This window comes from Petromyzon marinus, chromosome 28 (assembly GCF_048934315.1).
Source record: "Petromyzon marinus isolate PM22_M1 ecotype Great Lakes invasive population chromosome 28, UKy_Petmar_22M1.pri1.0, whole genome shotgun sequence".
NCBI classification, from domain to species: domain Eukaryota; kingdom Metazoa; phylum Chordata; class Hyperoartia; order Petromyzontiformes; family Petromyzontidae; genus Petromyzon; species Petromyzon marinus.
The window spans coordinates 9,773,687-9,845,775 of record NC_133694.1 but is presented as its reverse complement, the minus strand read 5'-3'; the positions used below and the strand labels follow the sequence as shown (position 1 = coordinate 9,845,775).

The 72,089-nt window shown below is 42.0% G+C and overlaps 1 long non-coding RNA gene across 17 annotated transcripts; it reads right to left on the bottom strand.

The window, feature by feature from the left end:
* Positions 1 to 21,683: 21,683 nt before the first annotated feature.
* On the bottom strand, positions 21,684 to 70,727 carry LOC116947003 (uncharacterized). 17 transcript variants are annotated; one of them, XR_012945500.1, is made up of 17 exons: positions 70,467 to 70,727; positions 59,896 to 59,950; positions 59,618 to 59,679; positions 56,115 to 56,169; positions 55,841 to 55,902; positions 55,383 to 55,444; positions 44,712 to 44,766; positions 44,434 to 44,495; positions 40,931 to 40,985; positions 40,657 to 40,718; positions 40,199 to 40,260; positions 29,486 to 29,540; positions 29,208 to 29,269; positions 25,705 to 25,759; positions 25,431 to 25,492; positions 23,884 to 25,033; positions 21,684 to 23,219 (listed from the first exon to the last, which is right to left on the bottom strand). It is a non-coding gene; the product is annotated as an uncharacterized LOC116947003 (long non-coding RNA). The 17 variants fall into 17 exon arrangements; XR_012945501.1 differs by lacking the exon at positions 70,467 to 70,727 and adding an exon at positions 59,050 to 59,289 and having other exon boundaries at positions 59,896 to 62,836; XR_012945499.1 differs by lacking the exon at positions 70,467 to 70,727 and having other exon boundaries at positions 59,896 to 62,836.
* Between the last annotated feature and the right edge of the window lie 1,362 nt (positions 70,728 to 72,089).

Sequence of the window (72,089 nt, the reverse complement as noted above, 5' to 3'; positions counted from 1 at the left end):
GACAGCAGTGCATACTGACAGTTGTGGTAACCTGCTATGATTACAGCAGTGCATATTGTGGTGGTACCTGCTATGATTACAGCAGTGCATACTCTGGTGGTTCGTGCTATGATTACAGCAGTGTATTCTGACTGTGGTGGTACGTGCTATGATTATAGCAGTGCATAGTGTTGGAACCTGCTATGATAACAGCAGTGCATATGGACTGTGGTGGGCCCTGCTATGATTACAGCAGTGCAAACTGTGGTGGTACCTGCTATCATTACAGCAATGTATACCGACTGTGGTGGTACCTGCTATCACTACTGCAGTGCATACTGTGGTGGTAACTGTTATGATTACAGCAGTGCATTCTGACTGTGGTGGTACCTGCTATGATTACAACAGTATATACTGACTGTGGTGATTCCTGCTCTGATTACAGCAGTGTATACTGACTGTGGTGGTTCCTGCTATGATTACAGCAGTGTATACTGACTGTGGTGGTACCTGCTATGATTACAGCAGTGCATATTGACTGTGGTGGTTCCTGCTATGATTACAGCAGTGCATACTGCTGTGGTCGTACATGCTATGATAACAGCAGTGCATACTGAGTGTAGTGGTACCTGCTTTCACGACAGCAGTGCATACTGTGGTGGTACCTGCTATGATTACAGCAGTGCATATTGTGATGGTACCTGCTGTTACAGCAGTGCATACTGCTGTGGTGGTACCTGCTATGATTACAGCAGTGCATACTGACTGTTGTGGTACCTGCTATGATTATAGAGTGCATATTGTGTTGGAACCTGCTATGATGACAGCAGTGCATAAGGACTGTGGTGGGACCTGCTATGATCACAGCAGTGCATACTGTGGTGGTACCTGCTATCACTACAGCAGTGTATGCCGACTGTGGTGGTACCTGCTATCATTACTGCAGTGCATACTGTGGTGGTAACTGCTATGATTACGGCAGTGCATACTGACTGTGGTGGTACCTGCTATGATTACAGCAGTGCATATTGACTGTGGTGGTTCCTGCTATGATTACAGCAGTGCATACTGCTGTGGTCGTACATGCTATGATAACAGCAGTGCATACTGACTGTGGTGGTACCTGCTTTCACGACAGCAGTGCATACTAATAGTGGTGGTAACCTGCTATGATTTCATCAGTCCATACTATGGTGGTTCCTGCTATGATTACAGCAGTGCATACTGCTGTGGTCGTACATGCTATGATAACAGAAGTGCATACTGACTGTGGTGATATCTGCTTTCACGACAGGTGTGCATACTGACAGTGGTGGTAACCTGCTATGATTACATCAGTGCATACTGTGATGGTACCTGCTATGATTACAGCAGTGCATACTGACTGTGGTGGTACCTCCTATGATTACAGCAGTGCATATTGACTGTGGTGGTTCCTGCTATGATTACAGCAGTGCATACTGCTGTGGTCGTACATGCTATGATAACAGCAGTGCCTACTGTCTGTGGTGGTACCTGCTTTCACGACAGCAGTGCATACTGACAGTGGTTGTAACCTGCTATGATTACATCAGTGCATACTGTGGTGGTACCTGCTATGATTACAGCAGTGCATATTGTGGTGGTACCTGCTATTACAGGAGTGCATACTGCTGTGGTGGTACCTGCTATGATTACAGCAGTGCATACTCTGGTGGTTCGTGCTATGATTACAGCAGTGCATAGTGTTGGAACCTGCTATGATAACAGCAGTGCATATGGACTGTGGTGGGCCCTGCTATGATTACAGCAGTGCATACTGTGGTGGTACCTGCTATCACTACAGCAATGTATACCGACTGTGGTGGTACCTGCTATCACTACTGCAGTGCATACTGTGGTGGTAACTGTTATGATTACAGCAGTGCAGACTGACTGTGGTGGTACCTGCTATGATTACAAGTGTATACTGACTGTGGTGATTCCTGCTCTGTTTACAGCAGTGTATACTGACTGTGGTGGTTCCTGCTATGATTACAGCAGTGTATACTGACTGTGGTGGTACCTGCTATGATTACAGCAGTGCATATTGACTGTGGTGGTTCCTGCTATGATTACAGCAGTGCATACTGCTGTGGTCGTACATGCTATGATAATAGCAGTGCATACTGACTGTAGTGGTACCTGCTTTCACGACAGCAGTGCATACTGTGGTGGTACCTGCTATGATTACAGCAGTGCATATTGTGATGGTACCTGCTATTACAGTAGTGCATACTGCTGTGGTGGTACCTGCTATGATTACAGCAGTGCATACCGATTGCGGTGGTACCTGCTATGATTACAGCAGTGCATACTGACTGTGGTGGTACCTGCTATGATTATAGAGTGCATATTGTGTTGGAACCTGCTATGATGACAGCAGTGCATAAGGACGGTGGTGGGACCTGCTATGATCACAGCAGTGCATACTGTGGTGGTACCTGCTATCACTACAGCAGTGTATGCCGACTGTGGTGGTATCAGCTATCACTACTGCAGTGCATACTGTGGTGGTAACTGATTTGATTACGGCAGTGCATACTGACTGTGGTGGTACCTGCTATGATTACAGCAGTGCATATTGGCTGTGGTGGTTCCTGCTATGATTACAGCAGTGCATACTGCTGTGGTCGTACATGCTATGATAACAGCAGTGCATACTGACTGTGGGGGTACCTGCTTTCACGACAGCAGTGCATACTGACAGTGGTGGTAACCTGCTATGATTTCATCAGTGCATACTGTGGTGGTACCTGCTATGATTACAGCAGTGCATACTGCTGTGGTCGTACATGCTGTGATAACAGCAGTGCATACTGACTTTGGTGGTATCTGCTTTCACGACAGCTGTGCATACTGACAGTGGTGGTAACCTGCTATGATTACATCAGTGCATACTGTGGTGGTACCTGCTATGATTACAGCAGTGCATATTGTGGTGGTGCCTGCTATTACAGGAGTGCATACTGCTGTGGTGGTACCTGCTATGATTACAGCAGTGCATACTCTGGTGGTACCTGCTGTGATTAAAGCAGTGCATACTCTGGTGGTACCTGCTATGATTACAGCAGTGCATACTGTGGTGGTACCTGCTATCACTACAGCAGTGTATACCGACTGTGGTGGTACCTGCTATCACTACTGCAGTGCATACTGTGGTGGTAACTGCTATGATTACAGCAGTGCAGACTGACTGTGGTGGTACCTGCTATGATTACAATGGTGTATACTGACTGTGGTGATTCCTGCTCTGATTACAGCAGTGTATACTGACTGTGGTGGTTCCTGCTATGATTACAGCAGTGTATACTGAACGTGGTGGTACCTGCTATGATTACAGCAGTGCATATTGACTGTGGTGGTTCCTGCTATGATTACAGCAGTGCATACTGCTGTGGTCGTACATGCTATGATAACAGCAGTGCATACTGACTGTAGTGGTACCTGCTTTCACGACAGCAGTGCATACTGTGGTGGTACCTGCTATGATTACAGCAGTGCATATTGTGGTGGTACCTACCATTACAGCAGTGCATACTGCTGTGGTGGTACCTGCTATGATTACAGCAGTGCATAACAATTGCGGTGGTACCTGCTATGATTACAGCAGTGCATACTGACTGTGGTGATACCTGCTATGATTATAGGAGTGCATATTGTGTTGGAACCTGAAATGATAACAGCAGTGCATACAGACCATGGTGGGACCTGCTATGATTACAGCAGTGCATACTGTGGTGGTACCTGCTATCACTACAGCAGTATATACCGACTGTGGTGGTCCCTGCTATCACTACTGCAGTGCATACTGTGGTGGTAACTGCTATGATTACAGCAGTGCATACGGACTGTGGTGGTACCTCCTATGATTACAGCAGTGCATATTGACTGTGGTGGTTCCTGCTATGATTACAGCAGTGCATACTGCTGTGGTAGTACATGCTATGATAACAGCAGTGCCTACTGTCTGTGGTGATACCTGCTTTCACGACAGCAGTGCATACTGACAGTGGTGGTAACCTGCTATGATTACATCAGTGCATACTGTGGTGGTACCTGCTATTACAGGAGTGCATACTGCTGTGGTGGTACCTGCTATGATTACAGCAGTTAATACTCTGGTGGTACGTGCTATGATTACAACAGTGCATACTGACTGTGGTGGTACCTGCTATGATTATAGCAGTGCATATTGTGTTGGAACCTGCTATGACATCAGCAGTGCATAAGGACTGTGGTGGGACCTGCTATGATTACAGCAGTGCATACTGTGGTGGTACCTGCTATCACTACAGCAGTGTATACCGACTGTGGTGGTACCTGCTATCACTACTGCAGTGCATACTGTGGTGGTAACTGCTATAATTACAGCAGTGCATACTGACTGTGGTGGTACCTGCTATGATTACAGCAGTGCATATTGACTGTGGTGGTTCCTGCTATGATTACAGCAGTGCATACTGCTGTGGTCGTACATGCTGTGATAACAGCAGTGCATACTGACTTTGGTGGTATCTGCTTTCACGACAGCAGTGCATACTGACAGTGGTGGTAACCTGCTATGATTACATCAGTGCATACTGTGGTGGTACCTGCTATGATTACAGCAGTGCATATTGTGGTGGTGCCTGCTATTACAGGAGTGCATACTGCTGTGGTGGTACCTGCTATGATTACAGCAGTGCATACTGTGGTGCTACCTGCTATCACTACAGCAGTGCATATTGTGGTGGTACCTACTATTACAGCAGTGCATACTGCTGTGGTGGTACCTGCTATGATTACAGCAGTGCATACCGATTGCGGTGGTACCTGCTATGATTACAGCAGTGCATACTGACTGTGGTGGTACCTGCTATGATTATAGGAGTGCATATTGTGTTGGAACCTGCTATGATGACAGCAGTGCATAAGGACTGTGGTTGGACCTGGTATGATCACAGCAGTGCATACTGTGGTGGTACCTGCTATCACTACAGCAGTGTATACCGACTGTGGTGGTACCTGCTATCACTACTGCAGTGCATACTGTGGTGGTAACTGCTATGATCACGGCAGTGCATACTGACTGTGGTGGTACCTGCTATGATTACAGCAGTGCATATTGACTGTGGTGGTTCCTGCTATGATTGCAGCAGTGCATACTGCTGTGGTCGTACATGCTATGATAACAGCAGTGCATACTGACTGTGGTGGGACATGCTTTCACGACAGCAGTGCATACTGACAGTGGTGGTAACCTGCTATGATTTCATCAGTGCATACTGTGGTGGTACCTGCTATGATTACAGCAGTGCATATTGTAGTGGTACCTGCTATTACAGCAGTGCATACTGCTGTGGTGGTACCTGATATGATTACAGCAGTGCATATTGACAGTGGTGGTTCCTGCTATGATTACAGCAGTGCATACTGCTGTGGTGGTACATGCTATGATAACAGCAGTGCATACTGACTGTGGTGGTATCTGCTTTCACGACAGCTGTGCATACTGACAGTGGTGTTAACCTGCTATGATTACATCAGTGCATACTGTGGTGGTACCTGCTATGATTACAGCAGTGCATACTGACTGTGGTGGTACCTGCTATGATTACAGCAGTGCATATTGTGTTGGAACCTGCTATGATATCAGCAGTGCATAAGGACTGTGGTGGGACCTGCTATGATTACAGCAGTGCATACTGTGGTGGTACCTGCTATCACTACAGCAGTGCATACCGACTGTGGTGGTACCTGCTATCACTACTGCAGTGCATACTGTGGTGGTAACTGCTATGATTACAGCAGTGCATACTGACTGTGGTGGTACCTGCTATGGTTACAACAGTGCATATTGACTGTGGTGGTTCCTGCTATGATTACAGCCGTGCATACTGCTGTGGGCGTACATGCTGTGATAACAGCAGTGCATACTGACTGTGGTGGTATCTGCTTTCACGACAGCAGTGCATACTGACAGTGGTGGTAACCTGCTATGATTACATCAGTGCATACTGTGGTGGCACCTGCTATGATTACAGCAGTGCATATATTGTGGTGGTACCTGCTATTACAGCAGTGTATACTGACTGTGGTAGTTCCTGCTATGATTACAACAGTGCATACTGACTGTGGTGGTACCTGCTATGATTATAGCAGTGCATATTGTGTTGGAACCTGCTATGACATCAGCAGTGCATAAGGACTGTGGTGGGACCTGCTATGATTACAGCAGTGCATACTGTGGTGGTACCTGCTATCACTACAGCAGTGTATACCGACTGTGGTGGTACCTGCTATCACTGCTGCAGTGCATACTGTGTTGGTAACTGCTATGATTACAGCAGTGCAGACTGACTGTGGTGGTACCTGCTATGATTACAGCAGTGTATACTGACTGTGGTGGTTCCTGCTATGATTACAGCAGTGTATACTGACTGTGGTGGTTCTTGCTATGATTACATCAGTGTATACTGACTGTGGTGGTACCTGCTATGATTACAGCAGTGCATACTGACTGTGGTGGTACCTGCTATGAATACAGCAGTGTATACTGACTGTGGTGGTACCTGCTATGATTACAGCAGTGTATACCGACTGTGGTGCTACCTGCTATGATTACAGCAGTGAATATTGACTGTGGTGGTTCCTGCTATGATTACAGCAGTGCATACTGCTGTGGTCGTACATGCTATGATAACAGCAGTGCCTACTGTCTGTGGTGGTACCTGCTATGATTATAGGAGTGCATATTGTGTTGGAACCTGCAATGATAACAGCAGTGCATAAAGACCATGGTGGGACCTGCTATGATCACAGCAGTGCATACTGTGGTGGTACCTGCTATCACTACAGCAGTATATACCGACTGTGGTGGTCCCTGCTATCACTACTGCAGTGCATACTGTGGTGGTAACTGCTATGATTACAGCAGTGCATACTGACTGTGGTGGTACCTCCTATGATTACAGCAGTGCATATTGACTGTGGTGGTTCCTGCTATGATTACAGCAGTGCATACTGCTGTGGTAGTACATGCTATGATAACAGCAGTGCCTACTGTCTGTGGTGATACCTGCTTTCACGACAGCAGTGCATACTGACAGTGGTGGTAACCTGCTATGATTACATCAGTGCATACTATGGTGGTACCTGCTATGATTACAGCAGTGCATATTGTGGTGGTACCTGCTATTACAGGAGTGCATACTGCTGTGGTGGTACCAGCTATGATTACAGCAGTGCATACTCTGGTGGTACGTGCTATGATTACAGCAGTGCATACTGACTGTTGTGGTACCTGCTATGATTATAGCAGTGCAAAGTGTTGGAACCTGCTATGATAACAGCAGTGCATAAGGACTGTGGTGGGACCTGCTATGATTACAGCAGTGCATACTGTGGTGGTACCTGCTATCACTACAGCAGTGTATACCGACTGTGGTGGTACCTGCTATCACTACTGCAGTGCATACTGTGGTGGTAACTGCTATGATTACAGCAGTGCAGACTGACTGTGGTGGTACCTGCTATGATTACAGCAGTGTATACTGACTGTGGTAGTTCCTGCTATGATTACAGCAGTGTATACTGGCTGTGGTGGTTCCTGCTATGATTACAGCAGTGTATACTGACTGTGGTGGTACCTGCTATGATTACAACAGTCTATACTGACTGTGGTACTTCCTGCTCTGATTACAGCAGTGTATACTGACTGTGGTGGTTCCTGCTATGATTACAGCAGTGTATACTGACTGTGGTGGTACCTGCTATGATTACAGCAGTGCATATTGACTGTGGTGGTTCCTGCTATGATTACAGCAGTGCATACTGCTGTGGTCGTACATGCTATGATAACAGCAGTGCATACTGACTGTAGTGGTACCTGCTTTCACGACAGCAGCGCATACTGTTGTGGTACCTGCTATGATTACAGCAGTGCATATTGTGGTGGTACCTGCCATTACAGCAGTGCATACTGCTGTGGTGGTACCTGCTATGATTACAGCAGTGCATACCGATTGCGGTGGTACCTGCTATGATTACGGCAGTGCATACCGATTGTGGTGGTACCTGCTATGATTACAGCAGTGCATACTGACTGTGGTGGTACCTGCTATGATTATAGGAGTGCATATTGTGTTGGAACCTGCTATGATAACAGCAGTGCATAAGGACTGTGGTGGAACCTGCTATGATCACAGCAGTGCATACTGTGGTGGTACCTGCTATCACTACTGCAATGCATACTGTTGTAACTGCTATGATTACAGCAGTGCATACTGACTGTGGTGGTACCTGCTATGATTACAGCAGTGCATATTGACTGTGGTGGTTCCTGCTATGATTACAGCAGTGCATACTGCTGTGGTAGTACATGCTATGATAACAGCAGTGCCTACTGTCTGTGGTGATACCTGCTTTCACGACAGCAGTGCATACTGACAGTGGTGGTAACCTGCTATGATTACATCAGTGCATACTATGGTGGTACCTGCTATGATTACAGCAGTGCATATTGTGGTGGTACCTGCTATTACAGGAGTGCATACTGCTGTGGTGGTACCTGCTATGATTACAGCAGTGCATACTCTGGTGGTACGTGCTATGATTACAGCAGTGCATACTGACTGTGGTGGTACCTGCTATGATTATAGCAGTGCATAGTGTTGGAACCTGCTATGATAACAGCAGTACATAAGGACTGTGGTGGGACCTGCTATGATTACAGCAGTGCATACTGTGGTGGTACCTGCTATCACTACAGCAGTGTATACCGACTGTGGTGGTACCTGCTATCACTACTGCAGTGCATACTGTGGTGGTAACTGCTATGATTACAGCAGTGCAGACTGACTGTGGTGGTACCTGCTATGATTACAACAGTCTATACTGACTGTGGTACTTCCTGCTCTGATTACAGCAGTGTATACTGACTGTGGTGGTTCCTGCTATGATTACAGCAGTGTATACTGACTGTGGTGGTACCTGCTATGATTACAGCAGTGCATATTGACTGTGGTGGTTACTGCTATGATTACAGCAGTGCATACTGCTGTGGTCGTACATGCTATGATAACAGCAGTGCATACTGACTGTAGTGGTACCTGCTTTCACGACAGCAGCACATACTGTTGTGGTACCTGCTATGATTACAGCAGTGCATATTGTGGTGGTACCTGCTATTACAGCAGTGCATACTGCTGTGGTGGTACCTGCTATGATTACAGCAGTGCATACCGATTGCGGTGGTACCTGCTATGATTACGGCAGTGCATACCGATTGTGGTGGTACCTGCTATGATTACAGCAGCGCATACTGACTGTGGTGGTACCTGCTATGATTCTAGGAGTGCATATTGTGTTGGAACCTGCTATGATAACAGCAGTGCATAAGGACTGTGGTGGAACCTGCTATGATTACAGCAGTGCATACTGACTGTGGTGGTACCTGCTATGATTACAGCAGTGCATATTGACTGTGGTGGTTCCTGCTATGATTACAGCAGTGCATACTCTGGTGGTACGTGCTATGATTACAACAGTGCATACTGACTGTGATGGTACCTGCTATGATTATAGCAGTGCATATTGTGTTGGAACATGCTATGACATCAGCAGTGCATAAGGACTGTGGTGGGACCTGCTATGATTACAGCAGTGCATACTGTGGTGGTACCTGCTATCACTACAGCAGTGTATACCGACTGTGGTGGTACCTGCTATCACTACTGCAGTGCATACTGTGTTGGTAACTGCTATGATTACAGCAGTGCAGACTGACTGTGGTGGTACCTGCTATGATTACAGCAGTGTATACTGACTTTGGTGGTTCCGGCTATGATTACAGCAGTGTATACTGACTGTGGTGGTTCCTGCTATGATTACAGCAGTGTATACTGACTGTGGTGGTACCTGCTATGATTACAGCAGTGCATACTGACTGTGGTGGTACCTGCTATGAATACAGCAGTGTATACTGTGTGTGGTGGTACCTTCTATGATTACAGCAGTGTATACTGACTGTGGTGGTTCCTGCTATGATTACAGCAGTGCATACTGCTGTGATCGTACATGCTATGATAACAGCAGTGCCTACTGTCTGTGGTGGTACCTGCTATGATTATAGGAGTGCATATTGTGTTGGAACCTGCAATGATAACAGCAGTGCATAAAGAACCTGGGGGGACCTGCTATGATCACAGCAGTGCATACTGTGGTGGTACCTGCTATCACTACAGCAGTATATACCGACTGTGGTGGTCCCTGCTATCACTACTGCAGTGCATACTGTGGTGGTAACTGCTATGATTACAGCAGTGCATACTGACTGTGGTGGTACCTCCTATGATTACAGCAGTGCATATTGACTGTGGTGGTTCCTGCTATGATTGCAGCAGTGCATACTGCTGTGGTAGTACATGCTATGATAACAGCAGTGCCTACTGTCTGTGGTGATACCTGCTTTCACGACAGCAGTGCATACTGACAGTGGTGGTAACCTGCTATGATTACATCAGTGCATACTGTGGTGGTACCTGCTATGATTACAGCAGTGCATATTGTGGTGCTACCTGCTATTACAGGAGTGCATACTGCTGTGGTGGTACCTGCTATGATTACAGCAGGTCATACTCTGGTGGTACGTGCTATGATTACAGCAGTGCATACTGACTGTGGTGGTACCTGCTATGATTATAGCAGTGCATAGTGTTGGAACCTGCTATGATAACAGCAGTGCATAAGGACTGTGGTGGGACCTGCTATGATTACAGCAGTGCATACTGTGGTGGTACCTGCTATGATTACAACAGTCTATACTGACTGTGGTACTTCCTGCTCTGATTACAGCAGTGTATACTGACTGTGGTGGTTCCTGCTATGATTACAGCAGTGTATACTGACTGTGGTGGTACCTGCTATGATTACAGCAGTGCATATTGACTGTGGTGGTTACTGCTATGATTACAGCAGTGCATACTGCTGTGGTCGTACATGCTATGATAACAGCAGTGTATACTGACTGTAGTGGTACCTGCTTTCACGACAGCAGTGCATACTGTTGTGGTACCTGCTATGATTACAGCAGTGCATATTGTGGTGGTACCTGCCATTACAGCAGTGCATTCTGCTGTGGTGGTACCTGCTATGATTACAGCAGTGCATACCAATTGCGGTGGTACCTGCTATGATTACGGCAGTGCATACCGATTGTGGTGGTACCTGCTATGATTACAGCAGTGCATACTGACTGTGGTGGTACCTGCTATGATTATAGGAGTGCATATTGTGTTGGAACCTGCTATGATAACAGCAGTGCATAAGGACTGTGGTGGAACCTGCTATGATCACAGCAGTGCATACTGTGGTGGTTCCTGCTATCACTACTGCAATGCATACTGTTGTAACTGCTATGATTACAGCAGTGCATACTGACTGTGGTGGTACCTGCTATGATTACAGCAGTGCATATTGACTGTGGTGGTTCCTGCTATGATTACAGCAGTGCATACTGCTGTGGTCGTACATGCTATGATAACAGCAGTGCATACTGACAGTGGTGGTAACCTGCTATGATTACATCAGTGCATATTGTGGTGGTACCTGCTATTACAGCAGTGCATACTGCTTTGGTGGTACCTGCTATGATTACAGCAGTGCATACTCTGGTGGTAAGTGCTATGATTACAGCAGTGCATACTGACTGTGGTCGTACCTGCTAAGATTATAGCAGTGCATATTTTGTTGGAACCTGCTATGATAACAGCAGTGCATAAGGACTGTGGTGGGACCTGCTATGATTACAGCAGTGCATACTGTGGTGGTACCTGCTATCACTACAGCAGTGTATACCGACTGTGGTGGTACCTGCTATCACTACTGCAGTGCATACTGTGGTGGTAACTGCTATGATTACAGCAGTGCAGACTGACTGTGGTGGTACCTGCTATGATTACAGCAGTGTATACTGACTGTGGTAGTTCCTGCTATGATTACAGCAGTGTATACTGGCTGTGGTGGTTCCTGCTATGATTACAGCAGTGTATACTGACTGTGGTGGTACCTGCTATGATTACAGCAGTGCATACTGACTGTGGTGGTACCTGCTATGAATACAGCAGTGTATACTGACTGTGGTGGTACCTGCTACGATTACAGCTGTGCATGCCGACTGTGGTGGTACATGCTATGATTACATCAGTGCATTCTGCTATGATGGTACCTGCTATGATAACAGCAGTGCATACTGACTGTGGTGGTACCTGCTATGATTACAGCAGCGCATACTGACTGTGGTGGTACCTGCTATGATAACAGCAGTGCATAAGGACTGTGGTGGGACCTGCTATGATTACAGCAGTGCATACTGTGGTGGTACCTGCTATCACTACAGCAGTGTATACCGACTGTGGTGGTACCTGCTTTAATTACAGCAGTGCATACCGACTGTGGTGTTATCCTGCTATGACTACAGCATTGCATGCTGTGGTGGTATCCTAGGTATAATCAGCAGTTAGACTCTTTCCACATGAGGCAGAGATGACTAGACATGAGGTTGCCAAAATAATTGAGAATAGCAACGTTCCAAAAGTAAATATTAGCTCTAACGAGGCAAAAGCCTTAAGAGAGCTGCGTGTAAATAAGGATATCCAAATCCTAGCAGCTGATAAAGGCCGTACTACTGTAGTGATGTCACGAGCCGATTATGATAATAAAATTAGAAATTTACTAGAGGAAAGTACCTACATTAAAATTAAACGAGATCCAAATAATACTTTAGAACATAAGACCACTGCAATAATTGCAAATTCATTAATCCCTAAAAATGAGCAATACCAAATTAAGCCAAGGGCCTCAAAACCACCTAGACTCTATGGGCTACCAAAGAATCATAAAATCGGCATCCCATTACGACCCATAGTCAGTACAATTGGCTCTGCCACATATCAATTAGCAAAATATATAACCAAACAAATACAGCCCTACATCGGTAGGACATCTTCATTCATAAAAATTCAGAACATCTTGTGAATGTGATTAAAGATATTAAACTTACTCCTGATGATATTCTGGTAAGTTTTGATGTGATTTCTTTATTCACTAAGGTTCCAGTGGACGAATCGCTTAAATTACTTGATACACTAGTAAAGAATACCGGTTTACCAAAAGATATTCCGAAACTTGCTGACCATTGTTTAAATAACACTTACTTCAGCAATGGGCTCTCCTTTATCCCCTGCTATAGCAAATTTGTACATGGAAAACACGTTAAAGATGCACTACGACAGAATGGCTACAATAATGCTCAAATTAACAGAGCACTGAATGCCAAATCATGATCACAAAGCAATACTGCTGAAAGCGATCAGATTGTTAAAACAATAAAAATTCCATATATCTCAGGAATAACTGACAAATTAACCCGTGTTTTGCAAAAGCAAAACATTACAGTAAGATTTGGTACAGTACACAAAATTCAAAAACTAGTATCTTGCACTAAAGACGCATTACCTATATTATCAACAGAAGGTGTATATCGGATTAATTGTTTATGTTGCAGATGCTATATTGGACAGACGGGACGTAACATCAGCGTAAGACTAAAAGAACATCAGAGAAATATTAAATTATCTCAAACACAACTGTCGGCAGTGGCAGAACATGCTTGTCAACAAGGACACTCAATTGATTTTGATGTTGCAGTGTTGTGTAAAACTAATTATTACCTGCAAAGACTAATTAGAAAATCCATTGAAATTGAGAGTAATAAAAATAACTTTAATCGCTCTGACAGCTACAGGCTTAGTGTGGCCTGGAAGCGTATTATTAAATAATACACATTACATTTTGATTTAAAGCTTTCGTGACTGCAGTAATTCATGTTCTTGGCTCTTTCAGTGGAGTCGCGTTGGGGGGAGGCAATAAAATAATAAAAGATAGATTTGTTGTTTTGTTGTTTCCCTTCAGCGTGACTTTGCCGAGGGAGCTAAGAATATTAATGCACATTACAATTCCTTATAGGGGAAACACATACTAATTATTGGATTACTAACATAGCATATAATCACTAACACACATTACAACTAATTACTAATCTACAACTCATTACTAATCATAACCATTGACTGATTACTAATCGATTATATAATTACAATACCCCCCCCCCCTCCGCCTCTAATCACTGCACCTGATATGAGTTAAATGATGACGTCACCCTGCTGCTCTATTTAAAACCGGGAGCAAGTGAGGGCTTTACCATTCTGGCGAATTGCCCGATGATGCTGGATGTATTTACCAGCGAAACGTCGTACTCAATCTGTAAATGTTGTGGATTCACTCTTCAACACACTGGTGGGCTAAAGTAGTGAATTATTTGTCTTTTGTCAACGTGACACTTTTTTTGCTGATTGGCCGTGTTGGGTGATGGAGGGTTACGACAAATTTATAAATAACGCGATCTAACCCAAAAACCTTTATTATGATGTATCTTCCTTTGACAAAAAGATCAAGTTCATCAAGTTCATCCACGACAAATTTATAAATAACGCGATCTAACCCAAAAACCTTTATTATGATGTATCTTCCTTTGACAAAAAGATCAAGTTCATCTACACTTTGGCCCTCTATTTGTAAGGCAAACACAGCCATGTCAGAGCCTTTGTTGATGTATTTGCAAACATATTTGATGCCTTTCACAGAATTGCAGAATTCAACGTTGATGTGAGCCTCGAAGATCTTGCACAGAAGAGGGCAGTACGGAACAATCCACTGGTTGTCAATCTTCATTTAAGAGTTTGTACCAGGTCTGAGCGTAGTTTCAAATCCACCGTCGTCAGTATTTCTGTGATGATATAGAGGATGGCCATCATGGCCTGCCTGAGTGTCTTTTAGGAAGTGTCTGGGATACTTTTTGGTACACCTGCGGTCTTGCATACATGGCGAATCAGGATTGAACTCCCCACATGGGCCATGGACCATTTGCTTGCAGACGACATCAAAAAGGGCAGGGTCTTGATCGGGGTCTGGTAGCTCGGCACTGATAAAAGTGTCTATGTCACTTGCATGTATTTTTTCCCTCATCCAAAGCAATATGTGAGCATGAGGAAGACCACGTTTTTGCCACTCAATGGTGTGCAAGTTACATCTTGTCTTCCCAAAGACGCCTTCTTTCAACCATAATAACAGCAACCTCACCACAAGCTGAGGCATTGAACCTCCGGGCATGCTCCCCAATTGGGACCTTGTATACACTGATGACAACCTGATAATCACGTGAGGTGACTTCTTCTTTTGTTCTTTCGGTAAAGTCACGTAGAATGAGAATAAAATAATAAATTGATAAAATAACACAATAATATTCTCACGACGTTTCGGCCACAACACAAGCGGCCTTCATCAGGTGAAGAGACGAGACTGTCTGGAGGACAGCGCTGGAGTGAAAAAGCCACGCTCAGATCGTGACCTTTACGATGTGTGAGAAGAAACAAAGCGCCTTGACAAAGGAATTAGCATAGAATTTAGCATTGAAATGGCTGAGTGATTAGCTTAGTCACAGACATGGCTATATTACAGTTAAAGCATACACATCCGCAGAGGCACCCCTTGACAAAGGAATTAGCATAGAATTTAGCATTGAAATAGCTGAGTCATTAGCTTGTAACTGGTCATAGAAATAGCTATGTTAAAGTCAGAGCATACACATTCACAGAGGCACCTAGTACAAATCAAACAGGAGAATTTAGCATTGAAATAACTAGGCGAATTTAGCATTGAAATAACTGAGTGATTAGCTTGTGACTGGTCACAGAAATGGCTATGTTGAAGTCAAGGCCTACACATCTGAGCTATTCACAGTAACTGGGTATACACTACAATATATAATGAATACTATATAGTGAACCAATAAAAAACTAAAATACAAATTACCTCAATGTTATCAATAAACTATATATATTCTCCAATCAGCTAAGCTACCAACAATAAGTCGTTATATATCACAATTCTATATGGCGAAAAAAAATGGGTGGATTCTTACCCTCAACTTTAGCAACACGGATAGCTACGGGCCCCGTTCAGACGGACGAGTTCATCCATGGTCGGAACAGAGGAGGGGGAGAGAGACAGCTGCGAGGCGCTGTTATACTCCATGTTGTAAACCATACCATTAACCGTGGTGTGAGAGGTATTAAGAGTCAATGCCAGCGAAAGAGCTGCAGTCTGAAGGTCATCGTAAAATACAATTAATTAAGAACAGAAATGGTTTAAAACATCTTTCCAATAGTTACTAAGCCAGAATCCATCTTCTCGGTTGAAATTGTCTCTGTGATTGTATATGTGAATGGCCTCATGAACGAATCTCTCATGGTAGGCGGTTGGTTAGCAAAGAACCTCCGTCTTGGAGAAGTCAATGTCATGTGAGCCCACTGAATTATAACAGTGATCTGCCACGGCAGTGGAGTTCGTTCTACCGTGTTTCAAGTCTGCTTTATGTTCACAGATGCGGTCTGAGATATGTCGTTTGGTTTCTCCAATGTAGCTACTACCACAGAGGCACTTTAGTTTGTAAACGCCCGGGTACTGTATGTCTGGAACAGCATCTTTTACAGATGGAACTAGATCACGGATTTTATGTACTGTGTTGAATCGGACCTGGATCTTGTGTTTATTCAGGATTTTGGAGATCTTTTTAGTGACCCCTGCAATGTAGGGTAAGGTGATGGTTTTGAGTGGCTCCACAAGAGGATTCTTCTTCATGACTGGAGTGATGGCTTTGCGGATTGTGTAGTCGGAGTAACCATTAGCCCTGAGAGCCTGGTGTACGTGCTTGAGTTCACTGGTAATGTGTTCCTGGTCGGAAATGCATTGGGCTCTATGGTATAGAGTCTTGATGAGGGAGTTCTTCTGGGATGGATGGTGGTGGGAATCCGGTTTCAAGTAAGCATCTGTATGGGTAGCTTTCCTGTAGACAGAGTGGCTCATTGAACCATCATGTCTCCTTTTAATTAAGACATCCAAAAAGGGTAGTTTGCCATCTTTTTCGACCTCAATGGTAAATCTGATGGCTGGGTGTATGGAATTGATGTGGTCGCGGAATTGGTCTAGAGCAGGCTGGCCATGTGGCCAGATGACAAAGGTGTCATCCACGTACCTCTTCCATAAGGTCGGGCGTAGAGTGGCAGTCTGGATGGCGTCAGTTTCAAATTTTTCCATGAATACGTTGGCTACAACCGGAGATAGGGGGGAGCCCATTGTGGTGCCCTCAGTTTGTTTGTAGAAAGTTCCATTCCAGGTGAAGTATGTGTTGGTTAAGCAATGTCTCACCAGGGGGGGGTACATCTGTATGCAGTACTTGATGAACCAGGTCTTCAATGATAGCGATGGTGTCAGGTACCAGGACTTTGGTGAACAAGGACACCACATCATAATTGATAAGCAGGTTGTCTGGGGACAGGGAAATGCCTTTGATTGTCGATACCAGGTGAGTAGAATTTAGTACCGCAGAGGTGGTTTTTCCAGTGAAAGGTCGCAGTATATCAGCAAGAAAACGTGCCAGTTTATAGGTGGGGGAGTTGACAGTAGAGACGATGGGACGAAGGGGTGTATCTTCTTTGTGTATCTTTGGAAGGCCATATAATCTTGGTGGTCTGGCAGCAGAGGGTTTCAACGAGAACTGTTTGGTCTCATCAATTAATGCTGTTGAATCAGAGACGATTTTGTTCGTTTTGGTAACCAGGCTGTTGGTGGGATCTCTTTTTATTTTTGAATAGCTGCCATCGTTGAGTAGTTCTTGAATTTTGTTGTTATATTCTGTTTTATCCATGATGACAGTGACATTGCCCTTGTCGGCTAAGAGGACGACAATATCATCTCTCTTTTTTAATTGAGATAATTCAAAACGTTCGTCTTTGCTGATGTTCATTTGGGTAAAGTCACGTAGGTAAAAAATAAAACAAAAATCACTACGTTTCGGCCACAACACAAGCGGCCTTCATCAGGTGAAGGGACGAGACTGTCTGGAGGACAGTGCTGGAGTGAAAAAAAGCCACGCTTAGATCACGACCTTTAAGATGTGTGAGAAGAAACAAAGCGCCTTGACAAAGGAATTAGCATATAATTTAGCATTGAAATGGCTCATTGAAATAGCTAAGTTAAAGCATACACATCCGCAGAGGCACCCCTTGACAAAGGAATTAGCATAGAATTTAGCATTGAAATAGCTAAGTTAAAGCATACACATCCGCAGAGGCACCTCTTGACAAAGGAATTAGCATAGAATTTAGCATTGAAATAGCTGAGTGATTAGCTTGTAACTGGTCACAGAAATAGCTATGTTAAAGTCATAGCATACACATTCACAGAGGCACCTAGTACAAATCAAACAGGAGAATTTAGCATTGAAATAACTAGGCGAATTTAGCATTGAAATAACTGAGTGATTAGCTTGTGACTTGTCACAGAAATGGCTATGTTGAAGTCAAGGCCTACACATCTGAGCTATTCACAGTAACTGGGTTTACACTACAATATATAATGAATACTATATAGTGAACCAATAAAAAACTAAAATATAAATTACCTCAATGTTATCAATAAACTCTATATATTCTCCAATCAGCTAAGCTACCAACAATAAGTCGTTATATATCACAATGCTATATGGCGAAAAAAAATTAGTGGATTCTTACCCTCAACTTTAGCAACACTGATAACTACGGGCCCCGTTCAGACGGACGAGTTCATCCATGGTCGAAACAGAGGAGGGGGAGAGAGACAGCTGCAAGGCGCTGTTATACTCCATGTTGTAAACCATACCATTAACCGTGGTGTGAGAGGTATTAAGAGTCAATGCCAGTGAAAGAGCTGCGGTCTGAAGGTCATCGTAAAATACCATTAATAAAAAACAGAAATGGTTTAAAACATCTTTCCAATGGTTACTAAGCCAGAATCCATCTTCTCGGTTGAAATTGTCTCTGTGCTTGTATATGTGAATGGCCTCATGAACGAATCTCTCATGGTAGCCGGTTGGCTTGCAAAGAACCTCCGTCTTGGAGAAGTCAATGTCATGTGAGCCCACTGAATTATAACAATGATCTGCCACGGCAGGGGAGTTCGTTCTACCATGTTTCAAGTCTGCTTGATGTTCGCGGATGCGGTCCGAGATGTCGTTTGGTTTCTCCAATGTAGCTACTACCACAGAGGCACTTTAGTTTGTAAACGCCCGGGTACTGTATGTCTGGAACAGCATCTTTTACAGATGGAACTAGATCACGGATTTTATGTACTGTGTTGAATCGGACCTGGATCTTGTGTTTATTCAGGATTTTGGAGATCTTTTTAGTGACCCCTGCAATGTAGGGTAAGGTGATGGTTTTGAGTGGCTCCACAAGAGGATCCTTCTTCATGACTGGAGTGATGGCTTTGCGGATTGTGTAGTCGGAGTAACCATTAGCCCTGAGAGCCTGGTGTAGTGCTTGAGTTCACTGATAATGTGTTCCTGGTCGGAAATGCATTGGGCTCTATGGTATATAGTCTTGATGAGGGAGTTCTTCTGGGATGGATGGTGGTGGGAATTCGGTTTCAAGTAAGCATCTGTATGGGTAGCTTTCCTGTAGACAGAGTGGCTCATTGAACCATCATGTTTCTTTTTAATTAATACATCCGAAAAGGGTAGTTTACCATCTTTTTCGACCTCCATGGTAAATCTGATGGCTGGGTGTATGGAATTGATGTGGTCGCGGAATTGGTCTAGAGCAGGCTGGCCATGTGGCCAGATGACAAAGGTGTCATCCACGTACCTCTTCCATAAGGGCGGGCGTAGAGTGGCAGTCTGGATGGTGTCAGTTTCAAATTTTTCCATGAATACGTTGGCTACAACCGGAGATAGGGGGGAGCCCATTGGGGTGCCCTCAGTTTGTTTGTAGAAAGTTCCATTCCAGGTGAAGTATGTGTTGGTTAAGTAATGTCTCACCAGGGGGGGTACATCAGTATGCAGTCCTTGATGAACCAGGTCTTCAATTATAGCGGTGGTGTCAGGTACCGGGACTTTTGTAAACAAGGAAACCACATCAAAACTGATAAGCAGGTCGTCTGGGGACAGGGAAATGCCTTTGATTGTCGATACCAGGTGAGTAGAATTTAGTACCGCAGAGGTGGTTTTTCCAGTGAAAAGTCGCAGTTTATCAGCAAGAAAACGTGCCAGTTTATAGGTGGGGGAGTTGACAGTAGAGACGATGGGACGAAGGGGTGTATCTTCTTTGTGTATCTTTGGAAGGCCATATAATCTTGGTCTGGCAGCAGAGGGTTTCAACGAGAAGTTTGGTGTCATCAATTAATGCTGTTGAATCAGAGATTATTTTGTTCGTTTTGGTAACCTGGCTGTTGGTGGGATCTCTTTTTATTTGTGTATAGCTGCCATCATTGAGTAGTTCTTGAATTTTGTTGTTATATTGTTTTATCCATGATGACAGTGGCATTGCCCTTGCCGGCTGAGAAGACGACAATCTCTCTTTTTTAATTGAGATCATTCAAAACGTTCGTCTTTGCTGATGTTGCTGGGTGGCAACTTAGCGTTTTTGAGTGTTGCAGCGATTTCAGATCTTGCTACGTCTGCAGAGATTTGACTCAAGCCCTTGAGTGCAACGTCGACATGGGCAATGATATCATTAACCGGTAAGTGTCTCGGTGTGCCATCAAAGTTTAGACCTTTAGCTAAAACGGATTTCAGACCATCAGAAATGGAACTGTTACTGCGATTAATTACGACTTTGTTGACATCCTTTCAGTATGTGGATCCGATTTTTTGTTGGAGAGGTGATTGAATTTGGAAATCAAATTGTCCCTATATTTGGTCGACATAGTGGCAGCCGAAGAGGTAGTCATATTGTCTACATGTTCCCAATCCGATGTAGACATTGTTGCTGTCAATGTTAAGTGTGATTTGTAGAGTGTCTTGTCTAACTGATCGAGTTCGGTGCGTGCAAGTCTGATTTTTTCCGAGATAAGAGCGAAGCTAGTTCTAGCTAGAATTCGTTTTGCATTGAGAGAAGTTGCAGCAGCAGAGGTTTGTGTAAATGCAGTTGGTATTACCTTAGAGTCGCGGCATCTCTTCAGAAAGGTGAGAGACTTGATTAGTTGAGCCTTCTTATCCCGGAGTCTGTTGAATGATCTTAAGGTTGTGTGGAATCCCTCCCCGTAAAGGCAGTTAAATTTCGATTTAAAGCTTTCGTGACTGCAAGGATTCATCTTCTTTGGTTCTTTCGGTAAAGTCACGTAGAATTAGAATAAAATAATAAATTGATAAAATAAATAACACAATAATATTCTCACGTTTCGGCCACAACACAAGCAGCCTTCATCAGGTGAAGGGACGAGACTGTCTGGAGGACAGCGCTGGAGTGAAAAAAAGCAACGCTTAGATCACGACCTTTAAGCTGTGTGAGAAGAAAACAAAGCGCCTTGACAAAGGAATTAGCATATAATTTAGCATTGAAATGGCTCATTGAAATAGCTAAGTTAAAGCATACACATCCGCAGAGGCACCCCTTGACAAAGGAATTAGCATAGAATTTAGCATTGAAATAACCGAGTGATTAGCTTGTAACTGGTCACAGAAATAGCTATGTTAAAGTCAGAGCATACACATTCACCGAAGCACCTAGTACAAATCAAACAGGAGAATTTAACGAAACACAACCAGGCTGTTGGTGGGATCTCTTTTTATTTTTGTATAGCTGCCATCGTTGAGTAGTTCTTGAATTTTGTTATATTCTGTTTTGTCCATGATGACAGTGGCATTGTCCTTGTCGGCTGAGAGGACGACAATATCATCTCTCTTTTTTAATTGAGATAATCAAAAACGTTCGTCTTTGCTGATGTTCTATTGGGTAAAGTCACGTAGGTAAAAAATAAAACAATAATCACGACGTTTCGGCCACAACACAAGCGGCCTTCATCAGGTGAAGGGACGAGACTGTCTGGAGGACAGCGCTGGAGTGAAAAAGCCACGCTCAGATCCCCGACCTTTAAGCTGTGAGAAGAAACAAAGCGCCTTGACAACGGAATTAGCATAGAATTTAGCATTGAAATGGCTGAGTGATTAGCTTGTGACTGGTCACAGAAATGGCTATGTTAAAGTTAAAGCATACACATCCGCAGAGGCACCCCTTGACAAAGTAATTAGCATAGAATTTAGCATTGAAATAGCTAAGTTAAAGCATACACATCCGCAGAGGCACCCCTTATACTTCCTGATGTTGGTGAGAAAGTGTTTAGACTCAGGGGTTTGTCCCAAGACTAAGGATTTAAGTGGCTCAGGGGGCATCTGCACAAGGCCAAGTTTTACTTTGCCATCACTGCAGCACATTCCCTTGGACTCTGCTTTCCATTTTTTTGCACCGGAATCTGCGCAAGTAATCGACATGCAGCCTAATATGGAAATCGATTGATAATCGACATCTGGTTGGTAAATAAAACCTGCTCTGTTCCATTCTGGGCTATTTGCTCTTGTTCTAGATGCAGCAGCATGACAGACTTGTGTTATGCGCGCCATTTGGTGATGTTGTGTTTCGTCAGCCCGTGCTGCCGCAGTGGCTGTGTGGTCCCTGGCTTGTCGAGATGCACGATGTTCAGGGTTTTCCTCAACCCGTGCTCCTGCAGTGACTGTGCGGTCCCTGGCTTGTCGAGATGCACGATGTTCAGGGCTTTCTTCAACCCGTGCTGCTGCAGTGACTGTGCGCTCCCTGGCTTGTCGAGAAGCATGATGTTCAGGGTTTTCCTCAACTCGTGCTGCTGCAGTGGATATGCGGTCCCTCGCTTGTCGAGATGCACGCTGTTTAGGATTTCCTTCAGCCCGTGCTGCTACAATGCTTGTGTGGTTTCTGGCTTGTCGAGATGTACACTGTTCAAGATTGACATCAGCTTGGACTGCTGCAGTGGCTGTGCAGTCAGTAGCTTGTTTTTGTGCATGCTGCTCTTCAGTTTCCTCAGCCTGTGCTACTGAGGTGCCTTCGTTGTTTGAGAAAGTTGCTGGTCCTGCAGTGTTTGTTTTGCGTGGCACAGCGACACTCTCTTTGTGTTTTTTTCTCTTGGAGAGGCTTGATTTTTTTCTTTTTGGCATTTTTGCCGCGAAGGAAAACCTTACTCCCGTCACCACGCAGCAAGCTCATAACTGGCCTGGCCTATCTCTCTCCTCCTGTGATCTTTATTTCCAAGCGTTCTTCAGAGGAGCATCCATGCATCTGAAATTATTTGCAGATGTACGGCAATCAAGGTCAATTCACATCACCGCACTACTTAACCACTGGACTGACGGGATAGAGTGCAAGTATTCTAGAACCATGACGGAAACAATTTATGTCTTAAATTATAAAAATGCGTGTTTAAATATCAAGCTCTTAACTCTGAATATATTTACTATCATTAAACAATAATTAGATAAATAACATTGCTTAATCCCTGTCAGTTAATATAAAAATAGCATTAATGAAAAAAACAGAAAGTAATAGTTATCTATGTTTTAAAGGAGCTGTACATCTGTGTGTTGACTGTAGTGTCCACCTGAATTTCAATAATGATAAGACCTGCTAATTACATGCAATACAAATTCAACATTACATCTGAAAGATGTCAAATGAAACAAACGTCTAAAATATGTAACATTTAGCAAAACTATCTTATAGAAACATGTAGAGTATTTTCAAAAGTCTAAATGTAATCAACTATCATACCACTAAAATATTTATATAATCTTCACAGTACTATATTGAAAAAATAGGCCTGAACTAAGCAAACCCAACAAATTAAAAGCAATCGTTAATAAGTAAAAAAAGGACGTCAAAGATCTTTTGTCACGAGCAAAAGGATGAAATAAAATCAAACTCGTAATAAAATAAGTTTTCTTACCTGTAAAGATGTGTTGATGCACAGCAATCAAACGGAATGAACATCACCTCACGGCCCAATTCCTGTATTGACGGGATTGAGTGCAAGTGTTAATATTAGAGAAAGATGCACGATTAACAATATTAATCAATTCTAGATTTGAAGCTTTCGTGACTACAAGGATCCATACTCTTTGGTTCTATTCGGTAAAGTCACGTAGGTAAAAATAAAATAACAAAAAATCATGACGTTTCGGCCACAACACAAGTGGCCTTCATCAGGTGAAGACTGTCCAGAGGACAGCGTTGGAGTGAAGACAGCAAGCCCAGGTCGCGTCCTTTAAGCTGTTTGGGAGGAAACAAAAAAAAACGTTGACAAAGGAATTAGCAAAAAATGATGTACTGGACCGGCACGGTGGGGGGGGGGGAGTTTACATAATGTTGGTGTGAAGGGAAATAAGCTGCTGTGGAAGTTTGGGATACCACTACTTGAATAAATATACTGTACCATTGAAAATTAGTTTAATGTTCGGTTTGATTTAGAACATCTTTCCAATGATTCCTTATTTTTAAACCATCCTCTCGGTTGAAATTGTGACTGTGTTTGTAAATCTGAATTGCCTCGTGGACAAATCTCTGATAAAAACCCGTGGGTTTGCAGAGAACCTTGGTATCGGAGAAACCTATATCGTGATCACCCACAGCGTTGTAACAGTGATCAGCTACGGCAGAAGAATTTGTTCTGCCGTGTTTCAAATCTGATTTGTGCTCGCGAATTCGGTCAGAGACATGTCGTTTCGTCTCACCGATATAGCAGTCACCACAGGTGCAGCTCAATTTATCGAAACATGTAGAGTATTACTCTTTGGTTCTATTCGGTAAAGTCATGTAGAGTATTTTCAAAAGACTAAATGTAAGCAACTATCGAACCACTGAAATATTTAAATCACCTTAGCAGTACTATATTGAAAAAATTGGCCTGAACCAAGCAAACCCAACAAGTTAAAAGCGATCGTTAATAAGTAAAAAAAAGGACGTCAAAGATCTTTTGTCGCGAGCAAAAGGATGAAATGAATAAAATCAAACTCGTAATAAAATAAGTTTTCTTACCTGTAAAGATGTGTAGATGCACAGCAATTAAACGGAATGAACATCACCTCACAGCTCAATTCCTGTATTGACGGGATTGAGTGGAAGTGTTAATATTAGAGAAAGATATCCGATTATCAATATTAATCAAATTGGAAAAAGTGTATCTTATAGAAACATGTAGAGTATTATTGTTTTATATTTTCATTATTTTATTGTTTCCCTTCTACGTAACTTTACCGAAAAAACCAATAATGTGTAGAGTATTTTAAAAAGACTAAATGTAAGCAACTATCAAACCACTAAAATATTTAAATCACCTTAGCAGTACCATATTGAAAAAATTGGCCAGAACCAAGCAAACCCAACAAGTTAAAAGCGATCGTTAATAAGTAAAAAAAAGGACGTCAAATATCTTTTGTCGCGAGCAAAAGGATTAAATAAATAAAATCAAACTCGTGATAAAATCAGTTTTCTTACCTGTAAAGATGTGTAGATGCACAGCAATCAAACGGGATGAACATCACCTCACGGCTCAATTCCTGTATTGATGGGATTGTGTGGAAGTGTTAATATTAGAGAAAGATGTCCGATTAACAATATTAATCAAATTAGAAAAATGTTTCTAACCTATAAAACTGTCAATATATTTAGTATCATGAAACGTAGTTTAATCCCTAGCAGTGAATATAAAACGGAAAAACTTTATTAAAATAAACAATTGTGTTTTTAGGGAGCTGTAAATCTGTCTTACCTGTACAGTGTCCACCAGAACGTATCATATGCAATGCACATTAAACTTATAACATCTGAAAGATTTAACATTAAAATAAAAATATCAGAAATATGTAACATTTAACCAAAATAAATAATATAAATATGTAAAGTATTTCATACCGTATTCTAGTCAGCCACTGTGATAATGAAATACTGTACAAATAATGCAATATATTAGAATCCAATAATACTAATATAACATCAATGAGGCAAATAATAAAAATGAGCATGAAGATAAAAAGCCACAAAATCTTTCGTACATTTGAATGCAATGCAAACATTGTCTACCAAAAAAACTAATATTATTGTGCTCGCTCCATCAGCGCAATGTGAAAATAAAAGCTGCAGTACAGCAAATTTTCAATGGTTGATTTTCCCAACAATAGAACAAAATTAAGCACCAAATTTAATCAACGATTAAAAAGTATTTATTTAGCACTATAACATTAAAATCACCATCGCAGTACTACATATAATTAATGAGCATGACCTTAGCAAACCAAACAAGCAAAATTCATTTAAGAATCAAGAATAAATCTACATTATAGACTACCAGTACGCTTACCTTACTTAATAAGCAGGCAACAGTGCACATTCTAGACTGCCAGTACACTCACCTTACTTAATAAGCAGCCAACAGTCCACATTATAGACTTCCAGTACAGTCACCTAGCTTAATAACAATTTCTGCAGTTTACATTATAGACTGGCAGTACACTCACCTTAATAAGCAGGCAACAGTCCACATTCTAAACTGCCAGTACACTAACTCTGAAAAGTAAGCAGGCTGCAGTCTACATATGTGGATGTTTTGTAGTTTAATATTTGTATATTAGTAAGAATTTAATTATTAATCACATTTTCTTTTATATTATAAATTGTCAATCTACGTGACTTTAGGGAAATTACCAAAGTAAAAGGCACGCTGCCAGCACCATGAGCGGGAATTGAACTGAGGTCGCCAGGTTTGTGGTGCAGTGCCGTTACCGGTGTACTACCAACACACACATGGACTCACACACATGGACGAACAAACACACACACTTGGATTTAAACGCATTAAACATTTTGCTGAAACAAACTGAATGTATTGTTATGTTTCTATTCACGCGACGTTACCGAAAGAGGCAAATAATAAATAAAAGCAACCCGTTTCTAAATAATAAAATAAGTACGATAAGAATGTGCCGCCAATTTTGTTTTTAATTAACCGCGAGCGAAAGTGTAAATAAATATAAACTAATAATAAATAAACGTATGCGCCCTGTAACTATGTCCAGATGCACACAAACCCGGAAAAAACATATCACTGATCAACCCCCGCACAGAGGGAGAAAGTGTGAATAAGCTGGAAACAAAACATAAAGATTTATTTAAATAATAATAAAGTCTAAAAGGAGCAAATTTGGTTTCGTTAATAAACACTGTGTAACAAAAAAGTGATGATTTATTTAGTCCCTGCGTAAGTGTTACTCTCTATATGTTTATGCCTCAAAAGTACCAAAAAGCTATAATTCCCCTCAAACTGAGCTTTTGTATCAAGGACATATTGAGAAATGTAGCTATTTTCAATGATAATACGTGGTGTGCATTGGTGGCATTCGCTCACATAAAGGCCTGGTTACAAAAGCAAAGTTTGTGGGGAATATTAAGACATTTTCCATAAATAGTAGGCTTAAGCAAATTAAAAATAACACTATCCAGGGGGGAAAAAACGTGTTACAGTGTGCATATGTACGATCATCAAACATTGCTCAACCTCTATCATCTGACCTAATAATTAAGAGTAATCAAATTAGTAAACAGTAATATGTTTTAACGGAGCTGTTAATATGCGCGACTCACCTTGTAGCGTGTCCACGGGAATGAGAATCCCCCCTCCCCACTCCACCGTGTGCGCGTTGCCAGGGGCAACCCTCGCTCAGCGTTTCGCGCAAGCCCAATGTGTGCTGTCGCGCGCTGAGCGGTAACAATAATTACATATTTTTTTTATTTAAAGCTTTCGTGACTGCAGTAATTCATATTCTTAGCTCTTTCGGTAAAGTCACGTTGAAGGGAAACAATAAAATAATAAAATATATATAAAACAATAAAAAATTCTCACGACGTTTCGACCATAACACAAACGGTCGTCATCACCTGATATGACGACCGTTTGTGTTATGGTCGTCATATCAGGTGATGACGACCGTTTGTGTTATGGTCGAAACGTCGTGAGAATTTTTTATTGTTTTATATATATTTTATTATTTCCCTTCAATGTGACTTTACCAAAAGAGCTAAGCATAATAATTAAATAAATATAAAGCGCACTAAATCGTTAATTAAACTACCTTAAAGTTTAGGGATGTGAAAAGGGAATAGCCTATGCCAAGCAGGGGCTTAGGGCTTGCCGCCCGTAAAAAAAATGTCTACGCGAACCCCGCGGTAAGAGAGCCAAATCCCTCGCAAGCGAGCGTCGTCGCTTCAAGACGATTCTGAAGGAATCTACAACCTTCGATTCCTTTGCGCGATTGAAAGAACCGATTCTTGGCGCGCTCGGATTTTATTTTAAACGGATTTTATTTTAAAAGAATGAGTTATCTTTTCATTTGTATGTTATGTTTTTAAGTTTTCAGACGTTTTAAAATATATATTTTCCCGCTAGTAGCAGTATATATCGACTATATAGCACAAAGTACTCACCTGACAGATTTGCCGTGAAGAGGCCTAGTCCCGTGCAAAGCCTCCGGCCTCGCCTAGATTGCACGGCCGGCCGAGGCTGGGGCCTGGGCCGCTACCCCCCCACCCCCCCGCGCTACAATAATCCTATTTAATCGCTAGAATTTTAGTATCTACCGAGCCTATAATAGTTAGTGCACACATTGGGGTGGAGAGGGAGAGAAGAGGTCGTGACACTTTGATGAATTTACCTCAGCGTCGCGTGTAAATTTTTTGCATTTTGAATGAGCAATGGCGTCCACCCTGCGGCGACGGCGTTTGTGCGTTGCCATGGGCAACGGCGTTTCGCGCATGCGCAGCAGCGAGCCGGTCGGTGAAAGTAAGTAAATAAATAAAGAGGAATCGCACCAAAACGTTAATTAAACCACTTTAAAGGCGACGGACGGCAAAACGGAATAGCCTAAGCCGAGTGGGGGGCCCGGGGGCGCCGCCTGGCAAAAAAATTTCCACGCAAACCCCGCGGTCCGAGAGCCAAATCCCCCGCAAGCGAGCGTACACAGACAGACGGACAGACAGACATGAATTATATAGGTTAGATGTAGAGCATTTTCAAAAGACTAAATGTAATCAACTATCGAACCACTAAAATATTTAAATCACCTGAGCAGTACTATATTGAAAAAATTGGCCTGAACCAAGCAAACCCAACAAGTTAAAAGCAATCGTTAATAAGTAAAAAAGGACGGACAAAGATCTTTTATTGCGAGCAAAAGGATCAAATAAATAAAATCAAACTCGTAATAAAATCAGTTTTCTTACCTGTAAAGATGTGTAGATGCACAGCAATCAAACGGAATGAACATCACCTCACGGTTCAATTCCTGTATTGACGGGATTGTGTGGAAGCGTTAATATTAGATAAAGATGTCCGATTAACAATATTAATCAAATTAGAAAAATGTATCTAACCTATAAAACTGTGAATATATTTAGTATCATGAAACGTAGTTTAATCCCTAGCAGTGAATATAAAACAGAAAAACTATTTATTAAAATAAACAATTGTGTGTTTTTAGGGAACTGTAAATCTGTCTTACCTGTACAGTGTCCACCAGAACGTATCATATGCAATGCACATTAAACTTATAACATCTGAAAGATTTAACATTAAATTAAAAATATCAGAAATATGTAACATTTAACCAAAATAAATAATATAAATATGTAGAGTATTTCATACCATATTCTAGTCAGCCATTGTGATACTGTACAAATCATTAGTATTAATGAATCCAATAATACTAATATAACATCAATGAGGCAAATAATAAAAATGATCATGAAGATAAAAAGCCACAAAATCGTTCGTACATGTGAATGCAATGCAAACATTGTCTACCAAAAAAACTAATATTATTGTGCTCGCTCCATCAGCGCAATGTGAAAATAAAAGCTGCAGTACAGCAAATTTTCAATGGTTGATTTTTCCAACAATATAACAAAATTAAGCACCAAATTTAAGCAAAGATAAAAAAAAAGTAGTATTTATTTAGCACTATACCATTAAAATCACCATCGTAGTACTACATATAATTAATGAGCATGACCTTAGCAAACCAAACAAGCAAAATCCATTTAAGAATCAAGAATAAATCTACATTCTAGACTACCAGTACGCTTACCTTACTTAATAAGCAGACAACAGTGCACATTCTAGACTGCCAGTACACTCACCTAGCTTAATAACAATTTCTGCAATCTACATTATAGATTGGCAGTACACTCACCTTAATAAGCAGGCAACAGTCCACATTATAGACTGCCAGTACACTAACTCCGATAAGAAAGCAGGCTGCAGTCTACATGAGTGGATTTTTTGTAGTTTAATATTTGCATAATATTAGTAAGAATTAAATTATTTCTCACATTTTCTGTAATATTAGGAATGGTCAATCTACGTGACTTTAGGGAAAGTACCAAAGAAAAAGGCACGCTGCCAGCACCACGCCCGGCCGCCTTTGTCTTTCCAGTGGCGGTGTTTACACACCGCACGAGGTACTAATTTGAGGCTGAGTCGAGCTAGGGGAGGCTCAGGAGCGTTTCAGATAATCGTCACCGGTGTTGGCCGTGAGCGGGAATTGAACTGGGGTCGCCAGGTTCGTGGTGCAGCGCCGTTACCAGTACACTATCAACACACACATGGACTCACACACACATGGACGAACAAACACGCACACTTGGATTTAAACACATGAAACATTTTCTTAAAACAAACTTAATGTATTGGTATGTTTCTATTCACGCGACGTTACCGAAAGAGGCAAATGATTAATAAAAGAGTCCCGTTTCTAAATAATAAAATAAGTACGATAAAATGTGCCGCCATTTTGTTTTTAATTAGCCGCGAGCGAAAGTGTAAATAAATATAAACTAATAATAAACGTATGTGACCTGTAACTATGTCCAGATGCACACAAATAAACCCGGAAAAACATATCACTGACCAACCCCCGCATAGAGGGGGAAAGTGTGAATAAGCTGGAAACAAAACATAAGGATATTTATTTATTTAAATAATAATAAAGTCTAAAAAGAGCACATTTGGTATCGTTAATAAACAGTGTCATAAAAAGTGATGATTTATTTAGTCACTGCGTAGTAAGTGTTACTCTCTATATGCTTATGCCTCAAAAGTACCAAAAAGCTATAATTCCCCTCAAACTGAGCTTTTGTGTCAAGGACATATATAAAAATGTAGCTATTTTTAATGATACGTGTGGATTTGTGGCATTCCCTCACATAAAGGCCTGGTTACAAAAGCAAAGTTTGTGGGGAATAATAGACATTTTCCATAAATAGTAGGCTTAAACAAATTAAAAATAACACTATCCAGGGGGGAAAAACGTGTTACAGTGTGCATATGTACGATCAGCAAACATAGCTCAACCTCTATCATCTCACCTAATAATTAAGAGTAATAAAATTAGTAAACAGTAATATATATGGTATTAAAGCTTTCGTGACTGTATAAAATTACTCACTGGGGTTGTGTTGTATATATAGGTGTTATGAAAATTTATGAAAATAATGAAAATTTAAATTTGAACAATTTATCCTAAATTATGTTAATTAGTGTAAGTATGCGCATAAATTATGCTGATTCGAGAGTTAATCGTATTAATTTATACGAGTGGGCGTGACTATGATAATGCAGGTCGTTATGATAATTAGGTCCAGCTTCGGTGACGAGGATTCGGTTATGAATTGGAATAACGCAATTAATCGTATGCAGTTCTGTAGGTGTTGTGAGCATGAATGAGAGAGGGTCGATTCGACTCTGCTCTTTAATTCCGTATTATCGATAAGGATACGATTACTCTTGATTGAACATTATGAATTATGTGTGTTATGGATTATGGATTATGTGTGTGATAGTGTGCTTATGATAGGTCCTGTTGTATATGAGCCTTTTCCAAAATTGATATTAACAATAATATTTGCGTTATATATATCATATTTTTTTAACAAACGAAAAAAATAATCAATAAAACCCGTAGGCCAGTCACACGAAAAACCAGATGTCGATCATAAACAGGCCATTAAAAAAAATAAAGAAATAATAAAACTCTCGAGGCGAGGATGTTAGCAGCTATCTGCGAAGATCTCCAGATGAACAAGAGTTTGATGTGCCCTAAGGGAGGTCACACAGAGGGAAGCCCTACGCAAGCCAGAAACGAGGACGCCCACGGGTGAAACCATATTTTTTCATTAAAACAACGGTTAAAATTTAAAATGCAATAACAAGAATAAGCCAAAGTTAGCGGTCCTCGCGCTCACTCCAATTAAGACCAGGCCACCAGATACATCAGTGAATTATTATCCAATAATTAATTCGCTATCAAATGGTTTTCACCTTTAATACTTTTACTGTTAAAACAAAGCTTGGAGACAAAATACAGTCACATCAAAGGTTTTCGAGAAGGAATGAGACAACGGGCAAACTTGCGAAAGAGTTTAAACAATATCCCAAGCAACCCCGACCACCTTTGTCTCTCTCGCAGCGCGGAGAAGCAGGAATCACACCTTATCACAAGGGGCCATCTGGAGCTAGCCAGACGGGTTAATGAGAAACACACACAACAGCCAGCGAGCGTTTTTAAGTTAAAGAAGTGGCTACACATCAGTCACACATAAAATTAAGAATAACGTGTTCACCTTACACGACATTCCATTATAGAACCTTACAGAACCAAGGGATATGGATTCCAAAATCAAGAAACGGACTTCTTAAACTCAGGATGAAAATTATTTTTCTTTTTAATAATTCCATCATAACAATGCGAACCTCGGTAAACCGAGAGGTGTCGGGAGGACGTAGTTACAAACACGAGTCTTGGCGAACATGGGACCAAATGGTATTTGAGAAATATAAAGTCGAAAGTATAAAGAGATAGGTACTCCCGACCACCTTTGTCTCTCCCGCAGAGCGCGAGACAGGAATTTCACGCCAGGGCAAACAGATCGTTATCGCAGGAACCATCTGCCACACACGGGACTTAATAGTGGCCCCACCCCACTCTGCACACGGGCAGCAAAAGAGCGAGCGAGCTTTAAGCTAAATAAACTGCCACACATTTATATATGATAACACACACAGAGTGACGAAAATTAATAAACTAAGTAAGAGCCAAGGTAACGGGGTGGATTAGGCTGGTAGAATGTGGAGTCGAAATGATATTTGAGCGATGCCAACTCAAAGTATAGAGAGATGGGAAGATCCCGGCCACCTTTGTCTCTCCCCGCAGCACGTGATAAAATGCATACGCTCGGAAGAGCATCTTCACTTGGAAACAAAATCAAATACCCCGAACCACAAGCAGAATTATATATGGGTACGGCACAATACCAACTGTGATGTGAAATGTTAAACTTTAAAAATCTTAACCATTTCTTTGTGCTTCGGAAACGTGTACGAAAAAGGGAGGGGAACCCGCCCCTCTCTCTGGAAGAACAGCGTCGACAGACAGACGCTTTCGAGATGAATCGAAGCGTCTGTCTCCTTGATGGTTTATGGCTTGAGGAAGACCCGAACAGAACCAGGACACAAACACACACACGAACGCACACACACACACACAGACCACGCGCCCACCACCCCCTTTTCCACTGCGCGGAGAGAATTGTCTTTGAATATAATGGTCAGCCGCATTTTTCAAAACTCAGTCAAGACGTTAAGAGTCAAGACAGATCAGCGAGTCAAGACGTCCACAGGACGAGCAGTCGCATGGAGCGGCTGGCTCCGAGCCTCGCTGAGTAGCGAGGATCGCTGAGTCGCGATGTATCAACAAAAGTGAGTCATACAGCAGTGGAGAGAAACTGCTGTCAGCGAACCAGCACGGGCGCGTTCGCGCACTTCAAGAGAGAGAGCACGTGCGAATCAACTCATTCAACAGAAGAAAAGCTTGGCCAGTCGCCAACAAAGTATCAGCGAATCAGCGCTGAGAGCGCTCGAGCATCTCCACAGAGAAAGCACGTGCAACGTGGCTCAACCAGCAGCGGAAAAGCTTGGACAGCTGCCAACAACTTCAGCAAACCAGCGACCAAGCGCGTGCGACTTGAGTCATACAGCAGTGGAGGAAACCTGCTGCCAGAGAGCCGCCAACAACCTCAACAAAGAGAGCGTGTGCGACTCGGCTCACTCAGCAGAAGAAAACTTGACCTGTCGCCCGCGAGCACAGCGTCAGATACTACAGCAGCTCATCCAGCAGTGGAGAGAAACTGCTGTCAGCGAACCAGCATGGGCGCGTTCGCGCATCTTCAAGGAGAAAGAGCGCGGCCAGCAACGCCAAGCAAGAGCGTGCAGCAGCTCAGCCAGCAGTGGAGAGAAACTGCTATCAGAGAAACAGCACGGGCACGTTCGTGCATCTTCAAGGAGAGGGAGCGCGCGCCACCAGCGTGCCATCAGTACCAGCATCAGCACCAGCGCGTGCCAACATTAACCACCAGCGTGCTACAGCGCGCAACTTCGCGTCACCAGCGCTGAGAGGGCAGCGGCCCCGCACTCAACACCCATCGGCGCGACGACGGCGAGCGTCGTGCTGACTCTTCCAGCCAGCAGTGGACAGAAACTGGCTGCCGTTCGTATGCCCAAACTCCTCCCCCACACTCTCCCCCTCACTCCCCCACCGCGCCGCAACACACAGGAAACACATTTTGGACACAAGAGATGCTAACCTCGGCGTCTGCTTTACGCAAAGAATTGAACCAGTGATAACGAAGACACACGATACGCATATCGGGATAATCAAGAAGGGTTGCCACTCCAAGGTGGTGCATTAAAAATCAATTCATAACGAAAAATACTGCTCTCATTGAGTTGCATAATAACCAATCGTCCTACTATATATTCTTAGTTCTTTCGGTAAAGTCACGTTGAAGGGAAACAATACAATAATAAAATATATAAAATAAAAATTCTCACGACGTTTCGACCATAACACAAACGGTCGTCATCAGGTGTGTCGGTTTGCATAAATGTATTTATTTTTTTATACAGTGTATTTATTTATAAAAAAAACGTTAGCGCCACGCGCAGCGATTTGGCAGTTTATTTAGAAGGACTAGTCCATCTATGTTCTGAAAAGAGGAGGGGGGAGACGAAAAATTTAATGTATGCTGTCTGAAAGCCACTGTAAGCGTGAACAATCAATTAAGACCTGAAATGGTTTATCAAATCTTTCCAATGATTGCTAAGCCAGAATCCATCTTCTCGGTTGAAATTGTCTCTGTGCTTGTATATGTGGATAGCCTCATGAACGAATCTCTCATGGTAGCCAGATGGCTTACAAAGAACCTCTGTCTTGGAAAAGTCAATGTCATGTGAGCCTACTGAATTATAACAATGATCTGCCACGGCCGAGGTGTTGGTCCTACCGTGTTTAAGGTCTGCTTTGTGTTCACGAATGCGGTCCGAGACATGGCGTTTGGTTTCTCCAATGTAACTACTACCACAGAGGCAACTTAGTTTGTAGACACCGGGGTATTGTATGTCCGGAATCACATATTTTACAGACGGAACCAGATCACGGATTTTATGTAATGTGTTGAAACGGACCTGGATCTTGTGTTTATTCAAGATTTTGGAGATCTCCAAAATTTTGGAGATCTCCAAAATCTTTTGGAGATCTCCAAAATTTTGGAGATCTCCAAAATCTTGAAAAGAGGAGGGGGATCTCCAAAATCTTGAATAAACACAAGATCCAGGTCCGTTTCAGATCTCATACGCAGAACAATATTACGCAGAATTTCAGGAAGAATCACACACAAACCTTCTGCTTCAATCAATTTCATTTCCTAGCTAACTTTAATTTTTGGATAATATGAAAACTCAATCTCGGGATTTTGGAATTTCAACACAGCGTTAACATGATACCATCACGATTGCGTTGTTTCACCTCGATAGCGGCACCTGTGGTTAATTCCCGACGCATAACGCAATCAATCGGTTGTTGAGAGAGATTAAACATGCATACTATTCTATCAAACCTTAACTCTATTATATGCAAATTCGTATACTTGAATTATTACACAACACGGCACTCGGTCTTTGATTCTTATCCCATCCTCAACACGTTCTGATATGCGAAATTATTATGCTTGAAATCGTTAGCACAGTACCACGGCGATGTCCGTTCATTGATTCATCAACGATTATGCAATTAAAGCGTTCGACTGAAATACTTCTGATTGCCTCATCAACGTAACTCAATGGGTGGCGATGTTTTCCGTTATCAGCTAATAGTTGACGCAGTTATCATGAGTCTTGTATGTTTAATGGGAGCGTTGTTGATTTCTTGCGTTGAGCAAACGCCTAGGTTGATTTCCTCGTCAAAAAAAATGTTTGTTCGTTGTTTAGCGGTGGGGGAGTGAGGAGGGGGGGAGAGTGTGGGGGGGAGGCCATACTAACGGCTGCGAGTTTCTGTCCACCGCTGGCTGGATGAGTCAGCACGACGCTCGCCGTCGTCGCGCCGATGGGTGTTGAGTGCGGGGCCGCTGCCCTCTCAGCCCTGGTGACGCGAAGTTGCGCGCTGTAGCACGCTGGTGGCACGCTGTTGGCACGCGCTGGTGCTGATGCTGGTGCTGATGCACGAACGCGCCCGTGCTGGTTCGCTGACAGCAGTTTCCTCCACTGCTGGCTGAGCTGCTGCACGCTCTTGCTTGGCGTTGCTGGCCGTGCTCTTTCTCCTTGAAGGTGTGCGAACGCGCCCGTGCTGGTTCGCTGACAGCAGCTTCCTCCACTGCTAGATGAGCTGCTGTAGTATCGGACGCTGCGTTCGCGGGCGACAGGTCAAGTTTTTCATCTGCTGAGTGAGCCAAGTTGCATGAGCTCTCTTTGTTGAGGTTGTTGGCGGCTCTCTGACAGCAGGTTTCCTCCACTGCTGTATGACTCAGGTTGCACGCGCTTGGTCGCTGGTTTGCTGAAGTTGTTGGCAGCTGTCCAAGCTTTTCCGCTGCTGGTTGAGCCACATTGCACGTGCTTTCTCTGTGGAGATGCTCGAGCGCTCTCAGCGCTGATTCGCTAATACTTTGTTGGCGACTGGCCAAGCTTTTTCTTCTGTTAAGTGAGTTGATTCGCACGTGCTCTCTCTGTTGAAGTGCGCGAACGCGCCCGTGCTGGTTCGCTGACAGCAGGTTTCCTCCACTGCTGTATGACTCACTTTTGTTGATACATCGTGACTCAGCGAGGCTCGGAGCCAGCCGCTCCATGCGACTGCTCGTCCTGTGGACGTCTTGAATCGCTGATCTGTCTTGACTGAACTTTTGAAAATGCGGCTGACCGTTATAGTCAAAGACATTCTTCTCTCTGTGCAGTAAAGGGGGGGGGGGGCGTGGTCTGTGTGTGTCAGTTCGTGTGTGTGTTCGTGCGTGTGTACAGATGGCACCTGCGATAACAATTTTCATCCTGAGTTTAAGAGGTCCATTTCTTGATTGTTGGAATCCATATCCCTTGGTTCTGTAAGGTTCTATAATGGAATGCCGTGTAAGGTGAACACGTTACTATTAATGTTATATTGCAATTTTCTTTAAAACTGTTTGCCTGGCTGCCGTGTGTGGGGTGGGGTGTGTTTTCTCATTAAACCCGGCTGGCTTTTCCAGATGGCCCCTTGTGATAAGGTGTAATTCCTGCTTCTCCGCGCTGCAAGAGAGACAAGTGTGGTCGGGGTTGCTTGGGATATTGTTTAAACTCTTTCGTAAGTTTGCCCGTTCGCTTCATTCCTTCTCGATAACCTTTGATGTGACTCGGTATTCCTGCTCCCAAGTTTGTGATTTAACAGAAAGAGTATTAAAAGGTGAAAATCATTTGATGTCGAATTAATAATTGGATAAGGATTCACTGATGTGTCTGGTGGCCTGTACTTAATTGGAGTGAGCGTTAGGACCGCTAATTTTATCTTATTCTTGTTGTTGCCTTTTAATTTTTTACCCGTTGTTTTACTGGCAAAGGAAAAAAAAATATGTATACGATTTACCCTGTTGGCGTCTCCGTGTCTACTCTCTTGGTGTTCTGACCTCGGAGGGACCTTTCCTAAGGGGCCCATCAAACTCTTGTTCATCTGGAGATTTTCGCCGATAGCTGTTACATCCTCGCCTTGAGAGTTTTATTATTTCTTTATTTATGGCCTGTTTATGATCGACATCTGGTTTTTCATGTTTTTGGGTTTGTGTGTTTTTATGCATTATTTCCTTTATTATTAAAATATATATCGGCAGATATTGTTAATATCAATTTTGGAAAAGGCTCATATACAACAGTTGAACACGAAATTTAACACTCTTCCGAAATTCGTGGTCCGCCAGGAAGTGTCTGTGTTGTTGGCCTGACTGGATGTGCTTCACATGTTTTTTCAGGTTTGTTGAATTCTCGTCTCTCATCTTTTTGTTGTATTTACTTCTGTGATTTGTTCTTGACACCTGATGAAGATCGCTTGCGTTGTGATCGAAACTTCGTGATTGTTTTTTGTTTTAATATAATTTTATTGTATTTCTACATATGTGACTTTACCGAAAAAACTAATGAGTAATTGTATGCAGTCACGAAAGCTTTAATACCTTATCACACTTCTACGGGGACGTTACCGTTGTAATTATGTGTAAGATGTGCCCTTTTTTGGGCTGCCGTTTTGTATTTACAAGAGGTGGTCCTTTTTTGAGCTGCCGTTTTGTATGTGTAAGATGTGCGTGTTTGAGCTGCCGCTCTCGCTCTGGCCCCTCACCCCCTCCAACCGTATTTCCTATTTAAGCTTCTGTTCATCCCTCTGCCCCCCCCCTCTCTCTGCCTCCCTGTGCGTCTTTCCTCCCTCCTTACCTCTTGGTGGACTTGTATATGTATTTCTACTGACCGTGTACCTCGTATTTTTCATTCGATCTATGCTGGTATGTGCAATCCAAAGGTTGAACACGAAATTTAACACTCTTCTGAAATTCGTGGTCCGCCAGGAAGTGTCTGTGTTGTTGGCCTGACTGGATGTTCTTCACATGTTTTTTCAGGTTTGTTGAATTCTCGTCTCTCATCTTTTTGTTGTATTTACCTCCGTGATTTGTTCTTGACACCTGATGAAGATCGCTTGCGTTGTAATTGAAACGTCGTGATTGTTTTTTTAAATATAATTTTATTGTATTTCTACATACGTGATTTTACAAAAAAAACAATGAGTACTTATATATGTTTTAACAGAGCTGTTAATATGCGCGACTCACCTTGCAGCGTGGCCACGGGAATGAGAATCCCCCCTCCACCGTGTGCGCGTTGCCAGGGGCAACCCTCGCTCAGCGTTTCGGGCATGCCCAAATGTGTGCTGTCGCGCGCTGAGCGGTAACAATAACATAAATATGAAGCGCACTAAATCGTTAATTAAACTACCTTAAAGTTTAGGGATGGGAAAACGGAATAGCCTATGCCAAGCAGGGGGCTTAGGGCTTGCCGCCCGTCAATTTTTTTCTACGCGAACCCCGCGGTTAGAGAGCCAAATCCCTCGCAAGCGAGCGTCGTCGCTTCAAGACGATTCTGAAGGAATCTACAACCTTCGATTCCTTTGCGCGATTGAAAGAATCGATTCTTGGTGCGCTCGGATTTTATTTTAAAAGAATGAGTTATCTTTTCATTTGTATGTTATGTTTTTAAGTTTTCAGACGTTTTAAAATATATATTTTCCCGCTAGTAGCAGTATATATCGACTATATAGCACAAAGTACTCACCTGACAGATTGCCGTGACGAGGCCTAGTCCCGTGCAAAGCCTCCGGCCTCGCCTAGATTGCCCGGCCGGCGGAGGCTGGGGCCTGGGCCGCTACCCCCCCCCCCCCCCCGCGCTACAAGAATCCTATTTAATCGCTATAATTTTAGTATCTACCAAGCCTATAATAGTAAGTGCACACATTGGGGTGGAGGGGGAGAGAAGAGGACGTGACACTTTGATGAATTTACCTCAGCGTCGCGTATAAATTTGTTGCATTTTGAATGAGCAATGGCATCCCCCCTGCGGCGACGGCGTGAGTGCGTTGCCAGGGGCAATGGCGTTTCGCGCATGCGCAGCAGCAAGCAGGTCGGCAAAAATAAATAAATAAAGAGGAATCATAAATTTTGATTTAAAGCTTTCGTGACTACAGTAATTCATATTCTTAGTTTTTTCGGTAAAGTCACGTTGAAGAGAAACAACAAAATAACAAAATATATATAAAACAAGATCTTTTGTCGCGAGCAAAAGGATGAAATGAATAAAATCAAACTCGTAATAAAATAAGTTTTCTTACCTGTAAAGATGTGTAGATGCACAGCAATTAAACGGAATGAACATCACCTCACAGCTCAATTCCTGTATTGACGGGATTGAGTGGAAGTGTTAATATTAGAGAAAGATATCCGATTATCAATATTAATCAAATTGGAAAAAGTGTATCTTATAGAAACATGTAGAGTATTATTGTTTTATATTTTCATTATTTTATTGTTTCCCTTCTACGTAACTTTACCGAAAAAAACAATAATGTGTAGAGTATTTTCAAAAGACTAAATGTAAGCAACTATCAAACCACTAAAATATTTAAATCACTTAGCAGTACCATATTGAAAAAATTGGCCAGAACCAAGCAAACCCAACAAGTTAAAAGCGATCGTTAATAAGTAAAAAAAAGGACGTCAAATATCTTTTGTCGCGAGCAAAAGGATTAAATAAATAAAATCAAACTCGTGATAAAATCAGTTTTCTTACCTGTAAAGATGTGTAGATGCACAGCAATCAAACGGGATGAACATCACCTCACGGCTCAATTCCTGTATTGATGGGATTGTGTGGAAGTGTTAATATTAGAGAAAGATGTCCGATTAACAATATTAATCAAATTAGAAAAATGTTTCTAACCTATAAAACTGTCAATATATTTAGTATCATGAAACGTAGTTTAATCCCTAGCAGTGAATATAAAACAGAAAAACTTTATTAAAATAAACAATTGTGTTTTTAGGGAGCTGTAAATCTGTCTTACCTGTACAGTGTCCACCAGAACGTATCATATGCAATGCACATTAAACTTATAACATCTGAAAGATTTAACATTAAAATAAAAATATCAGAAATATGTAACATTTAACCAAAATAAATAATATAAATATGTAAAGTATTTCATACCGTATTCTAGTCAGCCACTGTGATAATGAAATACTGTACAAATAATGCAATATATTAGAATCCAATAATACTAATATAACATCAATGAGGCAAATAATAAAAATGAGCATGAAGATAAAAAGCCACAAAATCTTTCGTACATTTGAATGCAATGCAAACATTGTCTACCAAAAAAACTAATATTATTGTGCTCGCTCCATCAGCGCAATGTGAAAATAAAAGCTGCAGTACAGCAAATTTTCAATGGTTGATTTTCCCAACAATAGAACAAAATTAAGCACCAAATTTAATCAACGATTAAAAAGTATTTATTTAGCACTATAACATTAAAATCACCATCGCAGTACTACATATAATTAATGAGCATGACCTTAGCAAACCAAACAAGCAAAATTCATTTAAGAATCAAGAATAAATCTACATTATAGACTACCAGTACGCTTACCTTACTTAATAAGCAGGCAACAGTGCACATTCTAGACTGCCAGTACACTCACCTTACTTAATAAGCAGCCAACAGTCCACATTATAGACTTCCAGTACAGTCACCTAGCTTAATAACAATTTCTGCAGTTTACATTATAGACTGGCAGTACACTCACCTTAATAAGCAGGCAACAGTCCACATTCTAAACTGCCAGTACACTAACTCTGAAAAGTAAGCAGGCTGCAGTCTACATATGTGGATGTTTTGTAGTTTAATATTTGTATATTAGTAAGAATTTAATTATTAATCACATTTTCTTTTATATTATAAATTGTCAATCTACGTGACTTTAGGGAAATTACCAAAGTAAAAGGCACGCTGCCAGCACCATGAGCGGGAATTGAACTGAGGTCGCCAGGTTTGTGGTGCAGTGCCGTTACCGGTGTACTACCAACACACACATGGACTCACACACATGGACGAACAAACACACACACTTGGATTTAAACGCATTAAACATTTTGCTGAAACAAACTGAATGTATTGTTATGTTTCTATTCACGCGACGTTACCGAAAGAGGCAAATAATAAATAAAAGCAACCCGTTTCTAAATAATAAAATAAGTACGATAAGAATGTGCCGCCAATTTTGTTTTTAATTAACCGCGAGCGAAAGTGTAAATAAATATAAACTAATAATAAATAAACGTATGCGCCCTGTAACTATGTCCAGATGCACACAAACCCGGAAAAAACATATCACTGATCAACCCCCGCACAGAGGGAGAAAGTGTGAATAAGCTGGAAACAAAACATAAAGATTTATTTAAATAATAATAAAGTCTAAAAGGAGCAAATTTGGTTTCGTTAATAAACACTGTGTAACAAAAAAGTGATGATTTATTTAGTCCCTGCGTAAGTGTTACTCTCTATATGTTTATGCCTCAAAAGTACCAAAAAGCTATAATTCCCCTCAAACTGAGCTTTTGTATCAAGGACATATTGAGAAATGTAGCTATTTTCAATGATAATACGTGGTGTGCATTGGTGGCATTCGCTCACATAAAGGCCTGGTTACAAAAGCAAAGTTTGTGGGGAATATTAAGACATTTTCCATAAATAGTAGGCTTAAGCAAATTAAAAATAACACTATCCAGGGGGGAAAAAACGTGTTACAGTGTGCATATGTACGATCATCAAACATTGCTCAACCTCTATCATCTGACCTAATAATTAAGAGTAATCAAATTAGTAAACAGTAATATGTTTTAACGGAGCTGTTAATATGCGCGACTCACCTTGTAGCGTGTCCACGGGAATGAGAATCCCCCCTCCCCACTCCACCGTGTGCGCGTTGCCAGGGGCAACCCTCGCTCAGCGTTTCGCGCAAGCCCAATGTGTGCTGTCGCGCGCTGAGCGGTAACAATAATTACATATTTTTTTTATTTAAAGCTTTCGTGACTGCAGTAATTCATATTCTTAGCTCTTTCGGTAAAGTCACGTTGAAGGGAAACAATAAAATAATAAAATATATATAAAACAATAAAAAATTCTCACGACGTTTCGACCATAACACAAACGGTCGTCATCACCTGATATGACGACCGTTTGTGTTATGGTCGTCATATCAGGTGATGACGACCGTTTGTGTTATGGTCGAAACGTCGTGAGAATTTTTTATTGTTTTATATATATTTTATTATTTCCCTTCAATGTGACTTTACCAAAAGAGCTAAGCATAATAATTAAATAAATATAAAGCGCACTAAATCGTTAATTAAACTACCTTAAAGTTTAGGGATGTGAAAAGGGAATAGCCTATGCCAAGCAGGGGCTTAGGGCTTGCCGCCCGTAAAAAAAATGTCTACGCGAACCCCGCGGTAAGAGAGCCAAATCCCTCGCAAGCGAGCGTCGTCGCTTCAAGACGATTCTGAAGGAATCTACAACCTTCGATTCCTTTGCGCGATTGAAAGAACCGATTCTTGGCGCGCTCGGATTTTATTTTAAACGGATTTTATTTTAAAAGAATGAGTTATCTTTTCATTTGTATGTTATGTTTTTAAGTTTTCAGACGTTTTAAAATATATATTTTCCCGCTAGTAGCAGTATATATCGACTATATAGCACAAAGTACTCACCTGACAGATTTGCCGTGAAGAGGCCTAGTCCCGTGCAAAGCCTCCGGCCTCGCCTAGATTGCACGGCCGGCCGAGGCTGGGGCCTGGGCCGCTACCCCCCCACCCCCCCGCGCTACAATAATCCTATTTAATCGCTAGAATTTTAGTATCTACCGAGCCTATAATAGTTAGTGCACACATTGGGGTGGAGAGGGAGAGAAGAGGTCGTGACACTTTGATGAATTTACCTCAGCGTCGCGTGTAAATTTTTTGCATTTTGAATGAGCAATGGCGTCCACCCTGCGGCGACGGCGTTTGTGCGTTGCCATGGGCAACGGCGTTTCGCGCATGCGCAGCAGCGAGCCGGTCGGTGAAAGTAAGTAAATAAATAAAGAGGAATCGCACCAAAACGTTAATTAAACCACTTTAAAGGCGACGGACGGCAAAACGGAATAGCCTAAGCCGAGTGGGGGGCCCGGGGGCGCCGCCTGGCAAAAAAATTTCCACGCAAACCCCGCGGTCCGAGAGCCAAATCCCCCGCAAGCGAGCGTACACAGACAGACGGACAGACAGACATGAATTATATAGGTTAGATGTAGAGCATTTTCAAAAGACTAAATGTAATCAACTATCGAACCACTAAAATATTTAAATCACCTGAGCAGTACTATATTGAAAAAATTGGCCTGAACCAAGCAAACCCAACAAGTTAAAAGCAATCGTTAATAAGTAAAAAAGGACGGACAAAGATCTTTTATTGCGAGCAAAAGGATCAAATAAATAAAATCAAACTCGTAATAAAATCAGTTTTCTTACCTGTAAAGATGTGTAGATGCACAGCAATCAAACGGAATGAACATCACCTCACGGTTCAATTCCTGTATTGACGGGATTGTGTGGAAGCGTTAATATTAGATAAAGATGTCCGATTAACAATATTAATCAAATTAGAAAAATGTATCTAACCTATAAAACTGTGAATATATTTAGTATCATGAAACGTAGTTTAATCCCTAGCAGTGAATATAAAACAGAAAAACTATTTATTAAAATAAACAATTGTGTGTTTTTAGGGAACTGTAAATCTGTCTTACCTGTACAGTGTCCACCAGAACGTATCATATGCAATGCACATTAAACTTATAACATCTGAAAGATTTAACATTAAATTAAAAATATCAGAAATATGTAACATTTAACCAAAATAAATAATATAAATATGTAGAGTATTTCATACCATATTCTAGTCAGCCATTGTGATACTGTACAAATCATTAGTATTAATGAATCCAATAATACTAATATAACATCAATGAGGCAAATAATAAAAATGATCATGAAGATAAAAAGCCACAAAATCGTTCGTACATGTGAATGCAATGCAAACATTGTCTACCAAAAAAACTAATATTATTGTGCTCGCTCCATCAGCGCAATGTGAAAATAAAAGCTGCAGTACAGCAAATTTTCAATGGTTGATTTTTCCAACAATATAACAAAATTAAGCACCAAATTTAAGCAAAGATAAAAAAAAGTAGTATTTATTTAGCACTATACCATTAAAATCACCATCGTAGTACTACATATAATTAATGAGCATGACCTTAGCAAACCAAACAAGCAAAATCCATTTAAGAATCAAGAATAAATCTACATTCTAGACTACCAGTACGCTTACCTTACTTAATAAGCAGACAACAGTGCACATTCTAGACTGCCAGTACACTCACCTAGCTTAATAACAATTTCTGCAATCTACATTATAGATTGGCAGTACACTCACCTTAATAAGCAGGCAACAGTCCACATTATAGACTGCCAGTACACTAACTCCGATAAGAAAGCAGGCTGCAGTCTACATGAGTGGATTTTTTGTAGTTTAATATTTGCATAATATTAGTAAGAATTAAATTATTTCTCACATTTTCTGTAATATTAGGAATGGTCAATCTACGTGACTTTAGGGAAAGTACCAAAGAAAAAGGCACGCTGCCAGCACCACGCCCGGCCGCCTTTGTCTTTCCAGTGGCGGTGTTTACACACCGCACGAGGTACTAATTTGAGGCTGAGTCGAGCTAGGGGAGGCTCAGGAGCGTTTCAGATAATCGTCACCGGTGTTGGCCGTGAGCGGGAATTGAACTGGGGTCGCCAGGTTCGTGGTGCAGCGCCGTTACCAGTACACTATCAACACACACATGGACTCACACACACATGGACGAACAAACACGCACACTTGGATTTAAACACATGAAACATTTTCTTAAAACAAACTGAATGTATTGGTATGTTTCTATTCACGCGACGTTACCGAAAGAGGCAAATGATTAATAAAAGAGTCCCGTTTCTAAATAATAAAATAAGTACGATAAAATGTGCCGCCATTTTGTTTTTAATTAGCCGCGAGCGAAAGTGTAAATAAATATAAACTAATAATAAACGTATGTGACCTGTAACTATGTCCAGATGCACACAAATAAACCCGGAAAAACATATCACTGACCAACCCCCGCATAGAGGGGGAAAGTGTGAATAAGCTGGAAACAAAACATAAGGATATTTATTTATTTAAATAATAATAAAGTCTAAAAAGAGCACATTTGGTATCGTTAATAAACAGTGTCATAAAAAGTGATGATTTATTTAGTCACTGCGTAGTAAGTGTTACTCTCTATATGCTTATGCCTCAAAAGTACCAAAAAGCTATAATTCCCCTCAAACTGAGCTTTTGTGTCAAGGACATATATAAAAATGTAGCTATTTTTAATGATACGTGTGGATTTGTGGCATTCCCTCACATAAAGGCCTGGTTACAAAAGCAAAGTTTGTGGGGAATAATAGACATTTTCCATAAATAGTAGGCTTAAACAAATTAAAAATAACACTATCCAGGGGGGAAAAACGTGTTACAGTGTGCATATGTACGATCAGCAAACATAGCTCAACCTCTATCATCTCACCTAATAATTAAGAGTAATAAAATTAGTAAACAGTAATATATATGGTATTAAAGCTTTCGTGACTGTATAAAATTACTCACTGGGGTTGTGTTGTATATATAGGTGTTATGAAAATTTATGAAAATAATGAAAATTTAAATTTGAACAATTTATCCTAAATTATGTTAATTAGTGTAAGTATGCGCATAAATTATGCTGATTCGAGAGTTAATCGTATTAATTTATACGAGTGGGCGTGACTATGATAATGCAGGTCGTTATGATAATTAGGTCCAGCTTCGGTGACGAGGATTCGGTTATGAATTGGAATAACGCAATTAATCGTATGCAGTTCTGTAGGTGTTGTGAGCATGAATGAGAGAGGGTCGATTCGACTCTGCTCTTTAATTCCGTATTATCGATAAGGATACGATTACTCTTGATTGAACATTATGAATTATGTGTGTTATGGATTATGGATTATGTGTGTGATAGTGTGCTTATGATAGGTCCTGTTGTATATGAGCCTTTTCCAAAATTGATATTAACAATAATATTTGCGTTATATATATCATATTTTTTTAACAAACGAAAAAAATAATCAATAAAACCCGTAAGCCAGTCACACGAAAAACCAGATGTCGATCATAAACAGGCCATTAAAAAAAATAAAGAAATAATAAAACTCTCGAGGCGAGGATGTTAGCAGCTATCTGCGAAGATCTCCAGATGAACAAGAGTTTGATGTGCCCTAAGGGAGGTCACACAGAGGGAAGCCCTACGCAAGCCAGAAACGAGGACGCCCACGGGTGAAACCATATTTTTTCATTAAAACAACGGTTAAAATTTAAAATGCAATAACAAGAATAAGCCAAAGTTAGCGGTCCTCGCGCTCACTCCAATTAAGACCAGGCCACCAGATACATCAGTGAATTATTATCCAATAATTAATTCGCTATCAAATGGTTTTCACCTTTAATACTTTTACTGTTAAAACAAAGCTTGGAGACAAAATACAGTCACATCAAAGGTTTTCGAGAAGGAATGAGACAACGGGCAAACTTGCGAAAGAGTTTAAACAATATCCCAAGCAACCCCGACCACCTTTGTCTCTCTCGCAGCGCGGAGAAGCAGGAATCACACCTTATCACAAGGGGCCATCTGGAGCTAGCCAGACGGGTTAATGAGAAACACACACAACAGCCAGCGAGCGTTTTTAAGTTAAAGAAGTGGCTACACATCAGTCACACATAAAATTAAGAATAACGTGTTCACCTTACACGACATTCCATTATAGAACCTTACAGAACCAAGGGATATGGATTCCAAAATCAAGAAACGGACTTCTTAAACTCAGGATGAAAATTATTTTTCTTTTTAATAATTCCATCATAACAATGCGAACCTCGGTAAACCGAGAGGTGTCGGGAGGACGTAGTTACAAACACGAGTCTTGGCGAACATGGGACCAAATGGTATTTGAGAAATATAAAGTCGAAAGTATAAAGAGATAGGTACTCCCGACCACCTTTGTCTCTCCCGCAGAGCGCGAGACAGGAATTTCACGCCAGGGCAAACAGATCGTTATCGCAGGAACCATCTGCCACACACGGGACTTAATAGTGGCCCCACCCCACTCTGCACACGGGCAGCAAAAGAGCGAGCGAGCTTTAAGCTAAATAAACTGCCACACATTTATATATGATAACACACACAGAGTGACGAAAATTAATAAACTAAGTAAGAGCCAAGGTAACGGGGTGGATTAGGCTGGTAGAATGTGGAGTCGAAATGATATTTGAGCGATGCCAACTCAAAGTATAGAGAGATGGGAAGATCCCGGCCACCTTTGTCTCTCCCCGCAGCACGTGATAAAATGCATACGCTCGGAAGAGCATCTTCACTTGGAAACAAAATCAAATACCCCGAACCACAAGCAGAATTATATATGGGTACGGCACAATACCAACTGTGATGTGAAATGTTAAACTTTAAAAATCTTAACCATTTCTTTGTGCTTTGGAAACGTGTACGAACAAGGGAGGGGAACCCGCCCCTCTCTCTGGAAGAACAGCGTCGACAGACAGACGCTTTCGAGATGAATCGAAGCGTCTGTCTCCTTGATGGTTTATGGCTTGAGGAAGACCCGAACAGAACCAGGACACAAACACACACACGAACGCACACACACACACAGACCACGCGCCCCCCACCCCCTTTTCCACTGCGCGGAGAGAATTGTCTTTGAATATAATGGTCAGCCGCATTTTTCAAAACTCAGTCAAGACGTTAAGAGTCAAGACAGATCAGCGAGTCAAGACGTCCACAGGACGAGCAGTCGCATGGAGCGGCTGGCTCCGAGCCTCGCTGAGTAGCGAGGATCGCTGAGTCGCGATGTATCAACAAAAGTGAGTCATACAGCAGTGGAGAGAAACTGCTGTCAGCGAACCAGCACGGGCGCGTTCGCGCACTTCAAGAGAGAGAGCACGTGCGAATCAACTCATTCAACAGAAGAAAAGCTTGGCCAGTCGCCAACAAAGTATCAGCGAATCAGCGCTGAGAGCGCTCGAGCATCTCCACAGAGAAAGCACGTGCAACGTGGCTCAACCAGCAGCGGAAAAGCTTGGATAGCTGCCAACAACTTCAGCAAACCAGCGACCAAGCGCGTGCGACTTGAGTCATACAGCAGTGGAGGAAACCTGCTGCCAGAGAGCCGCCAACAACCTCAACAAAGAGAGCGTGTGCGACTCGGCTCACTCAGCAGAAGAAAACTTGACCTGTCGCCCGCGAGCACAGCGTCAGATACTACAGCAGCTCATCCAGCAGTGGAGAGAAACTGCTGTCAGCGAACCAGCATGGGCGCGTTCGCGCATCTTCAAGGAGAAAGAGCGCGGCCAGCAACGCCAAGCAAGAGCGTGCAGCAGCTCAGCCAGCAGTGGAGAGAAACTGCTATCAGAGAAACAGCACGGGCACGTTCGTGCATCTTCAAGGAGAGGGAGCGCGCGCCACCAGCGTGCCATCAGTACCAGCATCAGCACCAGTGCGTGCCAACATTAACCACCAGCGTGCTACAGCGCGCAACTTCGCGTCACCAGCGCTGAGAGGGCAGCGGCCCCGCACTCAACACCCATCGGCGCGACGACGGCGAGCGTCGTGCTGACTCTTCCAGCCAGCAGTGGACAGAAACTGGCTGCCGTTCGTATGCCCAAACTCCTCCCCCACACTCTCCCCCTCACTCCCCCACCGCGCCGCAACACACAGGAAACACATTTTGGACACAAGAGATGCTAACCTCGGCGTCTGCTTTACGCAAAGAATTGAACCAGTGATAACGAAGACACACGATACGCATATCGGGATAATCAAGAAGGGTTGCCACTCCAAGGTGGTGCATTAAAAATCAATTCATAACGAAAAATACTGCTCTCATTGAGTTGCATAATAACCAATCGTCCTACTATATATTCTTAGTTCTTTCGGTAAAGTCACGTTGAAGGGAAACAATACAATAATAAAATATATAAAATAAAAATTCTCACGACGTTTCGACCATAACACAAACGGTCGTCATCAGGTGTGTCGGTTTGCATAAATGTATTTATTTTTTTATACAGTGTATTTATTTATAAAAAAACGTTAGCGCCACGTGCAGCGATTTGGCAGTTTATTTAGAAGGACTAGTCCATCTATGTTCTGAAAAGAGGAGGGGGGAGACGAAAAATTTAATGTATGCTGTCTGAAAGCCACTGTAAGCGTGAACAATCAATTAAGACCTGAAATGGTTTATCAAATCTTTCCAATGATTGCTAAGCCAGAATCCATCTTCTCGGTTGAAATTGTCTCTGTGCTTGTATATGTGGATAGCCTCATGAACGAATCTCTCATGGTAGCCAGATGGCTTACAAAGAACCTCTGTCTTGGAAAAGTCAATGTCATGTGAGCCTACTGAATTATAACAATGATCTGCCACGGCCGAGGTGTTGGTCCTACCGTGTTTAAGGTCTGCTTTGTGTTCACGAATGCGGTCCGAGACATGGCGTTTGGTTTCTCCAATGTAACTACTACCACAGAGGCAACTTAGTTTGTAGACACCGGGGTATTGTATGTCCGGAATCACATATTTTACAGACGGAACCAGATCACGGATTTTATGTAATGTGTTGAAACGGACCTGGATCTTGTGTTTATTCAAGATTTTGGAGATCTCCAAAATTTTGGAGATCTCCAAAATCTTGAAAAGAGGAGGGGGATCTCCAAAATCTTGAATAAACACAAGATCCAGGTCCGTTTCAGATCTCATACGCAGAACAATATTACGCAGAATTTCAGGAAGAATCACACACAAACCTTCTGCTTCAATCAATTTCATTTCCTAGCTAACTTTAATTTTTGGATAATATGAAAACTCAATCTCGGGATTTTGGAATTTCAACACAGCGTTAACATGATACCATCACGATTGCGTTGTTTCACCTCGATAGCGGCACCTGTGGTTAATTCCCGACGCATAACGCAATCAATCGGTTGTTGAGAGAGATTAAACATGCATACTATTCTATCAAACCTTAACTCTATTATATGCAAATTCGTATACTTGAATTATTACACAACACGGCACTCGGTCTTTGATTCTTATCCCATCCTCAACACGTTCTGATATGCGAAATTATTATGCTTGAAATCGTTAGCACAGTACCACGGCGATGTCCGTTCATTGATTCATCAACGATTATGCAATTAAAGCGTTCGACTGAAATACTTCTGATTGCCTCATCAACGTAACTCAATGGGTGGCGATGTTTTCCGTTATCAGCTAATAGTTGACGCAGTTATCATGAGTCTTGTATGTTTAATGGGAGCGTTGTTGATTTCTTGCGTTGAGCAAACGCCTAGGTTGATTTCCTCGTCAAAAAAAATGTTTGTTCGTTGTTTAGCGGTGGGGGAGTGAGGAGGGGGGGAGAGTGTGGGGGGGAGGCCATACTAACGGCTGCGAGTTTCTGTCCACCGCTGGCTGGATGAGTCAGCACGACGCTCGCCGTCGTCGCGCCGATGGGTGTTGAGTGCGGGGCCGCTGCCCTCTCAGCCCTGGTGACGCGAAGTTGCGCGCTGTAGCACGCTGGTGGCACGCTGTTGGCACGCGCTGGTGCTGATGCTGGTGCTGATGCACGAACGCGCCCGTGCTGGTTCGCTGACAGCAGTTTCCTCCACTGCTGGCTGAGCTGCTGCACGCTCTTGCTTGGCGTTGCTGGCCGTGCTCTTTCTCCTTGAAGGTGTGCGAACGCGCCCGTGCTGGTTCGCTGACAGCAGCTTCCTCCACTGCTAGATGAGCTGCTGTAGTATCGGACGCTGCGTTCGCGGGCGACAGGTCAAGTTTTTCATCTGCTGAGTGAGCCAAGTTGCATGAGCTCTCTTTGTTGAGGTTGTTGGCGGCTCTCTGACAGCAGGTTTCCTCCACTGCTGTATGACTCAGGTTGCACGCGCTTGGTCGCTGGTTTGCTGAAGTTGTTGGCAGCTGTCCAAGCTTTTCCGCTGCTGGTTGAGCCACATTGCACGTGCTTTCTCTGTGGAGATGCTCGAGCGCTCTCAGCGCTGATTCGCTAATACTTTGTTGGCGACTGGCCAAGCTTTTTCTTCTGTTAAGTGAGTTGATTCGCACGTGCTCTCTCTGTTGAAGTGCGCGAACGCGCCCGTGCTGGTTCGCTGACAGCAGGTTTCCTCCACTGCTGTATGACTCACTTTTGTTGATACATCGTGACTCAGCGAGGCTCGGAGCCAGCCGCTCCATGCGACTGCTCGTCCTGTGGACGTCTTGAATCGCTGATCTGTCTTGACTGAACTTTTGAAAATGCGGCTGACCGTTATAGTCAAAGACATTCTTCTCTCTGTGCAGTAAAGGGGGGGGGGGGCGTGGTCTGTGTGTGTCAGTTCGTGTGTGTGTTCGTGCGTGTGTACAGATGGCACCTGCGATAACAATTTTCATCCTGAGTTTAAGAGGTCCATTTCTTGATTGTTGGAATCCATATCCCTTGGTTCTGTAAGGTTCTATAATGGAATGCCGTGTAAGGTGAACACGTTACTATTAATGTTATATTGCAATTTTCTTTAAAACTGTTTGCCTGGCTGCCGTGTGTGGGGTGGGGTGTGTTTTCTCATTAAACCCGGCTGGCTTTTCCAGATGGCCCCTTGTGATAAGGTGTAATTCCTGCTTCTCCGCGCTGCAAGAGAGACAAGTGTGGTCGGGGTTGCTTGGGATATTGTTTAAACTCTTTCGTAAGTTTGCCCGTTCGCTTCATTCCTTCTCGATAACCTTTGATGTGACTCGGTATTCCTGCTCCCAAGTTTGTGATTTAACAGAAAGAGTATTAAAAGGTGAAAATCATTTGATGTCGAATTAATAATTGGATAAGGATTCACTGATGTGTCTGGTGGCCTGTACTTAATTGGAGTGAGCGTTAGGACCGCTAATTTTATCTTATTCTTGTTGTTGCCTTTTAATTTTTTACCCGTTGTTTTACTGGCAAAGGAAAAAAAAATATGTATACGATTTACCCTGTTGGCGTCTCCGTGTCTACTCTCTTGGTGTTCTGACCTCGGAGGGACCTTTCCTAAGGGGCCCATCAAACTCTTGTTCATCTGGAGATTTTCGCCGATAGCTGTTACATCCTCGCCTTGAGAGTTTTATTATTTCTTTATTTATGGCCTGTTTATGATCGACATCTGGTTTTTCATGTTTTTGGGTTTGTGTGTTTTTATGCATTATTTCCTTTATTATTAAAATATATATCGGCAGATATTGTTAATATCAATTTTGGAAAAGGCTCATATACAACAGTTGAACACGAAATTTAACACTCTTCCGAAATTCGTGGTCCGCCAGGAAGTGTCTGTGTTGTTGGCCTGACTGGATGTGCTTCACATGTTTTTTCAGGTTTGTTGAATTCTCGTCTCTCATCTTTTTGTTGTATTTACTTCTGTGATTTGTTCTTGACACCTGATGAAGATCGCTTGCGTTGTGATCGAAACTTCGTGATTGTTTTTTGTTTTAATATAATTTTATTGTATTTCTACATATGTGACTTTACCGAAAAAACTAATGAGTAATTGTATGCAGTCACGAAAGCTTTAATACCTTATCACACTTCTACGGGGACGTTACCGTTGTAATTATGTGTAAGATGTGCCCTTTTTTGGGCTGCCGTTTTGTATTTACAAGAGGTGGTCCTTTTTTGAGCTGCCGTTTTGTATGTGTAAGATGTGCGTGTTTGAGCTGCCGCTCTCGCTCTGGCCCCTCACCCCCTCCAACCGTATTTCCTATTTAAGCTTCTGTTCATCCCTCTGCCCCCCCCCTCTCTCTGCCTCCCTGTGCGTCTTTCCTCCCTCCTTACCTCTTGGTGGACTTGTATATGTATTTCTACTGACCGTGTACCTCGTATTTTTCATTCGATCTATGCTGGTATGTGCAATCCAAAGGTTGAACACGAAATTTAACACTCTTCTGAAATTCGTGGTCCGCCAGGAAGTGTCTGTGTTGTTGGCCTGACTGGATGTTCTTCACATGTTTTTTCAGGTTTGTTGAATTCTCGTCTCTCATCTTTTTGTTGTATTTACCTCCGTGATTTGTTCTTGACACCTGATGAAGATCGCTTGCGTTGTAATTGAAACGTCGTGATTGTTTTTTTAAATATAATTTTATTGTATTTCTACATACGTGATTTTACAAAAAAAACAATGAGTACTTATATATGTTTTAACAGAGCTGTTAATATGCGCGACTCACCTTGCAGCGTGGCCACGGGAATGAGAATCCCCCCTCCACCGTGTGCGCGTTGCCAGGGGCAACCCTCGCTCAGCGTTTCGGGCATGCCCAAATGTGTGCTGTCGCGCGCTGAGCGGTAACAATAACATAAATATGAAGCGCACTAAATCGTTAATTAAACTACCTTAAAGTTTAGGGATGGGAAAACGGAATAGCCTATGCCAAGCAGGGGGCTTAGGGCTTGCCGCCCGTCAATTTTTTTCTACGCGAACCCCGCGGTTAGAGAGCCAAATCCCTCGCAAGCGAGCGTCGTCGCTTCAAGACGATTCTGAAGGAATCTACAACCTTCGATTCCTTTGCGCGATTGAAAGAATCGATTCTTGGTGCGCTCGGATTTTATTTTAAAAGAATGAGTTATCTTTTCATTTGTATGTTATGTTTTTAAGTTTTCAGACGTTTTAAAATATATATTTTCCCGCTAGTAGCAGTATATATCGACTATATAGCACAAAGTACTCACCTGACAGATTGCCGTGACGAGGCCTAGTCCCGTGCAAAGCCTCCGGCCTCGCCTAGATTGCCCGGCCGGCGGAGGCTGGGGCCTGGGCCGCTACCCCCCCCCCCCCCCCGCGCTACAAGAATCCTATTTAATCGCTATAATTTTAGTATCTACCAAGCCTATAATAGTAAGTGCACACATTGGGGTGGAGGGGGAGAGAAGAGGACGTGACACTTTGATGAATTTACCTCAGCGTCGCGTATAAATTTGTTGCATTTTGAATGAGCAATGGCATCCCCCCTGCGGCGACGGCGTGAGTGCGTTGCCAGGGGCAATGGCGTTTCGCGCATGCGCAGCAGCAAGCAGGTCGGCAAAAATAAATAAATAAAGAGGAATCATAAATTTTGATTTAAAGCTTTCGTGACTACAGTAATTCATATTCTTAGTTTTTTCGGTAAAGTCACGTTGAAGAGAAACAACAAAATAACAAAATATATATAAAACAAGATCTTTTGTCGCGAGCAAAAGGATGAAATGAATAAAATCAAACTCGTAATAAAATAAGTTTTCTTACCTGTAAAGATGTGTAGATGCACAGCAATTAAACGGAATGAACATCACCTCACAGCTCAATTCCTGTATTGACGGGATTGAGTGGAAGTGTTAATATTAGAGAAAGATATCCGATTATCAATATTAATCAAATTGGAAAAAGTGTATCTTATAGAAACATGTAGAGTATTATTGTTTTATATTTTCATTATTTTATTGTTTCCCTTCTACGTAACTTTACCGAAAAAAACAATAATGTGTAGAGTATTTTCAAAAGACTAAATGTAAGCAACTATCAAACCACTAAAATATTTAAATCACTTAGCAGTACCATATTGAAAAAATTGGCCAGAACCAAGCAAACCCAACAAGTTAAAAGCGATCGTTAATAAGTAAAAAAAAGGACGTCAAATATCTTTTGTCGCGAGCAAAAGGATTAAATAAATAAAATCAAACTCGTGATAAAATCAGTTTTCTTACCTGTAAAGATGTGTAGATGCACAGCAATCAAACGGGATGAACATCACCTCACGGCTCAATTCCTGTATTGATGGGATTGTGTGGAAGTGTTAATATTAGAGAAAGATGTCCGATTAACAATATTAATCAAATTAGAAAAATGTTTCTAACCTATAAAACTGTCAATATATTTAGTATCATGAAACGTAGTTTAATCCCTAGCAGTGAATATAAAACAGAAAAACTTTATTAAAATAAACAATTGTGTTTTTAGGGAGCTGTAAATCTGTCTTACCTGTACAGTGTCCACCAGAACGTATCATATGCAATGCACATTAAACTTATAACATCTGAAAGATTTAACATTAAAATAAAAATATCAGAAATATGTAACATTTAACCAAAATAAATAATATAAATATGTAAAGTATTTCATACCGTATTCTAGTCAGCCACTGTGATAATGAAATACTGTACAAATAATGCAATATATTAGAATCCAATAATACTAATATAACATCAATGAGGCAAATAATAAAAATGAGCATGAAGATAAAAAGCCACAAAATCTTTCGTACATTTGAATGCAATGCAAACATTGTCTACCAAAAAAACTAATATTATTGTGCTCGCTCCATCAGCGCAATGTGAAAATAAAAGCTGCAGTACAGCAAATTTTCAATGGTTGATTTTCCCAACAATAGAACAAAATTAAGCACCAAATTTAATCAACGATTAAAAAGTATTTATTTAGCACTATAACATTAAAATCACCATCGCAGTACTACATATAATTAATGAGCATGACCTTAGCAAACCAAACAAGCAAAATTCATTTAAGAATCAAGAATAAATCTACATTATAGACTACCAGTACGCTTACCTTACTTAATAAGCAGGCAACAGTGCACATTCTAGACTGCCAGTACACTCACCTTACTTAATAAGCAGCCAACAGTCCACATTATAGACTTCCAGTACAGTCACCTAGCTTAATAACAATTTCTGCAGTTTACATTATAGACTGGCAGTACACTCACCTTAATAAGCAGGCAACAGTCCACATTCTAAACTGCCAGTACACTAACTCTGAAAAGTAAGCAGGCTGCAGTCTACATATGTGGATGTTTTGTAGTTTAATATTTGTATATTAGTAAGAATTTAATTATTAATCACATTTTCTTTTATATTATAAATTGTCAATCTACGTGACTTTAGGGAAATTACCAAAGTAAAAGGCACGCTGCCAGCACCATGAGCGGGAATTGAACTGAGGTCGCCAGGTTTGTGGTGCAGTGCCGTTACCGGTGTACTACCAACACACACATGGACTCACACACATGGACGAACAAACACACACACTTGGATTTAAACGCATTAAACATTTTGCTGAAACAAACTGAATGTATTGTTATGTTTCTATTCACGCGACGTTACCGAAAGAGGCAAATAATAAATAAAAGCAACCCGTTTCTAAATAATAAAATAAGTACGATAAGAATGTGCCGCCAATTTTGTTTTTAATTAACCGCGAGCGAAAGTGTAAATAAATATAAACTAATAATAAATAAACGTATGCGCCCTGTAACTATGTCCAGATGCACACAAACCCGGAAAAAACATATCACTGATCAACCCCCGCACAGAGGGAGAAAGTGTGAATAAGCTGGAAACAAAACATAAAGATTTATTTAAATAATAATAAAGTCTAAAAGGAGCAAATTTGGTTTCGTTAATAAACACTGTGTAACAAAAAAGTGATGATTTATTTAGTCCCTGCGTAAGTGTTACTCTCTATATGTTTATGCCTCAAAAGTACCAAAAAGCTATAATTCCCCTCAAACTGAGCTTTTGTATCAAGGACATATTGAGAAATGTAGCTATTTTCAATGATAATACGTGGTGTGCATTGGTGGCATTCGCTCACATAAAGGCCTGGTTACAAAAGCAAAGTTTGTGGGGAATATTAAGACATTTTCCATAAATAGTAGGCTTAAGCAAATTAAAAATAACACTATCCAGGGGGGAAAAAACGTGTTACAGTGTGCATATGTACGATCATCAAACATTGCTCAACCTCTATCATCTGACCTAATAATTAAGAGTAATCAAATTAGTAAACAGTAATATGTTTTAACGGAGCTGTTAATATGCGCGACTCACCTTGTAGCGTGTCCACGGGAATGAGAATCCCCCCTCCCCACTCCACCGTGTGCGCGTTGCCAGGGGCAACCCTCGCTCAGCGTTTCGCGCAAGCCCAATGTGTGCTGTCGCGCGCTGAGCGGTAACAATAATTACATATTTTTTTTATTTAAAGCTTTCGTGACTGCAGTAATTCATATTCTTAGCTCTTTCGGTAAAGTCACGTTGAAGGGAAACAATAAAATAATAAAATATATATAAAACAATAAAAAATTCTCACGACGTTTCGACCATAACACAAACGGTCGTCATCACCTGATATGACGACCGTTTGTGTTATGGTCGTCATATCAGGTGATGACGACCGTTTGTGTTATGGTCGAAACGTCGTGAGAATTTTTTATTGTTTTATATATATTTTATTATTTCCCTTCAATGTGACTTTACCAAAAGAGCTAAGCATAATAATTAAATAAATATAAAGCGCACTAAATCGTTAATTAAACTACCTTAAAGTTTAGGGATGTGAAAAGGGAATAGCCTATGCCAAGCAGGGGCTTAGGGCTTGCCGCCCGTAAAAAAAATGTCTACGCGAACCCCGCGGTAAGAGAGCCAAATCCCTCGCAAGCGAGCGTCGTCGCTTCAAGACGATTCTGAAGGAATCTACAACCTTCGATTCCTTTGCGCGATTGAAAGAACCGATTCTTGGCGCGCTCGGATTTTATTTTAAACGGATTTTATTTTAAAAGAATGAGTTATCTTTTCATTTGTATGTTATGTTTTTAAGTTTTCAGACGTTTTAAAATATATATTTTCCCGCTAGTAGCAGTATATATCGACTATATAGCACAAAGTACTCACCTGACAGATTTGCCGTGAAGAGGCCTAGTCCCGTGCAAAGCCTCCGGCCTCGCCTAGATTGCACGGCCGGCCGAGGCTGGGGCCTGGGCCGCTACCCCCCCACCCCCCCGCGCTACAATAATCCTATTTAATCGCTAGAATTTTAGTATCTACCGAGCCTATAATAGTTAGTGCACACATTGGGGTGGAGAGGGAGAGAAGAGGTCGTGACACTTTGATGAATTTACCTCAGCGTCGCGTGTAAATTTTTTGCATTTTGAATGAGCAATGGCGTCCACCCTGCGGCGACGGCGTTTGTGCGTTGCCATGGGCAACGGCGTTTCGCGCATGCGCAGCAGCGAGCCGGTCGGTGAAAGTAAGTAAATAAATAAAGAGGAATCGCACCAAAACGTTAATTAAACCACTTTAAAGGCGACGGACGGCAAAACGGAATAGCCTAAGCCGAGTGGGGGGCCCGGGGGCGCCGCCTGGCAAAAAAATTTCCACGCAAACCCCGCGGTCCGAGAGCCAAATCCCCCGCAAGCGAGCGTACACAGACAGACGGACAGACAGACATGAATTATATAGGTTAGATGTAGAGCATTTTCAAAAGACTAAATGTAATCAACTATCGAACCACTAAAATATTTAAATCACCTGAGCAGTACTATATTGAAAAAATTGGCCTGAACCAAGCAAACCCAACAAGTTAAAAGCAATCGTTAATAAGTAAAAAAGGACGGACAAAGATCTTTTATTGCGAGCAAAAGGATCAAATAAATAAAATCAAACTCGTAATAAAATCAGTTTTCTTACCTGTAAAGATGTGTAGATGCACAGCAATCAAACGGAATGAACATCACCTCACGGTTCAATTCCTGTATTGACGGGATTGTGTGGAAGCGTTAATATTAGATAAAGATGTCCGATTAACAATATTAATCAAATTAGAAAAATGTATCTAACCTATAAAACTGTGAATATATTTAGTATCATGAAACGTAGTTTAATCCCTAGCAGTGAATATAAAACAGAAAAACTATTTATTAAAATAAACAATTGTGTGTTTTTAGGGAACTGTAAATCTGTCTTACCTGTACAGTGTCCACCAGAACGTATCATATGCAATGCACATTAAACTTATAACATCTGAAAGATTTAACATTAAATTAAAAATATCAGAAATATGTAACATTTAACCAAAATAAATAATATAAATATGTAGAGTATTTCATACCATATTCTAGTCAGCCATTGTGATACTGTACAAATCATTAGTATTAATGAATCCAATAATACTAATATAACATCAATGAGGCAAATAATAAAAATGATCATGAAGATAAAAAGCCACAAAATCGTTCGTACATGTGAATGCAATGCAAACATTGTCTACCAAAAAAACTAATATTATTGTGCTCGCTCCATCAGCGCAATGTGAAAATAAAAGCTGCAGTACAGCAAATTTTCAATGGTTGATTTTTCCAACAATATAACAAAATTAAGCACCAAATTTAAGCAAAGATAAAAAAAAGTAGTATTTATTTAGCACTATACCATTAAAATCACCATCGTAGTACTACATATAATTAATGAGCATGACCTTAGCAAACCAAACAAGCAAAATCCATTTAAGAATCAAGAATAAATCTACATTCTAGACTACCAGTACGCTTACCTTACTTAATAAGCAGACAACAGTGCACATTCTAGACTGCCAGTACACTCACCTAGCTTAATAACAATTTCTGCAATCTACATTATAGATTGGCAGTACACTCACCTTAATAAGCAGGCAACAGTCCACATTATAGACTGCCAGTACACTAACTCCGATAAGAAAGCAGGCTGCAGTCTACATGAGTGGATTTTTTGTAGTTTAATATTTGCATAATATTAGTAAGAATTAAATTATTTCTCACATTTTCTGTAATATTAGGAATGGTCAATCTACGTGACTTTAGGGAAAGTACCAAAGAAAAAGGCACGCTGCCAGCACCACGCCCGGCCGCCTTTGTCTTTCCAGTGGCGGTGTTTACACACCGCACGAGGTACTAATTTGAGGCTGAGTCGAGCTAGGGGAGGCTCAGGAGCGTTTCAGATAATCGTCACCGGTGTTGGCCGTGAGCGGGAATTGAACTGGGGTCGCCAGGTTCGTGGTGCAGCGCCGTTACCAGTACACTATCAACACACACATGGACTCACACACACATGGACGAACAAACACGCACACTTGGATTTAAACACATGAAACATTTTCTTAAAACAAACTGAATGTATTGGTATGTTTCTATTCACGCGACGTTACCGAAAGAGGCAAATGATTAATAAAAGAGTCCCGTTTCTAAATAATAAAATAAGTACGATAAAATGTGCCGCCATTTTGTTTTTAATTAGCCGCGAGCGAAAGTGTAAATAAATATAAACTAATAATAAACGTATGTGACCTGTAACTATGTCCAGATGCACACAAATAAACCCGGAAAAACATATCACTGACCAACCCCCGCATAGAGGGGGAAAGTGTGAATAAGCTGGAAACAAAACATAAGGATATTTATTTATTTAAATAATAATAAAGTCTAAAAAGAGCACATTTGGTATCGTTAATAAACAGTGTCATAAAAAGTGATGATTTATTTAGTCACTGCGTAGTAAGTGTTACTCTCTATATGCTTATGCCTCAAAAGTACCAAAAAGCTATAATTCCCCTCAAACTGAGCTTTTGTGTCAAGGACATATATAAAAATGTAGCTATTTTTAATGATACGTGTGGATTTGTGGCATTCCCTCACATAAAGGCCTGGTTACAAAAGCAAAGTTTGTGGGGAATAATAGACATTTTCCATAAATAGTAGGCTTAAACAAATTAAAAATAACACTATCCAGGGGGGAAAAACGTGTTACAGTGTGCATATGTACGATCAGCAAACATAGCTCAACCTCTATCATCTCACCTAATAATTAAGAGTAATAAAATTAGTAAACAGTAATATATATGGTATTAAAGCTTTCGTGACTGTATAAAATTACTCACTGGGGTTGTGTTGTATATATAGGTGTTATGAAAATTTATGAAAATAATGAAAATTTAAATTTGAACAATTTATCCTAAATTATGTTAATTAGTGTAAGTATGCGCATAAATTATGCTGATTCGAGAGTTAATCGTATTAATTTATACGAGTGGGCGTGACTATGATAATGCAGGTCGTTATGATAATTAGGTCCAGCTTCGGTGACGAGGATTCGGTTATGAATTGGAATAACGCAATTAATCGTATGCAGTTCTGTAGGTGTTGTGAGCATGAATGAGAGAGGGTCGATTCGACTCTGCTCTTTAATTCCGTATTATCGATAAGGATACGATTACTCTTGATTGAACATTATGAATTATGTGTGTTATGGATTATGGATTATGTGTGTGATAGTGTGCTTATGATAGGTCCTGTTGTATATGAGCCTTTTCCAAAATTGATATTAACAATAATATTTGCGTTATATATATCATATTTTTTTAACAAACGAAAAAAATAATCAATAAAACCCGTAAGCCAGTCACACGAAAAACCAGATGTCGATCATAAACAGGCCATTAAAAAAAATAAAGAAATAATAAAACTCTCGAGGCGAGGATGTTAGCAGCTATCTGCGAAGATCTCCAGATGAACAAGAGTTTGATGTGCCCTAAGGGAGGTCACACAGAGGGAAGCCCTACGCAAGCCAGAAACGAGGACGCCCACGGGTGAAACCATATTTTTTCATTAAAACAACGGTTAAAATTTAAAATGCAATAACAAGAATAAGCCAAAGTTAGCGGTCCTCGCGCTCACTCCAATTAAGACCAGGCCACCAGATACATCAGTGAATTATTATCCAATAATTAATTCGCTATCAAATGGTTTTCACCTTTAATACTTTTACTGTTAAAACAAAGCTTGGAGACAAAATACAGTCACATCAAAGGTTTTCGAGAAGGAATGAGACAACGGGCAAACTTGCGAAAGAGTTTAAACAATATCCCAAGCAACCCCGACCACCTTTGTCTCTCTCGCAGCGCGGAGAAGCAGGAATCACACCTTATCACAAGGGGCCATCTGGAGCTAGCCAGACGGGTTAATGAGAAACACACACAACAGCCAGCGAGCGTTTTTAAGTTAAAGAAGTGGCTACACATCAGTCACACATAAAATTAAGAATAACGTGTTCACCTTACACGACATTCCATTATAGAACCTTACAGAACCAAGGGATATGGATTCCAAAATCAAGAAACGGACTTCTTAAACTCAGGATGAAAATTATTTTTCTTTTTAATAATTCCATCATAACAATGCGAACCTCGGTAAACCGAGAGGTGTCGGGAGGACGTAGTTACAAACACGAGTCTTGGCGAACATGGGACCAAATGGTATTTGAGAAATATAAAGTCGAAAGTATAAAGAGATAGGTACTCCCGACCACCTTTGTCTCTCCCGCAGAGCGCGAGACAGGAATTTCACGCCAGGGCAAACAGATCGTTATCGCAGGAACCATCTGCCACACACGGGACTTAATAGTGGCCCCACCCCACTCTGCACACGGGCAGCAAAAGAGCGAGCGAGCTTTAAGCTAAATAAACTGCCACACATTTATATATGATAACACACACAGAGTGACGAAAATTAATAAACTAAGTAAGAGCCAAGGTAACGGGGTGGATTAGGCTGGTAGAATGTGGAGTCGAAATGATATTTGAGCGATGCCAACTCAAAGTATAGAGAGATGGGAAGATCCCGGCCACCTTTGTCTCTCCCCGCAGCACGTGATAAAATGCATACGCTCGGAAGAGCATCTTCACTTGGAAACAAAATCAAATACCCCGAACCACAAGCAGAATTATATATGGGTACGGCACAATACCAACTGTGATGTGAAATGTTAAACTTTAAAAATCTTAACCATTTCTTTGTGCTTTGGAAACGTGTACGAACAAGGGAGGGGAACCCGCCCCTCTCTCTGGAAGAACAGCGTCGACAGACAGACGCTTTCGAGATGAATCGAAGCGTCTGTCTCCTTGATGGTTTATGGCTTGAGGAAGACCCGAACAGAACCAGGACACAAACACACACACGAACGCACACACACACACAGACCACGCGCCCCCCACCCCCTTTTCCACTGCGCGGAGAGAATTGTCTTTGAATATAATGGTCAGCCGCATTTTTCAAAACTCAGTCAAGACGTTAAGAGTCAAGACAGATCAGCGAGTCAAGACGTCCACAGGACGAGCAGTCGCATGGAGCGGCTGGCTCCGAGCCTCGCTGAGTAGCGAGGATCGCTGAGTCGCGATGTATCAACAAAAGTGAGTCATACAGCAGTGGAGAGAAACTGCTGTCAGCGAACCAGCACGGGCGCGTTCGCGCACTTCAAGAGAGAGAGCACGTGCGAATCAACTCATTCAACAGAAGAAAAGCTTGGCCAGTCGCCAACAAAGTATCAGCGAATCAGCGCTGAGAGCGCTCGAGCATCTCCACAGAGAAAGCACGTGCAACGTGGCTCAACCAGCAGCGGAAAAGCTTGGATAGCTGCCAACAACTTCAGCAAACCAGCGACCAAGCGCGTGCGACTTGAGTCATACAGCAGTGGAGGAAACCTGCTGCCAGAGAGCCGCCAACAACCTCAACAAAGAGAGCGTGTGCGACTCGGCTCACTCAGCAGAAGAAAACTTGACCTGTCGCCCGCGAGCACAGCGTCAGATACTACAGCAGCTCATCCAGCAGTGGAGAGAAACTGCTGTCAGCGAACCAGCATGGGCGCGTTCGCGCATCTTCAAGGAGAAAGAGCGCGGCCAGCAACGCCAAGCAAGAGCGTGCAGCAGCTCAGCCAGCAGTGGAGAGAAACTGCTATCAGAGAAACAGCACGGGCACGTTCGTGCATCTTCAAGGAGAGGGAGCGCGCGCCACCAGCGTGCCATCAGTACCAGCATCAGCACCAGTGCGTGCCAACATTAACCACCAGCGTGCTACAGCGCGCAACTTCGCGTCACCAGCGCTGAGAGGGCAGCGGCCCCGCACTCAACACCCATCGGCGCGACGACGGCGAGCGTCGTGCTGACTCTTCCAGCCAGCAGTGGACAGAAACTGGCTGCCGTTCGTATGCCCAAACTCCTCCCCCACACTCTCCCCCTCACTCCCCCACCGCGCCGCAACACACAGGAAACACATTTTGGACACAAGAGATGCTAACCTCGGCGTCTGCTTTACGCAAAGAATTGAACCAGTGATAACGAAGACACACGATACGCATATCGGGATAATCAAGAAGGGTTGCCACTCCAAGGTGGTGCATTAAAAATCAATTCATAACGAAAAATACTGCTCTCATTGAGTTGCATAATAACCAATCGTCCTACTATATATTCTTAGTTCTTTCGGTAAAGTCACGTTGAAGGGAAACAATACAATAATAAAATATATAAAATAAAAATTCTCACGACGTTTCGACCATAACACAAACGGTCGTCATCAGGTGTGTCGGTTTGCATAAATGTATTTATTTTTTTATACAGTGTATTTATTTATAAAAAAACGTTAGCGCCACGTGCAGCGATTTGGCAGTTTATTTAGAAGGACTAGTCCATCTATGTTCTGAAAAGAGGAGGGGGGAGACGAAAAATTTAATGTATGCTGTCTGAAAGCCACTGTAAGCGTGAACAATCAATTAAGACCTGAAATGGTTTATCAAATCTTTCCAATGATTGCTAAGCCAGAATCCATCTTCTCGGTTGAAATTGTCTCTGTGCTTGTATATGTGGATAGCCTCATGAACGAATCTCTCATGGTAGCCAGATGGCTTACAAAGAACCTCTGTCTTGGAAAAGTCAATGTCATGTGAGCCTACTGAATTATAACAATGATCTGCCACGGCCGAGGTGTTGGTCCTACCGTGTTTAAGGTCTGCTTTGTGTTCACGAATGCGGTCCGAGACATGGCGTTTGGTTTCTCCAATGTAACTACTACCACAGAGGCAACTTAGTTTGTAGACACCGGGGTATTGTATGTCCGGAATCACATATTTTACAGACGGAACCAGATCACGGATTTTATGTAATGTGTTGAAACGGACCTGGATCTTGTGTTTATTCAAGATTTTGGAGATCTCCAAAATTTTGGAGATCTCCAAAATCTTGAAAAGAGGAGGGGGATCTCCAAAATCTTGAATAAACACAAGATCCAGGTCCGTTTCAGATCTCATACGCAGAACAATATTACGCAGAATTTCAGGAAGAATCACACACAAACCTTCTGCTTCAATCAATTTCATTTCCTAGCTAACTTTAATTTTTGGATAATATGAAAACTCAATCTCGGGATTTTGGAATTTCAACACAGCGTTAACATGATACCATCACGATTGCGTTGTTTCACCTCGATAGCGGCACCTGTGGTTAATTCCCGACGCATAACGCAATCAATCGGTTGTTGAGAGAGATTAAACATGCATACTATTCTATCAAACCTTAACTCTATTATATGCAAATTCGTATACTTGAATTATTACACAACACGGCACTCGGTCTTTGATTCTTATCCCATCCTCAACACGTTCTGATATGCGAAATTATTATGCTTGAAATCGTTAGCACAGTACCACGGCGATGTCCGTTCATTGATTCATCAACGATTATGCAATTAAAGCGTTCGACTGAAATACTTCTGATTGCCTCATCAACGTAACTCAATGGGTGGCGATGTTTTCCGTTATCAGCTAATAGTTGACGCAGTTATCATGAGTCTTGTATGTTTAATGGGAGCGTTGTTGATTTCTTGCGTTGAGCAAACGCCTAGGTTGATTTCCTCGTCAAAAAAAATGTTTGTTCGTTGTTTAGCGGTGGGGGAGTGAGGAGGGGGGGAGAGTGTGGGGGGGAGGCCATACTAACGGCTGCGAGTTTCTGTCCACCGCTGGCTGGATGAGTCAGCACGACGCTCGCCGTCGTCGCGCCGATGGGTGTTGAGTGCGGGGCCGCTGCCCTCTCAGCCCTGGTGACGCGAAGTTGCGCGCTGTAGCACGCTGGTGGCACGCTGTTGGCACGCGCTGGTGCTGATGCTGGTGCTGATGCACGAACGCGCCCGTGCTGGTTCGCTGACAGCAGTTTCCTCCACTGCTGGCTGAGCTGCTGCACGCTCTTGCTTGGCGTTGCTGGCCGTGCTCTTTCTCCTTGAAGGTGTGCGAACGCGCCCGTGCTGGTTCGCTGACAGCAGTTTCCTCCACTGCTAGATGAGCTGCTGTAGTATCGGACGCTGCGTTCGCGGGCGACAGGTCAAGTTTTTCATCTGCTGAGTGAGCCAAGTTGCATGAGCTCTCTTTGTTGAGGTTGTTGGCGGCTCTCTGACAGCAGGTTTCCTCCACTGCTGTATGACTCAGGTCGCACGCGCTTGGTCGCTGGTTTGCTGAAGTTGTTGGCAGCTGTCCAAGCTTTTCCGCTGCTGGTTGAGCCACATTGCACGTGCTTTCTCTGTGGAGATGCTCGAGCGCTCTCAGCGCTGATTCGCTAATACTTTGTTGGCGACTGGCCAAGCTTTTTCTTCTGTTAAGTGAGTTGATTCGCACGTGCTCTCTCTGTTGAAGTGCGCGAACGCGCCCGTGCTGGTTCGCTGACAGCAGGTTTCCTCCACTGCTGTATGACTCACTTTTGTTGATACATCGTGACTCAGCGAGGCTCGGAGCCAGCCGCTCCATGCGACTGCTCGTCCTGTGGACGTCTTAAATCGCTGATCTGTCTTGACTGAACTTTTGAAAATGCGGCTGACCGTTATAGTCAAAGACATTCTTCTCTCTGTGCAGTAAAGGGGGGGGGGCGTGGTCTGTGTGTGTCAGTTCGTGTGTGTGTTCGTGCGTGTGTACAGATGGCACCTGCGATAACAATCTGTTTGCCCTGGCGTGAAATTCCTCTCTCGCGCTCTGCTGGGAGAGACAAAGATGGTCGGGAGCACCTTCTCTCTATCCTTTGAGTTAACATCGCTCAAATAGCATTTGGTCCCATGTTCACCAAGACTCGTGTTTGTAACTACGTCCTCCCGAAGCACCTCTCGGGTTACCGAGATTCGCATTGTTATTATGGAGTTATTAAAAAGAAAAATAATTTTCATCCTGAGTTTAAGAGGTCCATTTCTTGATTGTTGGAATCCATATCCCTTGGTTCTGTAAGGTTCTATAATGGAATGCCGTGTAAGGTGAACACGTTACTATTAATGTTATATTGCAATTTTCTTTAAAACTGTTTGCCTGGCTGCCGTGTGTGGGGTGGGGTGTGTTTTCTCATTAAACCCGGCTGGCTTTTCCAGATGGCCCCTTGTGATAAGGTGTAATTCCTGCTTCTCCGCGCTGCGAGAGAGACAAGTGTGGTCGGGGTTGCTTGGGATATTGTTTAAACTCTTTCGTAAGTTTGCCCGTTCGCTTCATTCCTTCTCGATAACCTTTGATGTGACTCGGTATTCCTGCTCCCAAGTTTGTGATTTAACAGAAAGAGTATTAAAAGGTGAAAATCATTTGATGTCGAATTAATAATTGGATAAGGATTCACTGATGTGTCTGGTGGCCTGTACTTAATTGGAGTGAGCGTTAGGACCGCTAATTTTATCTTATTCTTGTTGTTGCCTTTTAATTTTTTACCCGTTGTTTTACTGGCAAAGGAAAAAAAAATATGTATACGATTTACCCTGTTGGCGTCTCCGTGTCTACTCTCTTGGTGTTCTGACCTCGGAGGGACCTTTCCTAAGGGGCCCATCAAACTCTTGTTCATCTGGAGATTTTCGCCGATAGCTGTTACATCCTCGCCTTGAGAGTTTTATTATTTCTTTATTTATGGCCTGTTTATGATCGACATCTGGTTTTTCATGTTTTTGGGTTTGTGTGTTTTTATGCATTATTTCCTTTATTATTAAAATATATATCGGCAGATATTGTTAATATCAATTTTGGAAAAGGCTCATATACAACAGTTGAACACGAAATTTAACACTCTTCCGAAATTCGTGGTCCGCCAGGAAGTGTCTGTGTTGTTGGCCTGACTGGATGTGCTTCACATGTTTTTTCAGGTTTGTTGAATTCTCGTCTCTCATCTTTTTGTTGTATTTACTTCTGTGATTTGTTCTTGACACCTGATGAAGATCGCTTGCGTTGTGATCGAAACTTCGTGATTGTTTTTTGTTTTAATATAATTTTATTGTATTTCTACATATGTGACTTTACCGAAAAAACTAATGAGTAATTGTATGCAGTCACGAAAGCTTTAATACCTTATCACACTTCTACGGGGACGTTACCGTTGTAATTATGTGTAAGATGTGCCCTTTTTTGGGCTGCCGTTTTGTATTTACAAGAGGTGGTCCTTTTTTGAGCTGCCGTTTTGTATGTGTAAGATGTGCGTGTTTGAGCTGCCGCTCTCGCTCTGGCCCCTCCCCCCCTCCAACCGTATTTCCTATTTAAGCTTCTGTTCATCCCTCTGCCCCCCCCCTCTCTCTGCCTCCCTGTGCGTCTTTCCTCCCTCCTTACCTCTTGGTGGACTTGTATATGTATTTCTACTGACCGTGTACCTCGTATTTTTCATTCGATCTATGCTGGTATGTGCAATCCAAAGGTTGAACACGAAATTTAACACTCTTCTGAAATTCGTGGTCCGCCAGGAAGTGTCTGTGTTGTTGGCCTGACTGGATGTTCTTCACATGTTTTTTCAGGTTTGTTGAATTCTCGTCTCTCATCTTTTTGTTGTATTTACCTCCGTGATTTGTTCTTGACACCTGATGAAGATCGCTTGCGTTGTAATTGAAACGTCGTGATTGTTTTTTTAAATATAATTTTATTGTATTTCTACATACGTGATTTTACAAAAAAAAACAATGAGTACTTATATATGTTTTAACAGAGCTGTTAATATGCGCGACTCACCTTGCAGCGTGGCCACGGGAATGAGAATCCCCCCTCCCCCCTCCACCGTGTGCGCGTTGCCAGGGGCAACCCTCGCTCAGCGTTTCGCGCATGCCCAAATGTGTGCTGTCGCGCGCTGAGCGGTAACAATAATTACATAAATATGAAGCGCACTAAATCGTTAATTAAACTACCTTAAAGTTTAGGGATGGGAAAACGGAATAGCCTATGCCAAGCAGGGGGCTTAGGGCTTGCCGCCCGTCAATTTTTTTCTACGCGAACCCCGCGGTTAGAGAGCCAAATCCCTCGCAAGCGAGCGTCGTCGCTTCAAGACGATTCTGAAGGAATCTACAACCTTCGATTCCTTTGCGCGATTGAAAGAATCGATTCTTGGTGCGCTCGGATTTTATTTTAAAAGAATGAGTTATCTTTTCATTTGTATGTTATGTTTTTAAGTTTTCAGACGTTTTAAAATATATATTTTCCCGCTAGTAGCAGTATATATCGACTATATAGCACAAAGTACTCACCTGACAGATTGCCGTGACGAGGCCTAGTCCCGTGCAAAGCCTCCGGCCTCGCCTAGATTGCCCGGCCGGCGGAGGCTGGGGCCTGGGCCGCTACCCCCCCCCCCCCCCCGCGCTACAAGAATCCTATTTAATCGCTATAATTTTAGTATCTACCAAGCCTATAATAGTAAGTGCACACATTGGGGTGGAGGGGGAGAGAAGAGGACGTGACACTTTGATGAATTTACCTCAGCGTCGCGTATAAATTTGTTGCATTTTGAATGAGCAATGGCATCCCCCCTGCGGCGACGGCGTGAGTGCGTTGCCAGGGGCAATGGCGTTTCGCGCATGCGCAGCAGCAAGCAGGTCGGCAAAAATAAATAAATAAAGAGGAATCATAAATTTTGATTTAAAGCTTTCGTGACTGCAGTAATTCATATTCTTAGTTTTTTCGGTAAAGTCACGTTGAAGAGAAACAACAAAATAACAAAATATATATAAAACAATAAAAAATTCTCACGACGTTTCGACCATAACTCAAACGGTCATCATCAGGTGTGTCGGTTTGCATAAATTTATTTTGAAAACGGCATATTTATTTATATATATATAAAAAAATAACGTTTGCGTCACGCGCAACGATTGGCAGTTTGCCCAGGACTAGTCCATCTATTTTTTGAAAAGAGGAGGGGGGAGACGAAATTTGTTTTTATGTATGCTGTCTGAAAGCCACTGTAAGCGTGAATAATCAATCAAGAACTGAAATGATTTATCAAATCTTTCCAATGATTGCTAAGATAGAATCCATCTTCTCGGTTGAAATTGTCTCTGTGCTTGTATATGTGGATAGCCTCATGAACGAATCTCTCATGGAAGCCAGATGGCTTACAAAGAACCTCCGTCTTGGAAAAGTCAATGGCATGTGAGCCTACTGAATTAGAACAATGATCTGCTACGGCCGAGGTGTTGGTCCTACCTGGTGTCTACAAACTAAGTTGCCTCTGTGGTAGTAGTTACATTGGAGAAACCAAACGCCATATCTCGGACCACATTCGTGAACATAAAGCAGACCTTAAACACGGTAGGACCAACACCTCGGCCGTAGCAGATCATTGTTCTAATTCAGTAGGCTCACATGCCATTGACTTTTCCAAGACGGAGGTTCTTTGTAAGCCATCTGGCTTCCATGAGAGATTCGTTCATGAGGCTATCCACATATACAAGCACAGAGACAATTTCAACCGAGAAGATGGATTCTATCTTAGCAATCATTGGAAAGATTTGATAAATCATTTCAGTTCTTGATTGATTATTCACGCTTACAGTGGCTTTCAGACAGCATACATAAAAACAAATTTCGTCTCCCCCCTCCTCTTTTCAAAAAATAGATGGACTAGTCCTGGGCAAACTGCCAATCGTTGCGCGTGCCGCAAACGTTATTTTTTTATATATAAATAAATAAATATGCCGTTTTCAAAATAAATTTATGCAAACCGACACACCTGATGATGACCGTTTGAGTTATGGTCGAAACGTCGTGAGAATTTTTTATTGTTTTATATATATTTTGTTATTTTGTTGTTTCTCTTCAACGTGACTTTACCGAAAAAACTAAGAATAAGAGGAATCATAGTTCATAGTTTATTTATTTGGTATAGCCCTGTGAGCCATTCGGCTCTTGAATCGGGTGCAACCGCAACAAACAAAAAACATGAACAAGAAAACATCTTAAAGTGATTATGTGACTGTGCAAACAGAAAATACAGGAAAAAAATATCAAAATATTCCTGAAATAGCACCGTACACCAACGCTGTGTGCAAAAATCCCAGTGGGATGCAAGTCAAATAACAACAACCACAAGACAAACTAA